Below are 72,089 nucleotides of genomic sequence, written 5' to 3' on the forward strand. Positions count from 1 at the left end.
AAGTAATGTTGGTTATGGATAGATTTCATCCAATTGTTGCACCTATTAACTCAGTACAAAAGTGGAATTCACCCAACACAACATATATATTTCATTTTGGATCTGAGAAATGGTTGGCTGGAGTGATAAATAGTGTAAGAGTGATAAATAGTGTAAGAGGGCTGCAGAGAGGAACTATGATTCAGACATATTGGTGAGCTTAGTTTATGAGTGGGCATGGAAATGGAGTGAGCAAATCGAAGTCCTATAGTAGGATATTCAAGAAGGATATTAGTTTATAGATCATCTGAGGCATAATGTGTTTCTTTAGAGTTTGATTGTAGAGCATGGATTGAGGAGTGTATCATTTGTATTATCTAACATTTTCTTTGCAAGGTTGCTAGTGCATATGGCATAATTCCATATTGTTGAGTGTGAGTTGTGTCTATGTTGCTAGATGATTATTTTATTGGAGATTTGATGTATGTATTGTAGCCACTATTTTCTAGATTAGACATGATATTATTTGTGGTGTTTTGATTATGATTTGCAAAGACTTCCATGTTGTTAGGGTTTGATAGCACAGTTGAGTCTTGTTGGGAAAATGTCATAGTGATTGGGTTGAAAATCAATGAAATTTATGTCCGCATAGACTTTTGGAGAATTGTTCTCTGGGAAGTGGGTGTTGTTAAATTGGAGTAGTGATTTTGTACTAGTGGGAGTTAGTAACAGTGTCGTGGAAGTGTTCACTTCTACCTAGTAGGATCAAGAATAGTTGGTGGTCACCAAATAACTACATTTTTTAGATCAAGTGTCCTAGCCCATGGTAACAACCTAACTATTGTTTGAGGTAGTCTCCTAGCTAGTGGTAGCCGACCATCTATGTAAAAGACAATACTTGATTGACATACTAGGAAATTCAAAGAAATACAATAGCAACAAGGGTGGTTTTCTCCCAAAAAGGGTTTCCACCAAATATCATGTGTCTTATATATATGATTGTTGTGTTGTGCATTGTTTCCCTTATTATTGTCTTGGTTTAGGTGCTCACATATTGATATGCTTATGTTTTGATATACTCATGTGATTGAGGTAGTCTCCTAGCTAGTGGTAGCCGACCATCTATGTAAAAGACAATACTTGATTGACATACTAGGAAATTCAAAGAAATACAATAGCAACAAGGGTGGTTTTCTCCCAAAAAGGGTTTCCACCTGATATCATGTGTCTTATATATATGATTGTTGTGTTGTGCATTGTTTCCCTTATTATTGTCTTGGTTTAGGTGCTCACATGTTGATATGCTTATGTTTTGATATACTCATGTGATGTTGGTCAGTTAATGCATGAATCAGTTGAAGTTTAATTTGGTAAAAATGTATGATAAGACACACTACTCATTACCCCCCTCTCAATGGTCCTTAAGGTTTCTAAGAGATTAAAGATCAAATGACATATGACATGAAATATGGTTGGCTCAGGGAGCGAAGATCAAATGGCATAATATATTGGCTACACTGGTGGTTTTCAAGGGTTTTTGGCTATCAACTGAAGACAAATCTATGAGAAAAATTCTCCTATGGTCACCCACTTTTGGTGGGTAAAAATATCCTTGTATTTGATGGTGTGGTTGGATATAAGGACCATCCATCAAGAGCATTGGACTTGATCCAAATTCTGCCTAATGTATAATTTTTGTTCTTTATGAATATACCTATTTTATATTCAAAAGTAATTTATGAATGTTTTGAAAGTTAAGTACTATTAAGCTAAGATTCTTTTGTACACACACAATAAATAAATGCATGGCTCTCCGATAATATTCACACTTTATTACATATGTACATTTTGAAACTAATATGACATAAAATGGTTTGTAACATGAATATGTTTAGAAACCCAAACTAATATATGAGTATGTTGTTCTCCATATATTCATATATTAGTGACATGAGTAAGCATTCAACATACATGGAAAATTGTATGCATGAGGTGTTTAACAAATATAAAGTAAAAGCAAGCATTTTCCAAGATGTTGGAACTAATATATGAATACATGGGGAACCATCTTTCATATATTAGTTAAATATAATACCATAAAATGTTCAATGAATATGAAACAAAAGTAAACATTCCCATACATATTTTTATATTGCTAAAACTAATATTTGAATACATGTGGAAGCACATATTTCCCCTATATTTAGGATCAACATTGCATGTTTACAATAATTAATATCAATCACCATTCAAGCACTTGAAATGAGATATGTGCATGTGATTTTTGACAAATATGAAATAAAATTAAGCATTCAACATATGTAGAAACTTATGTGCATGCACAATGTTTAAACATATTGCCCCTATGTTTAGAATCAACATTGCATGATTACAATAATTAATATCAATCACCATTCAAGAACTTGCCTTAAGATACATGCATGTAGTGTTTAACAAATATGAAAAATTAAGCATTCAAAATATGTGGAAACTTGTGTGCATGCAACGTTTAAATAATATGAAATGAAAGCAAGAATTTCCCCATGTAAAAAATATCAAATGAAAGCAAGCTTTTCCCCATGTATTTTTATATTAGTGAAACTAATATAAAAATATGTGTTCTATAATGTTCAATGAATATAAAATGAAAATAAGGATTTACCCATATATTCATATATTAGTGAAAGTAAAGATGAATATGTGGGGAAATACTTTCTTTCATTTCATATTTATTGAATACCATGTCCACACAAGTTTGGTGCTTACTTTTATTTCATATCCATTAGACACCACATGCATATATATATATATATATATATATATATATATATATATATATATATATATATATATCTATATATATATATATATATATATATATATATATATATATATATATATATATATATTAAGGAAAGTGCTTGAACAATGATTAATATTAGTTATTCTAAACTTGCAATATCAACTACAATGCCACAAAAAATTTGCGTAGTTTGAATGCTTATAATGTTTCATTTCATATTCACATGTACATATATTAAGACAAGTTCTTGAATAGTAGCTAATATTATTTTAATCATGCTATGTTTATTCTGATGCCAATGAAGTTTTCCCCACATTTTGAATTATTCCTTTCTTTCATCTTTATTCATTCATCTTTATTCATTGAACATCACTTGTATTTGTATATTAGTGAAACTAATATAAGGACAAATGACTTCCACATTTTCATATGTTAGTGAAACTAATATATGAATACATTGGAACCATATATTCTTATATTAGTTTCACTAATATATAAGTACATGGAGTAATGATTACTTTCATTTCATATTTGTTGAACATTGCATACACACAAGTTCCTACATACATTGAAACTTGAAACAAACTTGGAAAGGTACTATTCCAGTCAAAAAAAAATTGGTTCACTACCTAGTGCTTATTGTTTTCCTCGAGTTAAGTAGGTAACCTCATGATGAAAATCATCTTTACTTTCTTTAGCTTTGTCCATTAAATACCATATTATTCCCATCCAACAAATAACATGGAATGATAACAAGTTGGTATTTCTATGAAATACCACTTTATTCTCATCCAACAAATAAGATTTGAAGGTAATGAGCCAATCATTATCTCACTAAATGGTGCTTATTATTTACACTTGAGGGTGTCACTACACATAATGTTAGCATAATAATGGAACATTCTCCAAAGGAAAGACTTTCAACCACAATATTCCATCATCCTTCCACTTCTCTTTCTCCATCCTTATCTTGATTACATATTCTTGGAATATTCCTATATCCAAAGAATAAGAGTGAGGTCAAAAAATTGAATTTCTCCTGTCCATTAGATTCTAGAATATTCCTGAAGTCCATGATTGATTCACGCTAATCACCTTTGCTCACATTTATTAGATTCCAAAATATTCCCAGAATTTGCATGATGAACTTAACTCAATTGTAGATTCCAAGAATATTTAAGAATCTGACAAACAAGAGCAACATCAATTATTTGACCTCACTCCTATCCATTAGATTTTGGAATCTTCATGGAATATGCAATAGAGATAAGGATGGATGGTGTTAAACTTAAATCAATTGTAGATTCTAGGAATGTTATGGAATTTGATGGACAAGAGAAAAGTCAATTGTTCGACCTTGCTCCTATTTTCCAGATTTTGGGATATTCCCATAATCTATAATGGAGACCTTGCTCCTATTTTCTAGATTTTGGGATATTCCCATAATCTATAATTGAGATAAGGAGGGTTGTAGGTGTTGATATTAACTTGATTTGAGATTGTAATAATTTTTTCAAATTAATGCTATTACAAAAGTACGAGGATGTTGAAGTTAACTTGATTGGAAATTGTAATTATTTTTTCAAATTAATGCTATTACAAAAGTATGAGGATGTTGAACTTAACTTGATTGTATATGCCAAGAATATTCTAGAATTTGACACATAAGAGAAAAATCAATTGTTTGACCTCATTCCTATCCGTCATATTTTGGAATATTCCAAGAATCTACAATCAAGATAATGATGGATGATTGTGATGTACATAAGAATGTTTAGACATCTTTATCTTAATTGTAGATCCTTAGAATGTTCCAAAATATGACACAAAGGAGCAAAATCAAACAATTGAGTTTTCTCTTATCAGTGAGATTCCAAAATATTCTCAACAATCTACCATTTAATTAAGTTTAACATCCCAGAGTGAATTCTTGGAAATATTAGAAGACAAGGAGGAGGGTGATGAGTGTTTGGATCTTCGATTCTTGATATTTTTGATAGATGGTGAAGGAAAATCAAATACTTAATTCTTGATATTGTTATTAGATGGTGAATAAGAATCCAATTCTTGGTGATGCAAGTGCATTGGTGTTTAACAATGAAACACACTAATTATTGAAGAATATTTTTGAGGTTACATGAGGAGCATGTTCCATACATGGTTGATCTTCCCCACATCCTCACCTCCTCACTGCCATGTTCCACACATCGTCAATTTTCCCCACCTCCTCTTCATCATGATCACCACATGATGATGATCTGTTATAGGGGCTCATTAATTTTATTTCAATTATGATATGTCTACACATGATCAAATGTAGGGGTCCATTAAGTTTCTTTCAATTATGATCCATCCATACCAATTCAACTCTCTATGCGATCATAGTAATTCAATTTCTAATGCAAGAAACTTTTCAAAATGTGTTGTGAGTAGAAAGGCTAGGTGAGTGAACATGCCCACCCCAAGAAGTCTTAACGCCATGCACAAAATTAACCAAACATCAAATTCTTAATTAAATACCCCATTTTAAAATCATCCCAGTTTTAAAAGAATGAAAACAAGGGACATATCTACTGGTATTTTTTTTTTTTTTTTTTTATACCACATGGTGAATCGGTAACTGCCTGGCCTAATCTAGGAGAGACCCATGATCAAACCTCACTGGTATTTATTACACCTTGAACCATCTTAATGATGGAGGGATACTGCATACATATATATATTTTTATAAACCTTTTTATCGGTGTGAAAAGGGGACATTTTGAAAAGGGAAGGATTTGATCCTTCAGAAATCACAAATCACAAATCACAGATCTGGATATATGACAAATGTAAACAGTTTATTTTACCATTTCTTCCCTTCTGACTCCAAAGAAGCATCTCCAAGCAACCATCATATACCTCCTAGTGGCAGGCAGAGTTACGGGTCATCTGCACAGTCTAGTCTAGGGTTGTGCAGGAATACCATCAACAATAAGAATTATGGTGGGACCTTAGAAATTTTTCTCGAGAACATCAACATACCTAACTCTACAAGTGGAATTAGAGTCAAGACCCATCATGGTAGAGGCAACGTCAACATGCACAACTATGCAGGTGGAATTAGAGTCAAAATGAGTAAAAGTAGAGACATAATTATTAGTTACATTTACCTATCAAATGTGAGAGCCTCGCCCCACCACAACCATCTTTCCATTATGTTTACATAGAGAGAGGTAGACAAGAAAATATTTTTATGAAGTATTAGAACATTGTGATATGCACCACAACTTAACATTAGGAAACAACCTAGACCCTTGTTAATTTAGTGGAACATATGTTCATGTATATTTACAGACCTTGGTTGATTTAGTGGCACATAAGTTCAAGTATAATTATCATTATCTATGGATATATGGAGGATACGGAAAAGCTAGATAGATACCCGTGGTCAAAAATTCATTTGACTCACTAGGAAAAAATATTAGTAGCATTTGTAGAATAATAGCTATACATAGAAATTAAACTAAATGAAGATTGTCACAGGTACAAGCAACAAACACATGCACACTAGTAGAACATGAAAATTGATTTTTAAATTGAAATGAATTCACACATATTTCATTAAATTTGGAATTGAATAATGAATCTAGAATTTCAAAATAACTAAAAAAATCTCAATTCTTATTGAATAATGAATCTATAATTTCAAAATAACTAAAAAAAACTCAATTCTCATGATGTCCTTGTAATAAATTTTCCCAATTTGAATCCCATGCTATGAAGTTTAAAAACGAAAACTGAAGAATGTGGGTACTGCATAAGATTCTATGGAGCTAAAAATGTGAGCAATCCTTACCTTTTAATGTGATAAGGTGGAACGTGGTAAGGATACTCCCCAAATGCTCTTCCTATGGTGGTGGTAGCTGAGGAGATATTTTGCATTGCTAGGGAATGCAGTATAAACTACTTCTTGACCTCCAAGAATCGTGAATTATTTATGATTACAGTCAATTGGAACATTGTTATTGCAGTGCATGCTTTCCATATGTGTAAGCACTATGATCAACTTCATGCTTTCCATATGTGTGAGCACTCTGATCAACTTCATGTTACCTTGTTACCTTGTTTTGGGTATATTAATTAGACATTTTAGGTTTGGAAAGTGGAGTACCATATTATTTCTATTAATTAAATACCATATTATTCTTATCTAATAGATAAGATGAAAGTGAAAAAATAATTGGGTCAGTGTTTAATGCTTATTGTTTTCCAACTGTGTGAAGGTTGTTTCACAATGCAACATGTCTTTACTTTCTTTGGGCTTGTCCATTAAACACCATGTTATTCCCATCCACTAGATAACATGGAATGATAATGAGTTGGTATTTCCACTGAATACCACTTTATTCCCATCCAAAAGATAAGATGGAAAGGAAATGAGAAAATCATAAGTTAACTAAATGGTGCTTATTTTTTACCCTTGAGGGTATAGATTCATAGAATGTTGACATAATAATGGAACATTCTCTAAACAACAAAATTTTAGCAACAATCTTCCATCGTCCTAATACAATCTCATCGCATGATTCATAACAATAATTATAAGATTGAGTGTGGACATGTTAGTTAAGTAGGAGGTATGAGACTTTATGTTGTTTCACATCTCTTCATCCATCCTTATCTCAATTTCATATTCTTAGAATATTCTGCAATATTCCACAAAATGATAGATAGGAGCGAGGTCAAACAACTGATTTTGTTTTTACTCATGAGATTCTAGAATATTATTAGATTCTGCAATTGAGTTAAGTGTGCTAAACTTACCTCAATTGCAAATTCCAAGGATCTTCTAAAATCTGACTCACACTGGTAAGCTCAATTGCTTCACATTGTTCCAATCCATTAGATTCTCGGATATTCCAAAAATTTATAATTGAGACAAGTATGGTCATAGGAGTTGAAGTTAAATCAATTATGTATTCTAAGAATATTGTGAAATCCAAGAAACAAGAGAAAAATCAATTGTTTGACCTCACTCCTATTTGTGAGATTTTGAAATATTTGAGGAATTGACAATAGAGATAAAGATGGCCAACCATAGTATCCATCTTATTTGTTCACTTCCATCTTATTATGCCAACATTCTATGGATCCATAACTAAACAATAAGCACCATTTAGTGAGCTCATGATAGGCTCATTTCCTTTCCATCTTATTTATTGGATGGGAATAAAGTGATATTCAATGGACAAACCAACTCATTATTATTCCATGTTATCCATTGGATGGGAATAATACTGTATTTAATGGGCATGACCAAAGAATGTAAAGATGTGTTATTTGTGAGCTGACCTACTTGATAGTAGGAAAATAATAAGCACTAATAAGTGAGTTAATTATTTGTTCACTTCCATAGAATGTTGGCATAACAAAGGAACATTCTCCAAGGGATAGGATTTCAGCAACAATCTTCCGCCATCCTTATATGACCACATAGAAGGATGCATAACAATAATTATAAGATTAAATAGGAGGTATGACACTGGATGTTGTTCCACTTTCTTTCTCCATCATTATCTAGATTGCATATTCATGAAATATTCCAAAGTATGACACATAGGAGTGAGGTCAAACAATTGACTTTGCCCTTGTGGGTCACATCCGAAAATTATTCCTGAAATGTGTAGTCGAGTTAAGTTCATCACGATTACTTCTATTTGTAAGATTTGAAAATATTCGAGAGATTTGAAAATATTAGTGGAAGCTCGAGTTGAGTTAAGTTAACTATTGTTGAACTTAACTCACAAATAACTATTGTTGAACTTAACTCACAAAATTTGAAAATATTAGTGGAAGCTCGAGTTGAGTAGTGTTGAACTTAACTTGCAAATTTTGAGAATATTCTCAAATATGTTCGATAGTAGAAAAGTGAATTGTTTAACCTTGCTCCTATATGTTAAAATGTCCAATATTCTAGGAATATGCAATTGAGATAAGTGAATTGTTTAACCTTGCTCCTATATGTTAAAATGTCCAATATTCTAGGAATATGCAATTGAGATAAGAATGGAGGAAGATGTTGAACTTAACTCAATTGCACATTCCAAGAATATATATTTTGAAATATCATTTTGAAATATCATGAACATAAGCAAAGTCCATAATTTAACCTTGCTTATTTTGGGATATTCAAGGAATTTACAATCAAGATAAGTATGGCATTAGTGCTAAAATTAACTCGATTGTAGATTCTAGGAATATTCTAGAATTTGGGCTTGAGCAAAGTCAATTCTTTGACCTTGCTCCTATCCATTAGATTTTGGAATATTCTAAGAATCTACAATTGAGATAAGGAATATCAGAAGAATATACAATTGAGAAAAGGATGGCTACCATCCTTATCTAAATTGTAGATTCCTAGAATATTATAAAATCTACTAGATATGAGCAAGGTCAAACAATTGACTTTTCTCTTGTTAGTAAGATTCCAGAATATTCTTGGCATATGCAATGAGTTATATTCAACATCCTCCTACTTTTGTGGGATCATTAATTTGAAAGAATGCTCAGCAACATAAGAAAACAAGGAGGATGGTGATGAAGGTTGGGATCACAAATTCTTGATAATGTTTTTAGATGGCAAAGAATAATCCAATTCCTGATTCTTGATATTGCTGTGAGATGGCATTCTTAATGATGCAAGTGCATTGATGTTTAATGACAGAAACACACCCATTGAAAAATATTTCTGAACTAACGTCTGGACTATCTTGCACACGGTCAATCTTCCCCACCTCTTCATCATCATGATCATCACATGATGATGATTTGGCCTCAGTCTTTATGATCTAATGTAGGGGCTCATTAAGTTTCTTTCAATTATGATCGGTCTATACTCATTCAACTTTCTATTTGATTGTAACAAAATTGTTAAAAACTTCAGGGAATCTATGATACAACAAAAATTTCAAAATGTGTGGCAAGTAGAAAAGGTAGACCAGTGAACCAAAAATCCAACTTCTTCTCCAAATACCCTATTTTAGAAGCATGAACGCAAGGGACATATCTACTGGTTTAGATTACAGCGTTATCATAGAGGGATCATACATATCTTGATTGTTTTTTAGATTTTTTTTAGACTTTTTTGTAGAAAAGGTAGACGAGTGAACCTGCCCACCTAAGAGGTCTAATGCCATGCACAAAATTAACCAAAAATCCAACTTCTTCTCCAAATACCCTATTTTAGAAGCATGAACGCAAGGGACATATCTACTGGTTTAGATTACAGCGTTATCATAGAGGGATCATACATATATTGATTGTTTTTTAGATTATTTTTTTTGACTTTTTTGTCTTTATGGAAAGGGAATTTGGTAGAGGGAAGGATTTGATATTTTATTTGATATTTCAACAAAAAAATCACAGATCTGGAGTTAGGAGTTAAGATGGATATATGAAAGATGTAATTAGTATATTTTTGTTGCCTCTAAATTACCATCTCTTTCATTCTTGACTATGAAATAGGTTAAGGCTAACTTGCACAACCCAGGGCTGTCCAAGAATAACATCAACAACAGTAATTGTGGTGGAATTTTAGACATTTTTCTCTTAAAAAATCAACCTACACTACTGGGCTAGGTGGAATTAAAGTCAAGACCAATGAAGGAAGAGACAAAGTCAACATAGCTAATTCTGCTAATGAAATTAGATAACTAGATTGTAGATTCTGAATATATATATATATATCACTGTTGTCCATCCAATTCCAAACTATTTTGGAATAGGCAATCAAGATAAAGGTGGTTGAGTTAGTGTCTAAGACCAATAAAGATAGAGGTAGAATTATGAGTCACATACTAAATGTGACAGCTACAATCAAGTATCATAGCCAACCAAACTTTCTCTGCTTAAAACCTCCAATGTGCCTCACAAGGGACATGTCTATGGCAATATTAAGCACAAACTTTATATGGCAATACTAAGCACAAACTTTATGTGCTTAAGGCCTCCAATGTGCTTTAGCAAATATTAAGTGCCGTGCACTAAGTCAACCATTGGCTTAGTGCCTTTTCATATTGTTTATTGAATAATATTTTTATTCTCAATAGTATTTTTATTCTCATGCAACAAAGAATATGAAAAAGCCTTTTCATATTGTTTATTGAATAATATTTTTATTCTCAATAGTATTTTTATTCTCATCGAACAAAGAATATGAAAAAACATTGGGCCAATGATTAGTTGAGTACATGGTGCTTAATATTGGCAATCTTAAGGGCCATGAGCCAAGTCAATCATTGACTTACTGCATAGCCATGGTGATCCATCCCATGGATGCATCTAAGGGTTTCTCCTCCTAACACCAAGGAATTTCTGGTGTCTAGGTTTGTGGCAGTCACCAATTGGACAAGGGACCATGGAAATGATGCCTAATTAAGCTCCTCACATATCCAATTAACTCATCCATCTACCAGCAGCTCGGAATTAACTCACAAGTTTGTCTTACTCCAGTAGCTTGGCTCTCCTATGGGTCTATCCATAACTTGAGGTGCATGTGAGCATCAGAAAGTTGGGGGCTTACCCAACCAAAAGGGCCTAAGGTCACACTTATGGGGGCTTACCCAACCAAAAGGGCCTAAGGTCACACTTATGGTGTTCCTTTAAGTTCTCTCGTTCACATTTACAATGTAGATGACATGGATTATGGACTCTAATGGGGTTCCTTTAGGTTCTCCCTTTTCCCTTCATATTTAGGACATTTTGAAAAAATAGTCATTTAACTTGTTAACTTATTCTTATGATTATCACTTAAACTCATAGACAAATTTTTTAATGTTACTTTTCTACTAACTATTAATAATAAAACAACTTAACTTAAATCCCAACTCAATAACATAAGGATGATGTACAATTGCATGAAAGTCCTTTAAAACTTTCTTAAAACATTTTGTTATCCTCATTCAAATGGAATTGAATAACCATGATGAAATACTCCTCCATATCTTCCCTATATAATAACTCATCTTTATTATACATATAAAGATACATAAATATGATGGAGAAACAAAGATCTTTAGACTTAACATCACTAAAATTGATTTGAATCAAATGAAATTCTTAAAAATAAAATAAAATAAAGTAACTTGCTACATTGATTTAGAATGGAATGAAATTGATTTGAATCAAATCAAATTCTTAAAAATAAAATAAAGTAGAGTAACTTGCTCCATTGATTTAGAATGGAATGAAATTTTAAATGGATAAATAACTTTTTTAAAGAAAACAAAATGACCTTAATACTACATATAGCTTATTAAAAAAATAAAATAATAAAAATTCAATGTCCCACTATAAGATTGCAATATATTTCCATAGCATTATTTACCCATAACACATAATTATTTTACTTTATATATTATCATGTGTAAATACAAAGAATCTAATTATCCATTAAACCTTAGTATTTCTTTTACCTACTCACCTTCTGCGAGATAATTTCTCTGCCATTTTAGGTTTAAAATTAATTTTGCTAAAAAAAAATGAAAGCAATAATTCCATCCCAAGCGCCTGGAACCACTGCCAAGAGACATATGATCATATTACCGCAGATTCTGCTACCACCGCTGAGGAAGGTAGATATGATCATATTATCGAGACATTTGCAGAGAAATACATGAAAAAGCAAAAGCAATTGGCCACATCTAGCAGCTATAATTTACCAACTATAGCTGCGATGCCTAACTCTGTACATATATATGCATTCATTGGCTTAATGCTGTGGCCCTCAGGCTCTGATTAAGAAACAGAAATCCTTAAATACGGTTTTAATGGAGTCATATTAGGTGTTTTTAACAAAGTTTGTAATTAGAGTCTGAGAAACAAATTTCGGAAGCAAATTTGCATCATAGCAAAACTAGTTCTGTGATTTGCAGACTAAACGTGAAAGGGAGAACTTAAAAAAAATCCATACCTGTGATCTCAGGCCAGCTTTGTGTAAGCCCCTATCTAGACCCTGGTTAATTTAGTGGCACATATGTTCAAGTATGAACACGGAAAATCTAGATAGATACCCATGGGGCAGAATCCATTGGGGTGACTAGAAAAGAAGATTAGTAGAAACATTGCAGTTACATGAAAATTGATTTTTACATTGAAATGGATTCCAATCCCACGTTGCAAACTTGAAAAAAATAAAAATTATAAGGAACTGAAGAACATGGGTAGTGCATAAGATTACATGGGACTGAAAATGTGAACAGACCTTACCTTTCCATGCGATAACTTGACCAGAGGTCAAATGATCGATCCTCTCCAAATGGGCCGTTCTATGGGGCTATTCCTATTTCAGTCACAGTTTTTTAATTAATGCCCCTGACATGGGGCGTTATAGGGAAATATAATGCCAGAAAAAAAACTGGAGGAGAAAAAAAAACAGTCTAGCCTTATATTTCCCTATAGCGCCTCCATGTCAGGGGCATTAATTAAAAAACTGTGGGGAAAATTGGAGGAAAAAAAAAACAGTCTAGCGTTATATTTCCCTATAGGGCCTCCATGTCAGGGGCATTAATTAAAAAACTGTGGCGAAAATAAAAAAGGCGGTCCTATGGTGATGGTAATTGTGCAGAGCTGTGGAACCAATGGACACATTAATAAACCTCCCAGAATTGTTTTTACAATCAATTGACACGTTGTTGTTATGACAGTGCATGGTTGCCATACGTGTCAACACTATGATCAGAGCCGAGCTACGTTGATTTTTGTTTGGGTGTATTAAATTGGTTTAAAATATAATTAAACATTTAAGCTTTGAGAAGTGGAGTCAAGCGTCATGAATTGAATTGAAGCATGGGTGGATCAAATTGGTTTAAAACCTAATGAAACCTCTTATGTTTTGAAGAGTGGAGTACACACTCTCTAAATAAATTTTCCTCGTTTTCCTCGTTTTAGGTAAAGTTTTATTGAATGTCAAACAAATAGCAATTTAATGGCAAATGTAACAAATTGCCAGTCTGAAACCCTAATGGCAAATGTAAAAAATTGCAAGTCTGAAACCCTATAGTGAGCTAACAAAATATATATTTGAATTTAAATGAATTTCCATGCTATGAATGAATAGCTAACTAACTCTATGAGAATTGAAATCCTGAATAACCGCGGGATAAAGAAAGTTTAATTTACTTTTAAAAAGATTTTATTAAAAAATTATTTGAATGTAATTTTAAAATTATAATAAAAAAATAGATTAATGTAATTTTTAATAATTTTTAAAAACGTTTTTATGAATTTAAATACTTTATTCATATTTATTAAATTTGCTAATATTTTAAAAAATAAAAAATAATAATCATATTAGCAAAATAAATTATATATATATTTAGAGAAGAACCAGGGATCGAACTCATGCGGCGCGTTAGGGTTTGAGAGAATAGGGTTTTCAGAGCCAAATCGGACGGAAACGGAAGCCTCGGAGGCGACAGAAGGGTTAAACTGGTGTAGGAGGAAACTTAGCAAGGGTAAAACGAATGGTGGCAGGGAGAAAGAAAATGGACGGGGCTAAAGGGCTCTATGGAAGGAAAACAGGGGAGGGGAGAGATCCCCTCCTTTAGGAATGTAGTAGCATGCGAAACAAATGGAAGAGGAGTGCAAGGGAGGCAGAAGGAGATCAAAAGAGATGCACCACTGCTGGGGGATTGATGGCAAGCAAGAACGGGAAGTAGGTGTTTACCTAGGGCACAGAAAAAACCAAGGTATGTAATCCCAAATAACAAACTTGAGGATTATAGATGTTATATGAGAGATCATGCTTTGAAATGTAAGTTTATAGGGTTTTGGGCATCTGAAAAGGATTTAACAAAATGGATACAATAAAGATGGAGGCCAAAATGGCATATAGATCTAAAACTAGGAGCAAAAGGCTTTTTCACAGTCATTTTTGCAAATCTAGAGGATAAGGAGAGAACTTTTGAAGAGGGGCCATACTTTATGAACAATGCAGGCTTATTTATGAGGCACTCGGAGGATAGATACAACTCAGATAATGAGAAACTATTGGCAGCTCCCATCTGGGTCAGATTATTCGGATTACCAATGGAGTTTTAGGATCTTGATATATTGGAAGGGATTGGCAACTTGATCGGAACTTTTTTTAAGGTGGCAGAGTCAACCAAAAGAGGGAAGTACACATCTTATGCAAGGATATGTGTGTACATGAATATAGCAGAGCCTTTGCCAGAGTATATAGAGGTGGAATACCATGATGAAATATGGCAGCAGCCAATAGACTAAGAGCATATTCCCTTCAGGTGCAGAAGATGCCATGAGTACGGACATCTATTTAGGAAATTCCCACAAAACAGAGAGGAGGAAGCAACAAGGACACAGGAGGAAGAACAGAGGAGAACAGAAGGATTAGATACCGGGGATGAGGGATTCAAGGAGATCCAAAGGAGGAAGAAACCAAGCACGGAGGGAATGAAGATTCAACTAAAAGAGAAAAATATAGCAGTCGAAAACCAAAACAAGTTTTAGGTCCTTTACGATGAGGAAGATGAAAATGAGGGAGGAAGGAAGGAACAGGAGGATAACGAAAATGCACCAATGGATATCATAAAAGAGACAATAGAAAAAATTATCTCAAAACACAGAAGTGGAAGAAGAGATGGGGGAAAGTCAGGGGAACATAGCAGGACAAACGATGACTGGATCAGAGAGTCAAAAAGATAATGGGGTTGAAGAAGAAAGAATAATGAAAAAACTGCTTCAAGAATGGAAAAATCTAGATGAAAGATTCATTCTGGAAACACAGAAACAATTATATAAAGATACATTCCAGAAATATAAGGAGAAGAAGGGTAGCACCTCAGAGATTCAAATAGATCAAACAGGGTCACAGGGATACCAAAGCCTGGGAATGGATGGTACTGGCAAGGGGGGTAGAAAGAGAGGAAGACGAACTATAAATGAAACGATTCAAGCAGTAGGAGAAATATTAGTAAATTCAGGAAGGGTGATACCTCTTTTAGAGGTATTTCAACAACCATCAAAAAGTTATAAATGATAGTCACAAGCTGGAATATGAGGGGACTTAACAGTAAAGGTAAGCAGCGGTATTTAAAGGAAAGATTGAAGAAAGATAAACCGAGCATAATGATAATCCAGGAAACGAAAATGGGGTATCAACAGTTGGTAGAAATTATGAAAAGGACTAAGCCACAATACGAGGTAATGGCCCAAGATGCAGATGGAATAGGAGGGGGTCTGGAAGTCATCTGGAACCGTGAGGAGGTAATTTTTGAGAATTGGATTAGTTTTCCTAGAATACTAACATGCATGTTCAACTTGACAGGATCAGAGGAGCGAATTCTTATTTGAGGGGTTTATGGACCGCACACACCCACGGAGCGGAAGGAATTCCTCAAGAATATGCAAGTTATTAGAAGAATTATCCCTGGAACTCTATGGATAATAGGAGGAGACTTTAATATGATTAGAAAGATAGGGGAAAAGAAAGGTGGTATAAGGAGACTGGATCAGAATATGGAGGAGTTCAATGAGATGATTACAGAACAGAGGCTGGTAGATATTCCTATAACTAACGGTGTTTATACATGGAATAATAGGAGGGGAGGAAAAAACTAAATTTCCTCGAGATTAGATAGGTTTCTTTTATCTGAGAAAATTTTGAATCGGGATGTGTTTATAGAAGCTAAAATTTTGCGAGCCTCAGGCTCGGACCACTGGCTGATCAGACTGGAAATTGATATTAAGAAAAACAACGGTAAGAAACCATTTAGATTCGAGGCCTTCTCGCTCAGAAATCCTCAATTCTTACACAAAATAGAAGAATGGTGGACTCAGAGTAAAGTTAAAGGGAAGGGGAAGATGCATACCATCGAGTTGAAACTCAAAGAAATCAAAGGGAAAATAAAAAATGGAACAAGGAAGAGTTTGGGAACATCATGGAGGAAAAACAAAAATTAGAGAGAGAGATGGAAGAAATACAGCAAAAAATAATTCTGGAAGGGAGGGATGAGGAAAGAAGCAATGAGGAGGGAAGAATAATCGTCCAACTGGAAGAAAGAAGGAAACAGGAAGAGATTTTGTGGAGACAAAAGTCAAGAATAAAATGGTTGCGCGAAGGTGAAAGAAATACCAAGTTTTTTCATCAAGCTATGGTTCAGAACAGACAAAGGAATAGGATCTTCTCTATCAAAAATGTAGAGGGGGAAAGGATAGTAGAACAGGGAGCTATTGAAAAAGTTTTAGTGGATTATCACAAAGGGATTCTCACAGACCCACAAAGAGATCGGGGAGAAGCAATAGAGTGTATTTGCAAGGAAATTCCAAGATTAATAACAAATGAGCAAAATAAGGCTCTGATGAGGGCAGTAACTTTGGAAGAGGTGGAAGAAATTGTGATGAATATGAGCAAGAACAAAGCACCAGGACCGGATGGATACACAGTGGAATTCTATCAGGCAGGATGGTACTTTCTAGGCCAGGAAGTCTTGGAAGCTGTAGAGGAATCAAGAATGAAGCAAAAGATATGGCCAGGTATTAACTCGACCTTTATAACCTTGATTCCTAAGAGCAATAATTCTGAGGATGTTTAAGGTTTCCGCCCAATAGCACTGTGCAATGTCATATACAAGATTATAGCTACTCTGATAGCAAAAATATTAAAGCCTTTACTTCCGAATATTATTTCACCAGAGCAAACTGGCTTTGTGGAGGGACGAAAAATACTTGATGGATTAGTAGTTACTCAAGAGATGATACACTCCCTAAATCAGAAAAAGCAGAGATGAATGATGATGAAGTTAGATCTGTCAAAAGCCTAAGACTGTTTAAGCTGGAAATACCTCAGAGCGGTTCTTGGAGCATATGGATTCGATAGTAGATGGATCGAATGGGTCTACAACATGATTTCAACCCCAAATTTTTCTATTCTAGTAAATGGTTTCCCAATGACCACCTTTAATGCAACAAGGGGAATTAGGCAGGAAGATCCTATCTCCCCATTCCTATTCATAATGGCAATTGAAGGTTTAGGGAGAAATTTCAAAAAAGAGCTAAGGGAAAAGAAAATCAAAGGCTTAACTATGGGGAAACAATCTGCCCATCACACACGAGCAGTTTGTAAATGATATTATGATATTCAGTGAGGTCTCAATCAAAGAGGTGAGGAACATTAAAAGAATATTAGAAATATTCATGGAGGCATCAGGTATGGAAATTAACAAAGAAAAATCATGTACATTCATATTTAATACTCCTGATTCAATCAAGGCTCATTTAACCAGAACTCTAGGCTTCATACAGGGGGAACTTCCCACTAAGTACCTGGGAATCAGCTGGATATAAACCCTACTCGAATGAAAAATTGGCACAGTACTATAGAAAAAATAAAAAAACAAATTGGCGAGCTGGTCTTTTAGATCGTTGAACATTGCCAGCAGAATTGTCCTTTTGAAATCGATCCTTCAATCGATACCTATTTACCCTCTATCCATTATGGCGGTACCCAGAGGGGCGTGCACAAAAATGAAAGAAATAATCAAGAAGTTTATATGGGGTGGACCAAAACAACAGAGGAAATGGGCTTTGGTTTCATGGAAAAATCTTATGAAAAGAAAAGAGGAAGGGGGTCTAGGTATGAGAGATCCTGAAATGCTAAACAAGGTGCTAGGAGAAAAATTATGGTGGAGGTGGGTGCAAGGGGGAAATGATGTATGGAAGAGAATATGAACTCAGAAATATAATATGCCTGAAACAGTAGTGGGTAGATTGAGAGTCGAAGAAATCCCAAAAGGATGTTCAATCTGGGAACTGGCAAGCCAGAATAGGTACATTGTAAACAATCATGCCTTCTGGGAAATACGTGAAGGAAGTAGTGCTAGATTTTTAGAGGAGGGTTGGCAGCAGAGAGACAAAGTGACAGAGATTCAAAATTTACAAGAAGTTCAACAGAAAGCGAAGAGGGCATGATTGGAATATGTGAGGGATTATTGGAAAGACAGAGAAACCAATGAAATATGGAAGGTGTGGAGGAAGCCAAAAGAATGGTATGAAAATATAAACCAAAATCTGGAGAAAATATATACTAAAGAGGTGGAATCAAGGAAGATTAAAACAATATCGGGAATGGACATCCTCAGATGGGGAAAAACAATGAAAGGCACCTTTTGTTGGAAATAATACTCAGAGGGCGGGGGTGAATCAGTATTATCACATCAATAAAACTTTTTCATTTCCATATTCAGATTCATATATGCTACTTCCACAACTTCTTATGATTCAGTTAGTTGATCCTTAATGAGTGCATTAGAACATTATCAACCATATTAACAGTAAACAGGTGCAGTAAAATAGAACAAATCATCACACATAAGCCACACACATGAACACCATGATATAAGGTGGAAACCCAATGTGGGAGAAAACCACCTGCTGCAAGTCATCTCAATCTTCTTCTTAATAAGAAAATCCTTTTACAATATTTCTGTACTGGTGCAGTCTTATACCAGTATGCAGGCTTCTACCTGTAGAGAGCTACAACCCTCTCTCGTTCTCCAGTCTTTCTTGGAAGGGAGCTACAACCCCCATAGTTCTTGTACTAGCCAATCCATTTACTAGTACGCAGGCTGCTACCTGCTACAATGCTCCAAAGTTTTCAACTGCTATTGGAAGGGAGCTGCCACCCCCTTAGCTCTTGTACTAGCTAAGATACTAGTACATAGGCACCGGCCTACAATCTTCTCTCCTCCAGGTACCATGTTTCATACATTTTCATACTGGATACTCCTGAAGCACAACACATAATCTGAAAGGCCACGTTTCATCCAATTTTCATACTGGACACATTAATATCATTGAAGCACATAATCAATCAATCTTCTGAATCACCCAAACACTAGATCAATACATATACAAGGATAATATATGTGTTAGCACCCAGATCTAGTCCATCAGATCACATAAATATGAGCCATTATGATCCTGATCCAATATTAGTTCTCATCCATCAATACTGAAGCTAAACACAATCAACCAAACAGGATATGCAAAATACTAGCACCTTTAAACTGTCATCAGAACCCATCAACAACCAGAACCACCTGTGACTTCAAATATCATAGCTCAAATTGTATATGCTACTACAATGAACCAAACCTGCATACATACGCGCTTACACCAAAGCCAACCCGCGTACATATCTATAAATATTCAAACATGACTTGCAGCAATTTCAAACTCAGGTTATCCCCAGTTCAGATCATTACAAGCGTCCGTATACAGATCTAGAATAAGCATAATCAAATATATAGAGATAGTCCATTTCAAACCATTTGATCCCGATCTATCCTTAGATCTTGTTTTCCATCAACTGGTGAGATCCCTCTTTAGCTTAGAGCTAGATCTGCACCATAACCCAATCACAGTATTCCAGATCTAGCACCATATGAGATATTTAATAATTCAGATGATGCTTTGCCAAATGATTTCCTTCCTCTTTTATAGTCTTAGGCCTTTCACAATACCATGGTCCAAAACCATAATAACACAATACCACAGACCCAATACTTGGGATCAACACTTTTGGATGCAATACCACGGACCAAAACCATAGGATCAAAATTTATCAGACTAATACCATGAACCAACCATGAAAGTGCGTGAGATCAACACTTTTGGATGCAATACCACGGACCAAAACCACAGGATCAAAAACTGTCGGACTAATACCATGAACCAATCATGAAAGTGCGTGAACTTTTCTCTTGCATGAAGGGAACTTTTTTTCTGCATGAAAGTGCATAAACTTTTCTCTACATGAAATAAACTTTTCTCTGTATAAAAGTGCGTGAACATTTCTCTACATGAAATAAACTTTTCTCTGCATAAAAGTGCGTGAACTTTTCTCTACATGGAATAAAATTTTCTCTGCATAAAAGTGCGTGAACTTTTCTCTACATGGAATAAACTTTTCTCTGCATAAAAGTGCGTGAACTTTTCTCTACATGAAGGAAACTTTGTTGCACTATAATTAATCAAATAAATTTGCTGCACTATAATTTATCATTTGTGTGATTTTCCATCAAGGACAACACTTGTCTCATAATGCCAACAATCCCCCCCTTTGGACTTGTCATACTGAGAATTGTCATCTGATATCTCTTCTGTAGATTCATCTAGATATATATAAGTGAGTTGATATTCTATGAGTTTTTTGCCATCAAGTACAACACATGCATCATAATGCCAACAATCTCCCCCTTTGGACTTGATGGCAACAATACCAAATCACTCTCCCCCTTTGACATCAAGGGCAAAGGGCGAACCAAGATATTCTCTTTCCTAGAAAGGCATTTCGTTGTTCATACTCCCCCTGAGTACCTGTTGAAATCTCTGAATGAGATCCCCCTTTGTATATGCCAAGGTGTACCAATCTGTCCATGCTACATGCTGAAAGCTTTGTTCTTGCTGAATTGTGCTGTTCATGCTCCCCCTGTCTGTAAGCAAAGTATGAAAAAAGGTGTTCTACAAGAACATGACTCTATACATCATACGTGACCTTCCTAGCACCAAATACTCATACATATATCCATCTCCCAACCAAGTGGGGATATACCAGAAAATGAAAACCAAGTACATTACATCATTCATCCCAGACATAGTGGGGAAACCAACATAGGCCATTACATGACCTTGATATGACTAAAATATTTCATCAAATGACTACAATAGATAGAGACACACTATTACATCATGAGTCTTGATATGAGCTTTACATCGAATGATATACATGACATTTATAACAGAGACCAAACACCTAAATAAGATCATGATAAACATCAGCAACGACACTGTATGATCTGCTCCATAGCATATGTCAACAACAAGTAGACCAACAACTTGTATTAGTGCATGAATCATCAAGGTATGTCCGTATCAACTCATCCTTTTGAACAGAATTATGTATATACAGAATCATTCATATTCTATCATATGTGAGAAACACCATAGCCATCCAGATCTGCATGAACCAAGTATCATCAATTGGGAATATCTGCATTAATCAACATATGTACGAAACAACCTATCATATAGGTAAGAACTCATCATCATCATGTCTCCAACAATACAACTTTGAATAACCATCCATGTATCCAGCCAACAATCCTCATCCATATATGTGCCAAGAACAATCATAATATATGATCTTTATGCATATGACGACAACAGCATATGAGTGACTCATCATCAAGTAAAGAAGATGTGAAATCAAGCTATGTACTTCTCCTTATCCTTATGAAGATCGCCATGTAAGCACCATTAGAGAATCAACCACAAATCTGATCTAAATATCAACTATGTAACACCAAGAATCATCTGAACAACTCATAATCATAGAAAAATGAATCATTTATCCATATACGCATCATCACCAAGGACTATTAACCATAATGCCAAAAATTCATTAAAAGCATATTCTCCCCCTAAACCTGTGCCATCTTGGTTACTATCAGATCTGATCATGCATATCAGCAAGAAGTATCAAGACATCATCATTATCAAGTTAGAAACAAAACACTTCTAACCATCAAGTCATTTCCACACATCATCAGCAATTGTAACCATTATCAAACAGCGCAAATAATAAACCGAATCATAACTGATCCTTTTCCTGAACCTGTCCCTTCTGCCTTTCCTCAAACAATCATATACGCGACTATGCCATAACCAACTCACGTATATACGTGACTTCTCTTTAAGAAACTTGCATATGAGATTTAGGACACTGAAGTTTTACACTTCCAGCTCCCTCTGATTCTGTTATGTCTGTATGTTGTGCTATGCCGCCTCTTTCTGACTGTACTTCTTTCTTCTTCCACATCTTCAGGTGTGATGATGATGTTTTCTCCTTTTGGTATGGTGCCCATACTTTGTTCCTGCATTCCTTAGCTATATGTCCAAGCTTGTTACATGTGTAACATCTTACATGTCTCATATTTCTTCTATAGCAATCAACAGCTCTGTGACCAAACATATTGCAAGCAAAGCAATATCCATTAAAGTACCTTGAATGTGATGATCTTTCTGCATGATGGTCTTGAAACCTTCTTCTTCTACATCTCACTGCAACATGTCCAAGATTATGACATACATAACATTCAACATTATTCATAGGAGGAGTAAAAGATTTTCTTTGAAGAATTTCTTTCCTTGGTTGATGATGAGATTGACCTTTCATCTCTTTATTGAGCATTTCAGATTTTGCAGTCGAGTCCCTTGTCTTACTTTGTGAACTAGATTCACCTTCAATAGATTCATGAAAACCAAGACTAGTTTTGATAGCAGGAGACCTTTCGCTATTAAGAATATCATCCAAGACTTTAGTACTATCTTGAAATTGTAATAGTTTATCATTTTCTTCTAATTTATCTTTTAGAATATTTACCTCAACTTGATGTTGCTCTTCCTTTTCAAGATACTGCTTCTTCACGTTTTCTTCAGCATTTCTTTCTTCTTCCAACTGACGTCTTAGTTCAAGAACTTCATTTTCATGAGCTTGGAGTAGTTCTTTATTCTGCTTCTTTGATTCTTCAAGATCTTCTTTTAGCGAGCGGATCGTGGCTTCAAGACTTTCATAGTAACTGGATCTATCTCTGAGTTTCTTGATGGTTGTGCTTCTTTCATTGACTTCATCTCTTAGTGATGTTACTTCATCCTGCAACTTTTGATATTTTTCCTTGAATAACTTCCTTACCTTGTTTCCTTCCTCTAGTTGAGCTTTTAGTTTGGAAGCTTCTTCTTTGAAGACACATTCCCTTTTGTTCAATAGATCTTGTTGATCTCTAATTTTGTCTGTAAGCCTTTTAAATTCTGCCTCTATTTGATATCTTTCTTGCTCACCCATAAAAGCAAATTCAGTTGTTTCGCTATCACTTTCATCTTTTCCAAATGGATAGATAGTTGGAACATATGAGGATAACAAATTCATACCTGATAGTTCATCTTCATTCTGAAATGATTCTGAATCTGTAGTGCTTCTTCCACATAATCCCCAATCGATTCTCCCACTGTCATAGTTCTTCTGAGATGTCTTCTTCTGCTTAGGTGCTTTCTTCTTAAGCTTCTTTCCCATTGTTCCACGGATCTCCTTCAAGCGATCAAGCTTCTACAAAAGGACCTGCTCTGATACCAATTGTTGGAAATAATACTAAGAGGGGGGGGGGTGAATGAGTATTATAACATCAATAAAACTTTTTCATTTCCATATTCAGATTCATATATGCTACTTCCACAACTTCTTATGATTCAGTTAGTTGATCCTTAATGAGTGAATTAGAACATTATCAACCATATTAACAGTAAACAGGTGTAGTAAAATAGAACAGATCATCACACATAAGCCACACACATGAACACCATGATATAAGGTGGAAACCCAATGTGGGAGAAAACCACCTGCTGCAAGTCATCTCAATGTTCTTCTTAATAAGAAAATCCTTTTACAATATTTTTGTACTGGTGCAGTCTTATACCAGTACGCAGGCTTCTACCTGCACAGAGCTACAACCCTCTCTCGTTCTCCAGTATTTCCTGGAAGGGAGCTACAACCCCCATAGTTCTTGTACTAGCCGATCCATTTACTAGTACGCAGGCTGCTACCTGCTACAATGCTCCAAAGTTTTCAACTGCTATTGGAAGGGAGCTGCCACCCCCTTAGTTCTTGTACTAGCTAAGATACTAGTACGTAGGCACCGGCCTACAATATTCTCTCCTCCAGGTACCACGTTTCATACATTTTCATACTGCATACTCTTGAAGCACAACACATAATCTGAAAGGCCACGTTTCATCCAATTTTCATACTGGACACATTAATATCATTGAAGCACATAATCAATCAATCTTCTGAATCACCCAAACACTAGATCAATACATATACAAGGATAATATATGTGTTAGCACCCAGATCTAGTCCATCAGATCACATAAATATGAGCCATTATGATCCTGATCCAATATTAGTTCGCATCCATCAATACTGAAGCTAAACACAATCAACCAAACAGGATATGCAGAATACTCACACCTTTAAACTGTCATCAGAACCCATCAACAACCAGAACTACCTGTGACTTCAAATATCATAGCTCAAATTGTATATGCTACTACAATGAACCAAACCTGCATACATACGCGCTTACACCAAAGCCAACCCGCGTACAGATCTATAAATATTCAAACATGACTTGCAGCAATTTCAAACTCAGGTTATCCCCAGTTCAGATCATTACAAGCGTCCGTATACAGATCTAGAATAAGCATAATCAAATATATAGAGATAGTCCATTTCAAACCATTTGATCCCGATCTATCCTTAGATCTTGTTTTCCATCAACTGGTGAGATCCCTCTTTAGCTTAGAGCTAGATCTGCACCATAACCCAATCACAGTATTCCAGATCTAGCACCTTATGAGATATTTAATAATTCAGATGATGCTTTGCCAAATGATTTCCTTCCTCTTTTATAGTCTTAGGCCTTTCACAATACCATGGTCCAAAACCATAATAACACAATACCACAGACCCAATACTTGGGATCAACACTTTTGGATGCAATACCACGGACCAAAACCATAGGATCAAAATTTATCAGACTAATACCATGAACCAACCATGAAAGTGCGTGAGATCAACACTTTTGGATGCAATACCACGGACCAAAACCACAGGATCAAAAACTGTCAGACTAATACCATGAACCAATCATGAAAGTGCGTGAACTTTTCTCTTGCATGAAGGGAACTTTTTTTCTGCATGAAAGTGCATAAACTTTTCTCTACATGAAATAAACTTTTCTCTGTATAAAAGTGCGTGAACATTTCTCTACATGAAATAAAATTTTCTCTGCATAAAAGTGCGTGAACTTTTCTCTACATGGAATAAACTTTTCTCTGCATAAAAGTGCGTGAACTTTTCTCTACATGGAATAAACTTTTCTCTGCATAAAAGTGCGTGAACTTTTCTCTACATGAAGGAAACTTTGTTGCACTATAATTTATCAAATAAATTTGCTGCACTATAATTTATCATTTGTGTGATTTGCCATCAAGGACAACACTTGTCTCATAATGCCAACAATCTCCCCCTTTGGACTTGTCATACTGAGAATTGTCATCTGATATCTCTTTCGTAGATTCATCTAGATATATATAAGTGAGTTGATCTTCTATGAGTTGTTTTCCATCAAGTACAACACATGCATCATAATGCCAACACCTTTACAGTAAAAGAAGCCTACTATTTGACAACGCACCAGGAAAGGGAGGAAGGAACTACAGACTGGAGAGTGATATGGGAGGGCAAGTGGTGGCCAAAAATAATAATATTCCGCATGGCTGGTGAGCAAAGAACGGATTCTAACATGGGATAAAATCCAGAAGAAAGGTTTTAATGGACCCTCGAGATGCAGTCTATGCAACAAAGAAATAGAAATGCAGGAGCATATACTGAACAATTGTCCATATGCTAGATGTTTATGGGAAGAAATCAAAATACTTTTTGGAAAGACAAAGAGAGACCCTAATAGCATTCAGAATACCATTATGCAATGGGGCAAAGGAAAATTACTTTGCATAGTGGTGAGGAGAATATGGAATTTGTCAGTGGGCTTCGTAATATGGTCTCTGTGGAAAGAACGAAACAGGAGGATCTTTCGAGAGAAAAGTAATCAACCTGCAAGAATATGGGAGGAAATATGTAAATCGATGAAAGAAACAGTTCTGTCTGAGGCATGGGAAGAGGAGGATTGGAAAATGAATCAGGAGGAAAGGAGAATAGTATCCAAATTAAATATGGACTTTGGTATGATCTACCCCAGAAAAGAGAATAGGATAAGATCTCAAACCCAGAGCCCTAACCAATTCAAATATCCCGGAGAGAATTTTATTAAACTGAACTTTGATGGGGCGTCCAAAGGAAACCCAGGGCCAACAGGCCTTGGGGGTATCTTCAGGGACAGTAAGGAAAATACAAGGTGGGTGTTTGCAGAATGGGGAGGAGAAATGACGAACAATGAAGCAGAGTTGTGGGTGGTGCATCAGGGGTTAAGGATAGCAGTGAGGAATGGATACATGAATTTGGAGATAGAAGGAGACTCGCAGGTAACAATAGAGATGCTACATAAACTAAGCAATGGCAAGAGCTGGGAGCAAGTGGCTAAAAGTTGGAGGACAACGGGGATTATCCAAGACATAGTGGGGCTACTAAGGAGAATTGAATATAAAGTTATAAACCATGTGAGGCGAAAAGGGAATAGGGCTGCGGACCTTTTGGCGAATTGGGGGAGTAAAGAACCGGTTAGAAGATTGGACAACAACTGGTCCTCAATAGAGAATAACCCGAGCTGGGTAGAACTTAAAAACATAATCACCCATGACCATAATGAATCAGTTACCAGATAAGGGGATGATTAAAGGACCCCCGATCAGGGTGAGAACGGCAGTGCACAGGATAATTAATGCTCGGCAGGTTAGCATGTAGGACCGAGAAGGCGGTGATCAGGTCATGATGAGCGAGGACAAGTGGATCATAGCAAAGGATATCATCTCGAGACGAGGAGATGGTAGAGTACCGATGGAGAAGGGGATATTTGTCAAGGTGTCAGGGACTAGACAGAGACATGATAGCACGGAGAAAATGGGTAGAAAAATGAAAAGGGAGGCAGACCACAAGAGGCGAAGGAGGAGGGGAGGTATAAGCAAGAAGAGGTGGCAGAAATGAAGGAACAGGAAAGGTGCATGCAGAAGAACGAGGAAAATTGGCAAAGCAATGACGAACACAGAAAGAAGAAGGAGGACGATTAGGGATCTGGAAGAGAGAGCAGTAATTTAGAGGAGGAAGTCAGAGTGCAAGGAGAATATGGTTGAGGGGAGCAGAATGACCTCAAGAAGATGGGCGAGGAGTAAGACAAAGGAAGGAAACCAAGACCGATGGGACCGAGAAGAAAAAGGCAAAGGAATAATGGAGGTGGATACAGAGAAGAAATTCTCTCAATCCATGATGACTCAGAGGACGACGTTGAGATGTTCGACTCTCATAGAGAGAAAGGAGAACCAGGGAGTGAGAGTTTCGGCAGGACGGGAAGGTTAGGAAGGGCCAAGGTTTTGAAAAGAGGAAAAGATGACGCAGGGGGCTACCAGGAACAGGAGGAAGGAGGGGAATGTGGAAGTCCGGCAGGAGGGAGAAGAAGACGAGGCAGGGGAGGATATAGGAGAAGAGGAGGAGCTAGAGAGAGAAGTGGGCAAGGAAGAAGAGGCATAGGAAGAACGACATGAATTAGAGAGGACAGTGTAACAGGGAATGTCAGGAGGGGGAGGAAATCTATAGGCAGGAAAGTGCAGTTCGCTGAAAGGGCTTATTGCGAACATACAAATCCAAAAATCAGAAGGATTATCAAGCAGCTGGAAGAGGAGGCAATTCAGGGTCAGTCGGAGTCGGAATTAGAGGACTGAGAATATCTTCTCCCGGATCTGGGCAATACGCGTGGCCACATGACACTATAAAAACAATCTCTTCACGTCTATTGGGTTATGAAGAGACTGCTTGCCAAGGCTATGGAACAAGTAGCCATGGAAATGGCAGAATTATCCCAAGGGATACCAAATCTGAAAAAGGAGCTAAGGAACATCCAAATCACCTTGTTCATGCAGGATAAGGAGATGGACGAAATTCAGCAGCAGTTACAAGCGAGTGGATCAGGACTCAAAAAGGAGAAGGAGCAATAGGCAGGCATAGTGAACCAGTAGAGAAAGCATGATAATTAGAGGTTTCTATAAAATCTCTCTCTAGTTATAGTTAGTTATCTGTAGAACTTTTTGTTATTCTAGTATGCAGACAAAAAACAGTTTTAATAGCCACAAGGGTGATGTGTATAAAGCATGGAAAGACAGAATGAGAACCTTTTATTTTTGGATAGCTATCAAAAACTTAAGGTGGTCAATAAACCCAGTTTCCCCTCGGGGCGGGTTGAGATCACCACGAGCATGTAGTGATTTCAATTTGCGATAATAGAAAAAGAAGGTCTCTCCCTAGCTTACAAAAAAAAATATATTTAAAATTAAATTTATATTAAAAATACTTTTTTTAATTTAAATAATAAATATAATATATATTTTTAAATCTATAAAAATGAAGTCTTTCCTCGTTACAATTATAAACCATATACCAAAATGTAGATGTAAAGAATTATCTAGATTTTTTTTTTAATAAATAAATAATTTCTTCATAATGACGAGATTACATTTTTTCATATACACTTTTAAGTGTATTAGGGATAGCATCTCCATCCTCAATAACCACAAATTACATAAATATGAAAAATGTGAGAAAAAACATAAAAACAATTATTTACCCATATCTCCATGAGCTCACTGGAAAGTATATAAAATATTAGCCCTAGCCCAGAGGCTCAGAAGAAGAAACATAGTCCATTACATCTCAAAATATATGTAAACATGAGTCGAAAGATTTATATAACCAATAATCTTACATTATCAAGGATATACATCACAAAAATTGAATATAGTAATAACATACATGAAAATTGCTACCATATCAAAAAAATTTGCAATCTAAAAGATAAAGCAGCAAAAACAAAAAATAAGACTCCTTATGAAAATTGTGGTCACATTCTTGAATCAATATTATTTTTTTCCACAAAAGATCATCATATAGCATAAGATTTGAACCCAAAACTTATGATTGGATAAGACTTCATTTCCAAGGCCATTACCAATTGAACTACCCCAAATAAACAAAACTCATTTAAAATATTAAATTAACTAAAAAATATAAAAAATTACATTTAACTCAATAAATTACTTTATATTTAAATATTTATATATAATGAACTTAAAATGTATAGAATTACTTTAAAAACTAAATGAACATGAACATATATCAATTCTAAAGAACTTTTACATTGAAAATTTAATTATAATTATATATTATATTAAATTTAGTACAATTTTTTTTATTTTTTAAATAACATTTCATAAATATACCAATATTAAAAGGATTTATGTTGTAATTTGTTATTTGTTATTTATTAATTTTTTAATAAAATAATTATAGTTTAAATAATAAAAGTAATACATTTTTATTGTTTTTAAGATTTAATAATTTGTAGTGTTTTTAAGATATAATAACTTGTAGTCTTGTAATTAAGTGGCCAAACTCTAACTAGATGACTTGTTTTTATTAGTTTGGTAGTAGTGTCATGGACTATGTCAATCAAATTTTAAATTTTGACTCTTAGATGACTATTAGCTTGACTCTAATAGTAAATCCTTAACCCTAGCCCTAAACTTTGCCATGCAAACAAGAGAATTCTGAGATTCAATAGCACATTCTTTTTAACAAAAATAAAATGGAACTTTTTTTAGTGAATTAAATGTTATGCTTTTCATAACATTGAACATGCTTATCATAATTTTAATAAAGCCCTCTACTTTACCATTAGTAAGTTCTCTACCAAGATGTATAAAAAGAATAATAGAACTACCAATCATTGTTATGATAATGATTGTAAAATTTTTAGAAGAGTGATTAAGGATGGTCCTAATAAAACCTCAAAAGTTGATAAGATAAACACGTACAAAGTTCTTACTAAAAGGAAGAAAAGGTACTAAATAAATAGAAAGCAAGAGAAGTTATTACACCTTTCTAAATATGATCCTAGAATGTTTTCAAATAAAATTCTAATTTGTAAGACTAAAGAAAATAATTTGATTCCCTTGAAGAACTATAATACCAAGTGGAAAATTTTTATGAATCTCCTATTACCATGGTGGCCATTTTGAATGTCCCTATTGGAGGTGATATATTTTCTTTGGAAGAAATCTAGTTTGGCCTTAAGCAACTCATTGATGGAAAAGCTAAGGAAATTGAAGGCTACCAAACTCAAACTTTTAAAAAGGGAGGACCCATCCTCATCCCTCACTTACACAAGCTCTTCAATGAAACAAAATTTCTCTGAGGCTTGGATAGAGAGCCTTATTGTGACTACATTTAAAGAAAGGAATAAAAAAATTCCCTCTAATTACATGACAATATTGATTAGCCACATTTTAGCGAAGTTGTACAAACAAATTTTGGAAATAATATTAGCCTTTGTCTTGAAATCCATGGGGAAAGAGCTAAAGGCCAACGTGGGTTTAGGAGATATCTTTCATTTGTGGACTATCTTATTAGTCTTAGGATCATTGCACACAAATGTCACAATAATAAAACTAATCTCTTTTGTTATTTTTTTTTTTTACTTTAGAAAATATTTTGATAATGTTCCTAATGCATAGCTTTTGAAAATGTTAGAAGAGAAAATGGTTCATGTCGAGTTGAGAGTTTTTGTGGCAAGACTATATGAGAATGTTGTTTCGAAGCTTAGGACCAGTAAGGGTTGGTTGAAACAAATTAATTGCAATATTGAAGTAAAGAAAGGGTGTCCCTTATCCCCTACCCTTTTTGGCTTGTACATTGATAAGCTAAAAATTTGCTTAGAAGATGCAAGTTGTGTTGGCCCCATGCTAACTTGTATAGTCATAACTCTTCTTCATTATGTTGACAATATTGTTCTTTTGGAAAGATGCAATTATGATCGTGGAAAGAAACTAAGAATCCTCCAAGACTTTTGCTCCAATATGGGATTGACTATTAATATCGAAAAGACTAAAGTCATGATAGTTAAATCTAAAAAGATCACCTATGATATTTTCATTTATGAAAACAACTACTTGGAGGATGTTCCTTCATACGGATATCAAGCAATCAAAATTGTTCATATGCTTAATTGAAATTATAACATTGAGAAATGGATAAACAAGGGATGAAAATCTTATTATGGGATTGAAAACAATTTTAAGTAGGCATATTTTGAGATATGGGATTAAAAAAAACTCATGTTTGAGACTCTTGTAACTCATTTTATTTTATATGGATGTGAGGTTTGGGGTCGCAATATATCTAGAGAGTCATGAAGGAAGACTAAACATATTCAAAAGTGGTTTATAACTTACAAGCTCAAGATTAAAGTAAATACACCCTATCATGTCCTCCTTATTGTAGCAATAATTTTCCTCATTAAAAGAATGACTATGACTAGGTATATCTTATGTATAAGAAGAATTTATACAAAATGGAAGCCTAGAGGTTTCCTAAGCTTCTGACTCTGGCCAAAACCCCCCACTTTAAACTCAAGTGAGGATGACATAAGGATGCCTAGTTTTGAATGGACCATTGGAGGATAAAGGAGGATATCATCTTGTAGAATAATGATAATATAGAAAATATAATGAAATCCAAAATTAAGAAGAATTTGTAGGGCATTAAAGAGTTAAAGGAAAAATGAAACTAATCTATTATAACGAATTGATGAACCCCACTTTCAAAAACCCAAAATATTTATTTATCTTGACTATTATTAAAAAGAAAATGAACCTTAAAGATAAGAACTAATTTTGATTGCCTTCGTAGTGAAAGATGCCTATGGTCAATTCCCAAAATGCAATGGGATGAAAGAGTCCATTACCTATGTGATACTAAAAAGGTCAAAGAAGAAAAACATTTTGTTTTAAGTTGTCCATCTTATACTCACATTCTTCTAATTTTCCAAATATATGTTACACTACCAACCTTCTTGACCTTTTAAGTTAACAAAATTATACTAATGTGGGAACACTTATCTCCCTTATAGAAATCAAATGTTAAAGAATTCAGATTAATCTCTTACCTTCTTAAATCCCAAACCATATTAGTCTTAGTGGAGATTACTCACTTTCACCATCAACATTATAAGTCTAATTTTTATATTAAAAATCATCTCTATAATCAATAATATTATAGAAATATATTATAATTTTTTTCTATTAAAAATTAATAACAATTTAATATATCTATATTATTAAAAGTAAAAAATAAAATAATAAAAAATAATTATTATATTAAATATAAAATGTATTATATTGAATATATATATAAATTTATTTTTATATATTACTAAAAATTATATACTCGAATATAGGATGCTTAATTTAATTGTTATAAAACAAATATAATTACTTAGTATGAGTTCTCAATGGTGTTTATATATAATTATTATTCCATAATATTTTATTAATATAAATATTTATATTAATAAAATATTACAAAATAATAATAAAAATTAATAACAATTATATATATAACAAAAAAAAATAATATATAATATAACGGTGATATAATTTTATATTAATTATAATAACTTAGTCAACATGTTATTAGTGAAATTGGATTTAGGTGAGGAAGATACACATTATTCCTTTTACAATTTAGTGGTTACTTTGATATGTATTATTAATTTTTTTTTAACTCACATTTATTATTATTTTTAAAATAATTAAAAAATTTATTAATTATTTTTTTAAATATCAATTTGATGGGTATATTTAAAATTTATGCATATATATTATTGATTTCTCTATAAAGTAATAATTTTTTTGAATATCATAAAATTAGCAAGTGGTATATAGTAGCATAGTCTTGCTATTGAGATTAAGGATTATGTTGCAGCAAAATTTGCATATAGAAGCTATTAGTATGATGCATATAAATCATACCACTAAATATCTAAACTCGCATTAGTATAATATGGATAAAAATAATATATATTTTCATATATGTAAACTTACAAAATAAATGATTATTCTATTATATGACAAAGTTTGACAATTTATATTTCTCCCAAAAAAAAATCTTGTAATTCAATTAAGAAGTAGAAGGACTCCTTCCAATCACATTTAAATAATGTCACCTTCATATAGATATAAATTACAAATTGTTTAGTACAATGCACAATTACATAGTATTAATCTTGGCATGAGCCTTACCATCATGCTAGACTCTTGCCTAGGCAAGGACTAATAATGTGAAAATTGTGAGGTATTTTTCTTTGGTTTCTTTTTTGCCTAAGTATTCAATCTTGGCATGACACTTACCATGATACTAGACTCTTGCCTAGGCAAGGACTAATAATATGAAAATTGTGAGAGATTTGTCTTTGGTTTCTTTTGGCCTAAGTATTCAATCTTGGCATGACACTTACCATGATGCTAGACTCTTGCCTAGGCAAGGACTAATAATGTGAAAATTGTTAGGGATTTTTCTTTGGTTTCTTTTGGCCTAGGTATTCAACCATTGACCATCTCATAACTTGTCAATGTTATGAAAAAGAGATGAATAAAGAATATTTAAAAATGCTTCTTTGTTTTTTTATTAATTATCATACATGCTCTAATAACTTTAAAAAATAAAGGAGAAAGTAGAAATTCAAGTACAGTGGAAAAGAACTACTTTCTAATTATATGAAAAAATTATTGTAAATTTGAAGATTCCAATAAATGATAAAATTAGAATGACTAATCGAAATCAAGAGTAGAATAGAAATGACATAAGGATGTCTCCTTTGTTTGACTTATAGACTTATATATAAATTAGCTAAAAAATTGAATCACAAAAAGGTAAGTATGCAAGCTATTGTTGTTGTTAATTTATGTGGATGATGTTATGCTATTAACAAATCATAAAAATACGGTGATAAAATATAATAATTTCATAATAGTGACATTTTCTTCTTAGGTAACATCATTGTTATTATTAAGACTCTTGTGTATAAAAATAAGTAACCATGAACATGCCTTCCCTCTATTCTATACATAACAAATGAAAAAAATACAATTATTTATTTATATATAGTAATATTAAAATAAATTATAGAATAAATTCACATAAAATTTTATATAAACCTATAATATTCAATATAATTTTAGAATATGACAATTAAATAGTATGATGTTAAAAATAACATTTATTAAATTGTAATTATTTATTTATTTCTTAGAAAATAGGTTGAACCATTAATACTATTAATGGAATTGATGTAAAATATCATATAAATATCGATGGTGGGGGTGATTATGGTGAGGGCTAGTTGGCGGTGCATCAGATCGTGTAGCTAGAGGGGCCTCCACGTGCCACACGATGGAATTGAAGGGTCTATGGGACCCGTACCCCGCTCCCAGTGAGCAATACTTAATGCAGTATATGGACAGGAAGGTGGCCATTCGCATGCATTGGGCAATGAGGAGAGAGTGCTGGGAGAGAAAGAGTTGTGGGTTGTTTGCGTCCTGGATCACGTTGTGGCTTAGGGCAACAGAAGAGGGTGAGAACGTCAAATGTGGTTGGGAGAAGAATTGGCACCTACAGAAAGATTGGCCATGGGATCTAGGGGAAGATTTCTCTATCCGGCGTGAAAGCTTATTCCACTCCAGGGCTAGAGAGTATGGGTGGGGATCAAACATAAAGCTCTCCTCAGTTTGGCTCTATCTCTGGTTTGCAGAAGCTCCACTCGAGCATCAGTTTGTTGGGGATAATGGCTTCTGGTACCAACTCTCAAGTAGTTCGTACACAGTGGAACCCGAGACCAGTGGTATGCCTCCCTGCTTCCTCATAGGTTGTGGTTACAGTGTTAGTGTTTGACACTTAGGGCTCTTCAGCTCTGGTACTGTAAGTGGAATTTCGTTTTGGTCTATTCAATTTAGAATTGTGTGGTGTGTTTCTCAGGGTAGACAACACTCTCCCCATGACGGTGTGACTGGTGGTGGTGGTGTTGGATATATGCCTCAACAACAAGGACGTGCCTGAAGGGGGGGTGCCATCCCACGGATGGGCAAACACCAGTAGCATGGAGAGCCCAGCTCGGACTCTGAGTCGACCGAGAGATGCCATTTTGATGTGGACATAGCGATGTCCCGAGGTTTCTCCCCAGGCAACGTCAAATCTCCAGCCACCTTGGAGTACATCGCGGCCCAACTGAACAACATCCAAATGAACATGGAAACACTGAGGGAACAAAGGTATGATGACAAGAATGAATTGGTTTCTTGTATCAATGACCTATATCATATGTAGGATGAGATCATGGAATGTGTAGAAGGCCTTCGGCGGAAGCTCCGACACACACGAGCATCTCTTGAACACATAGAATATTACACAAACAAGCAGACTATGTTCTTTTTTGATCCTCCCGTGTTTCCCCCCAATTCTCCTCCTTAATGTGTATTTTTGAGAGATGTATTTTTGCTCCTTCTGTGCTGGTAATAACCAATGCCACCGATTGTCTTGCTTCTCTTCAAGCTTCTTACTATTCATAGCAAGGCCCATGCTAGCTCTTAAGCATGTGACAGTGTATCTTGTTGCAATGGTGATGTATTTTGTTGACACTTATGCTATGATAATATAATGCATGTTTTTTGACCGACAAAAAAAAACATTTCATATAAATATATGCAATGTAATTTAAACCTTCTTTTTTCTTAGTAAAGCAACTTTTTGTATACCATTCTAAATTCTCTTGATTTTTTTATCACATAATATCAACATATATATTTAAATTGATGAAAGACGTGGAAAATTTAGATTATGATGTTTAGATAAAGTTAGTTCATATTTTGTAAATTATTTTTTTTAATAAATTTTATTTGCAATAATAAGACTAATATTTGGATTATATTATTTAAAATAATAATGAGTAATTGGTTGTTTTTACATAACTAATTATTGGGCCAAGAAGATCTCAAACCAAGTTTATAAGAGATGTGGTGATTCCTTATTATGTTATGTAAACATTTTGTCTACATAAATTAAAAATAAAATAAAATAACAAAATAAAATTAATAATTTAATATTGAGGGTTTTTTAGCTCCACATTTTGATAACACATGGTTTTGTCCATGGAATTGGTTGTGATGAAGGCTTGCGGAAATCCATTATGGAGTGTAAGAGTAGTATAATTCATTTCTATATATCAATCAAGTCAAGCACAACACAACCACTTGATACAAAATATGTAAATTTTAATTTTTTCAACTAGTTTAGATTTTCTATAAGATAGTTTTGTCTCCTCAAGGAATCATTTATTTTGGTTTGAATTTGTATTAATGAAATTTATTTAGTGTGTGTGGGTTTTTTGTGACTATGAAGCTATCAAGTTGTTGAATGGGAAAGTTGTAGCCAAAGGGGATGAGAGGTCTAAGGAGGAACACTATAAAATTGTCCTTTTGAGTTAATTTGATTTTATTTATTTCTAAAGTCGAGTATATTCACAAAAGTTTTATGGTTGTGTAAAACAGAAAATTTATACTTATGATAAACCCAATCAACACACTTACTTTCCCTCTATATATTCTATTATATTAAATATCAATAACTTTATTTTATATATAATCAAAACTATGCAAAATAAATGATGTTTTATTTTCACTATTACCATACAAATATAAATAATGTTTAATCATTATGATCATTGATCATTTTATATTACTAAAAATATAGATATTTTTTAATTATTATTATTATAAATATGTCCACCGGGCATAGGATAGATGGTGATGGTTAAGTCACTCCATGAGATGAAGATTATTGATTCGAAACTAATAGGAAAGAATGTCATGGTAAGGGTTTTTGTGGCCCCTTTGGTCGTGGTTTCGCAAGCCAGAGGGGGTTTAGGTCACACTTCCAATAAGGCTACTGAAGTTTAAGCCTTATCCAAGTTTGAGGTAAATTGTGAATCTCAAAATTTAGGAGGTGATTGTCTTTGTTTATTCCTCGAATATAATTCACAATTTGTAATCAAGATCTCTCCACTCATATATAAATTTTACTCATATTTTCAAGCATATTTATTAGTTGTATCGATTTATCCCCAAGAAGAAATGTCTCCATGTTCTCATATCAAACAACTCCAAGGCTGGTAAAATGGCTAATTTGAGGTCAAAGCTAAATCAATGTGAGATTTGGTGGTAGGAAAAAGGGGTATGTTCCCTTCCTTAATGATTAACCATGAGACTCAAAAATAATAGAAGAAGAATAATTCCTCATGGCTTAATGTAACATTTTGATACCTCATAATTTTTTACTTTTGTTAGGTCAATACTGGTGAATCTACATGTATGTTGAATACAACAGATATTGCAACATTTTTTTTAAAAGCTTCAAACTCATAATTCTATATATGGTCATTGATACATACTCCATTCCAACTAAGGTTTCTTGGGAGCAAGAGCTAAAGCAGGAAGCATGAGTGGGGAGTGACATTTTCAAAAGCTCCTAGGTTAGGAGAAATTTTGGGAGTGAATTTTTTATATATATATATATATATATATATATATATATATATATATATATATATATATATATATATATATATATATATATATATATATATATATATATATATAGATATTATATTATATTTTGATGCATATATGACAGCATAAGCATGTAAAATGATGAATTAGTGATAAAAATAAAATAAAATCATGGACTAAACCATACAATGTCATTCATCTAGTAGTTACAATATTCATCAACTACACATCCACAAATTATAAGTTCTCATTTATATAGCATGAAAAGGTGCACATAACTAAAATGAAATCTAATGCAATCTATCTCTGTACTGGAAATACGTCAAAAAATAGGCTCTTGATGGCCGTTATCATCCAAAAAAGTCATGCTACAGCAAACACATACATATCATCAAAATCATTGCCTATCTTGGGATGTTTGTCATTAATAACACCCTCTAAGCATTAACATAACATAGAAAAAATGTAGCATGTCAAGTCAAGATTTTGTTTGAGTGATGGTACATTTTTGGTAGGGTTCGATAGAGGAGTTCGACAACCAATGTGACTAACATAAAGGTACATAGAGGGCTTGGTTCTCTTGATTAAATATGAGTTCCATACCGTAGTAGTGAAGTCATCATCAAATTATCACTTTTACTCCATTTCCAATTTAAAGTCACAAATTCCTAAGTAATTTCTATACCATAGAGATGGTTTGCAGAAGTCATCTTTGCCATGTGGTTCTCTGCAGAGACCTTTGTTGTGAACTAAATCCTCACGCGTTAAATAATATCCAATCATCTCAACTAATTGGAAGAGAATCAATAGATTATTTTTCGGGAGCGATTCATCCTTCCCAAATGCCACAAAATCCAATGGAAGCATTGCAATCCCCCCAATCCTGAAATCCTAAAAACATGATAATCCTGATGGGTTTTGAATGAGATCTAAAATTTACTTTCTCCATATGAAATCAAATGAGTTTGGAACCACTCTTAAACATCCCGAGTCATTTCATGGTAATCTTAAGAAATTAAGTAAATGGATGAAAATGAAATATAAAGGAGGCTCTCATGTTTACTTTAAGCTTTTAACATTACCATGAATTTCATATCAATACTAGGGACATGGGCTTGAATATTAGGCTACCCGACTCAAAAATTCTTGTTTCCAATCTTCAATATCTCCCTCAATCCTAAAATAGGAGGGATCATAAATTTCTTTAGGGAGGGTGCACTCGATGTGTTCCCACTCAGAGCATGGGTTCAAGAGAAAATTATGGGGGGGGGGGGGAGGAGGCGATGGAGGCATGACAACCTTGATTCCAACCATGTCTAATGGTTTCAACTTTCTTATGAATATCATATATCTAAACTAAAATTTAACTAGTTATCTTTTAATATAATAATTATTCTGAGTTCTTGGGAAAAATTGTAACAATATTGGGTCTAAATTTTGTTTCAAATAACACAAACAAGATTAATAATAATGACTATTAATCATCCCTTTTTACTATATTTAACTTTTGTGAAATATAATAATTAATTATTACTAAATCATATTGATTGATTGTAATTGATTGGGAAACCATGCTCAAACATAGTTAATTATATAAAACACATTAATAATATCATTGTCATATAATTTTTTAAAAAAATTGTGAAACAAGTGTTATGAGGTACCTTAGTGCCAACCACTCAAATTAAAAATTATGTTAGTGGGAAATATCATAAACAATTATAACATACATTGGTTAATATTAGCTAAACTAACCTAGATCAATCTTAAATATGCATTTACTAATGACCAAGAGACATCAAATCGTTTTTCATTCTAAAAGAGATTTGCACCTCAAAAGATTTCATCCTTCTTGGCACTTGGTAGATTCGCAATTAAATGTGTCTAGATTGGTTTTTATTTTAAAACGAAAACATCATTAATATAAATTTATTTATTATTTTATTAAATATGATGAAATTATTTTAAATTTAAATATATTACAAATAAATTTAAAGAGTGGAAAATTTATGAAATATAAATTCAGTTCAAGAAAATGAAAAATGTTGTTGGAGATGATTTTGGAATAGAAGTTTGTCAACAATCTAATTTTTATTTATCATTCATATTCATTGTATAATGTTATATAAATTTATTTATTATTTTATTAAATTTAATCAAATCATTTTAAAGTAAATTCATTTGACATGTACTCACCTCCATTATCGCTCCTAAGAGCCTTCACCTTCTTGCTCGTTTCTTTCTCAACCAGTTCCTTGAATTCTACGAGCTTGGATAATGTGCCATCCTTATTCCGCATGAAGAAGATCCAACACTTCTGTGAGAAGTCATCAATAAAAGTTACAAAATATTTGTTCTTGATGGTGGAGGCTATCGAGAAAGATCCACAAACATCAAAGTGGATCCTTTCAAGGACTGCATGTGCTTTATTTTCATGATCATGGAATGTGGATTTTGTGTACTTCCCCAAGGTACATCCATTGCATACATCCTATTACTCAAGTGCCCCTTTGGGGAGGCCTATGGTTATCTGTTGCATGATATTCAAAGCACCATGATGCACATGGTCAAGTTTTCTATGCCAAATTTCACTAACATCGCAGCTCTACACCTTCTCCGCCTTTGTGCTCATTGCAACATAATCCTCCACATCTATCTTGTACAAGTTCTTCACATGAACCCTAATCTGCTTCACCTATCCCATGGTTATGTGTCTTAGGAATGCCTTTCCTTTGTTAAAGATCACATCATAACCACAATCTTCCAAAATTGCAACAGAGACAAGATTTTTCTTTAGGCTCAGAATGAACATGACATCCTTGAGCTTGAGGGGGGAGCCTGACTCCCTTTGAAAGGTGACTGTACCAATCCTTGTCACATTATACATTCCATCATCCACCATCTCGATGTGCATCTGCAAATATTTCTCCTCTAGGTCACTAAAAAAATCTCTATTACCCGTCATGTGGAATGATGCACCTAAGTTCAAGTACCACATGCTCCCCATCGCTGTGCTATCCATGCGTGCAATGAAGTTAAAGTCAAGATTTAGCTTTGAAGCCAAAGCTTCATTTTCTGCTCCTCTTGAGGTCTTCTTGCTTGTCTTCTTATGTGGAAACTTCATGGCATCATGCTCGAATTCATGACAGTGGAAGCATTTAATTTTTTAACAAGTCTTTCTTCTTACCCCCTTAACTTGATTCTGGTTTGGATTGGGATTTCTTCCCTTTTCCATTCTTTCCCTTTCTAGTTGATGCAATTTTTTCTTCATCCTCACCCTTAGATGAAGTCCCATCTGTGGTCTTCTTCCTTATTTCGTCTTGTACCAAATTGGACCATAAGAACTCCCAACTCGGTAGTTTCTCCCTCCCATTCACCAAATCTTGATAGTTATGCCAGCTCTTGGGAAGGACGAGAAGGTCCAATTTTACCAAGTCTTCTTCAAGGAAGTTAACACCGAACCTGCCAAGTTCATCAAAACACTATTAAACTTGCTCATATAGTATGAAATCGTCTCATTATTTTGCATCTTGATACTTCAAAGTTTATCCTTCAATACCAACTTCCTATGGTCACTACTATTCTTGAACACATTTGCTAGTGATTTCCACATCGTGAACAAAATTTATTTTCTGTGGAGATTTGAGACAATATGTGTAGAAAATTTCTACAAATCCGGCTCTAATACCATGTAGAAAATCTTGTAGATTCACAAGCTCATTCAATTTACTAAAACAAGAGACAAGAATCTACTTCTACTTTTTACAACGGAAGCACATAAAGATCGAGAAAAACAATAATCGACAAGAGGAAGAACATCAAAGGAACATAACACAATAATTATCTAGGGACAACCACAACTCAAAATCCCGCTATTTGTGTTGTATTAGTCAAAAATCGAGATGAGATTACAATGCTTGTTCTCACAAGAACAATCCCAGCACTCAGTAAAATTAATCTCCAACTCAAAAGGAAACTCTTGGCCAACACTTAGCTAATTATCTAGCTATCGAAGTGTTATTTCCTTGCGCAATTCCTATGGCTGATTATTCCATATTAGAGGGAAACCGGTGCAAACAAAATTGTGCAATCCCTTCTAGGTTTAGTTCCTGATTGCATGCACCATATGTACAACTCAGAAAATTAGACAACAAATAGTACACTAACCTTGCACTCTAGCCTCAACTGGGTCTTTCTCAGAATCGACATGCATGAGTTTATGATGAGGGAATATTTAGTTAACTAGTGTAACACTAGTTAATGCATTAGTGCACCAACTAACTATTAACTCACTATTAGTTCGTCAAATAGTTTGGAACTATTTTAACTGGATTTAACTTAGTAAACTGAGTTAACTAATTACAAATCATACTTAACTCATCCTCAACCCCTATAATATAGGGATAACATATACATTACTTTAGAAAGACTTCCAACTTGAAATTCTTATGTTAACTAAGTCAACTCACTCTAGTTAACTATTACAAGTTGCTATGAGAATGTAATTGAATTTTAATTCTCAGTTTAATTCAAGGACAAATTAAACTAGAATTTCTCGATTCTAATTTATCATTTCTTGTTTCTATTTTCAACACTCTATCTCAACAAGAAAGGAATTCAACTCAATCCCAAACCTGAACCTTTGGAGTGTTTTGCGTGCAACACTTCTCTCTAGTGTTGTTGCTCCAACAACTCCAGAAACAAAAAAACATCCAACTTGAATCAGAATGATGTCTATGTAATCAATGTCTCTGACTATTATTTCCTCTATTGACTGAAAACTTTGTGCTTTTGTTGACTCTACCTTTCTGCACTATTGTCAACCCTCTCTGCACTCTTCAGTATCTAACTTCTCTAGCCTTTGTGAGTCTAATCTCTGACTGCATCAATCCCACATATTCCTTCCGCTATTATGTACTTTGGGCTCCCTTATCAAGGTACGATCCATGAGATAAAAACCTCTCAATGGACCATGCCCAATTTCAGCCCTCTTGGGACTATCACTTCACATTTCCCCATGTCACACCTGGATGTATCGCTCCATGTAATCCCTCTGCCTACCTGGCTTGAAATTTCCCCCTACTAGAGGTCTCTACATGAGTGGATGCCTCCATTTGCTCTCCTCTCAGCTTATCCAATTGTGGATGCTCCACAATTGTTTGAGACTGTTCTGAGACTACTTCTTCTTTGCTTGAGTAGATCCCTCCACTTGGTCTCCTCTGAGCTTCTCTAATTGTGGCTGCTCCACAATTTCTTGAATCTGCTTCTAAGACTTCATCTGCGGCTACATGTTGAGAGGTAATTTACTCTCCCTCTCAACCACCAAGTCTCTAACCCTTTCCTTTCTCCTCAAGGCTTTTCATGCATATTGAACGTCAAGAGAATACAGGTTCTTGAATTGTGCACCAATATGTTTCACCTATCCCATGGCAATGTGTCTAAGGAAAACCTTTACCTTACTAAAAACAACATCATAGCCACAATATTGCAATACCGCGACTAAAATAAGATTCTTCCTAGTCCTAGAATATACATCACATCTGTGATCCTGAGAGGCGAACCAGACTCCCTCTAAAAGGTAACTATATCAATCCTGATAGCTCTATACCTCTTGTCATCTCCAAACTCTATGCTCTGCTTCAGGTCTTTCACCTCAAAATCACTAAATAGGTCTCCATTCCCTATCATATGGAATGAGGCACCGCTGTCAAGATACCACCTCCCTCTGAAAGGTAAGTGTATCGATCCCGATAGCTCTATACTTCTCGTCATCTCCAAACTCTATGCTCTGGTTCAAGTCTTTCTCCTCAAAATCACTAGATAGGTTTGTATTCCCTGTCATATGGAATGAGGCACCACTATCAAGATACCACACACCTCCCATGGTAGTTTCAGCCATGCATGCAATGAGAGTGAAATCAAGTTCGAATTGTGAAGCTAGATCTTCACCTACCACCACCACTACTGGCTCCTTCTTTCTTGTTTTCTTCTATGGGCAGTTCTTAGCATAGTGCTTGTGCTTGTGATAGTGAAAACACTTGACTTTCATCAAGTCCATATTCTTTCTAGCCTCCTTTCCTTGGGACTTCTTTCCCTTGGACTTCTTTTCCTTACTCGCTAAGGAAAAATCCTCTTCCACTTCCTTGGAAGAGGTCCCATATTTGGTTTTCCTCCTGATATCCTCTTGCATGAAATCCAACCATAGTTGTTCCCAATCTGGCAGCTTCTCCTGACTATTGACAGAGTCCTGATAACTATGCCAACTCTTTGGGAGTCCAAGAAGAGCAAGACTCACCATATCATCCTCAGCAGTTGTGATTACAACACTTCCAAGTTCATCACGACATTGAGTGAACTTGGTCAAGTAATTTGGAATTGAGTCGCCCACATCCATCTTGATTTTTGAAGTTTATCTTTTAGTGCCAACTTCCTTTGGTCACTATTTTTCTGGAAAAGTTCCTTCAATGCTTTCCACATAGCATGTAGACTTTCCTTCCCACAGAGACTCGAGACAATGTGATCTTGAACTCCCTCAAGGATTATTCGCCTCGCCCTTGCAACACACTTCTTCCATTCAGCCAGATTATGATCATCCAATGTTGGTGGCTCAGGAATGTCCTGATCAATGAATTCCTTCAATCCATTATCCTATAATACAACATCCATCCTGTCCTTCCAGGCTATATAATTCAAGCTGCGATCCAAGGCATACTCGAGCTGTAAACCGTAGAACACTATCTACCGATCCTAAAGTATGAAATGCAAATTCGAATTTCACCTCTAACCTGAACTGAAAACTTTGAAATATCCTCTAGTATATTTTTCTTAGCTCTGATACCATGTAGAAAATTTCTACAAATCTAGCTCTGATACGATGTAGAAAATCCTATAGATTCACAAGCTCATGCAATTTACTAAAGCAAGAGACAAGAATCTACTTCTACTATTTACAATGGAAGCACATAAATATTGAGAAAAACAATAATCGAAAAGAGGAAGAATATCAAAGGCACATAACACAATAAGTATTCGGGGAAATCCATAGCTCAAAACCCCACTATCTCTATTGCATTAATCAAAAAATGAAGATGAGATTACACTGCTTGTTCTCACGAGAACAATCCCATCACTCAGTAAAATCAATATCCAAATCACAAGAAAACTCCTCGAAAACACTTAGCTAATTCTCTAGCTCTCCAAGTCCCTATTTTGTTGTGCAATTCCTATGGCTAATTATCCCATCTTGAAGGGAAGCCAGTGCATCCAAAATTGTGCAATCCATTCTAGGTTCAATTCTTGATTGCATACACCATCTGTACAACTCAGAAAATTATATAACAAATAATAAATTGTCCCTACACTCTAGTCTCAATTGGGTCTTTCTCAGAATCGACATGCATGAGTTTCTAATGAGGGAATATTCAGTTAACTGGAGTAGCACTAGTTAATGCATCAGTGCACCAACTCATTGTTAACTCACTATTAGTTCCTCAAAGAGTTTGGAACTAATTTAACTAGAATTAACTCAGTAATTGAGTTAACTAATTACAACTCATACTTAACTCATCCTAGACCGCTATAATATAGGGAGAACATATACACGACTTCAAAAAAGACTTCCAACTTGTAATTCCTAAGTTAACTAATTCATCTGACTCTAGTTAATTATTACAAGTTGCTATGAGAATAGAATTCAATTTCAATTCTTATTTTAATTCAAGGACAAATTAAACTTGAATTTCTAGATTCTATTTTTATCATTACTTATTTCTATTTTCAACAATATGATCCCTAACTCCCTCCAAGATGATTCTCCTCGCCTTAGCTACATCTTTCTTCCACTGAGAAAGGTTTTGAGAATCAGGTGCTTGAGGTTTTGAAACATTTTTCTTGATGTATTATAGAAACCCATTGTCATCCAATACTTCCTCCATGTGGTCCTTCCATGCAAAAAATGAGAGGTTCCTTCCAATGCATACTCTAGCCTTAGTCCAATCAACGCCATCTTCTCAGCTCTGAAGAAATCCTGCTACACTAATCTTCAAATTTGAACCTCCATGCAATAACTTCAAATTTCCTATTCTAATGTGAATCCAACTCTGACACCACATAGAAATTAGGCTATAGATTTGCAATTTCTCATGAAGTTCTAATCAAAATCAAAAGACACAAATCTACACTACTGCTCTACATAAATTATTTCACAATTTAGAACAAAAATTTCAAACATGCAAGAAGGAATAACACACACGTAACAATAATTTTTATCTGCGGAAATAAATTTTCTTAAAACCCCAATGCCTATTGCATTAATCAAATGAAATAGAGATGTATTACAATTGTTTTTCTCAACTGAGCTCACCCTGCAAGTGCAAAACCTATCTCTTTGCTCACTGAAGTCCTCTAACCTAGAGTTAGTCAAATTTTTCCTCAGATTGAGCTCCTATTTCCATGTGTTTTTCCTTAAGGAATTATCCCCTACTATTTAGGAAATTCCCTTAATTGAATTACGCAATTCCTTTAGGCTGATCATTTGGAAATATGCAACACTTGTACACTCAAGAATAGTATGCAACTCATGTTACATTGCCTTGGAATATCCACCTAAACTTGGTAACATGAATTCTCTGCATCAACTATATATTTTGGGTTGATTGATGAATTAACTGGATGATCACTAAGTTTGACTAAAGTTCCATTGCTTAACTAACCTTCCAATAGTTCCTCGAAAAGTTGGAACTAGTTTAACTAAAAACAACTTGAGATAACTAACCTTGATTGCTACAAATTAGCAATCACAAATGAAAAACCAAACTCTAATTCCTCCAACTCAAATTTACTTAGTAAAGTGGGTGACACAAGCCATGTCAGATAGGTTAACATCATCCAAGTTGTCCGTTGATGTGCAAATTCAAATTTTCTCAATTTAATCAAGGCAAAATAAAATTGAGAATTTCTCGTTGCATTTTTCAACGCTCCCTCTCAGCAAAAAATGGATTATCAACAACCCCTTTCCTGAACCTGTGGAACTAAAAATTCCCTCTTGGCAAGGCCTTTGTCAAAATATCAGCATCTTGTTCCTATGTCAGAATGTATTGGAACACCATTATCCTCCATCGCACACAATATCGTATATGGTGATACTAGATATCTATATGCTTGGATCAATCATTAAAAACATGATTTTTAGAGAGCTTGATGCAACTCTAATTATCATAGTAGATCATTGTTGGATCCATCATCTAACCAAACAATCCAACAAGTATCTTTCACTCACATGCTTCTTGACTGACAACCATGTATTCTACTTCTGCTGAGATGAGTGCCACAAATATTTTCTTCCTTCTGTACCAAGAAACCATTGTGGATCCAACACTAAAAATTCCAACTGATGTACATTATTGGTCTGATGGACTCTCCACCCAACTTTCATCTGTGAATCCACATAGCTTCACTCCCTCTGTCTGTTTGTACCATAGTACAAACTTGGTAGTGCCTCTAAGGTACTGTAGAACATTATTAGCTACAATCGAAAATAATTTAGTTGGTCTAACCATAGCTTGCTTAGTTGGTTGACTGCGTAGCACATATCTGGTCGTGTGTTCACAAGATACATTAGTGAAACCACCAACTACTGACCTAGATATTAGAATCCACTTCCTCACTTGAAGTGGCATCCTCGTTCCTCTAGTTGGTAAGTAGAGGTGTCTCCATGGGTTTACAACTCTCCATGCAGAACCTATGAAGTATCTAGTTGGAATACTTTCCTTGAGAGACAAATAGTTTCGATCACCTTGCCATACTTCCAATCAAAGGAAGTAGTCTAAGAGACCCATGTCCTTCATTTCAAATTCTCTTGTAAGGTCCTCCTTACATGATCTGATCAACTTCTCATCACCAGTTAAAATTAAGTCATCGACATATAACACAATAATCAACAATTTATCTTCTATGAAGCTATGATAGAGGTTTTCATTCGCTTCACTTTTGGTGAAGCCCAACCGGTGAGATAACTATCAATCTTTGTGTACCAAGCATGGGGTGCTTTCTTGAGATCATAAAATTCTTGCTTGAGTCTTCACACATGAGACTCCTGATCAAAAGTCTCAAATCCTTCTCGTTTCTCTACAGACACCTCCTCCTCAATAAATCCATTGAGAAATGATGTTTTCACATCCATCTGGTGGATCTTCTACCCCGTGTGTGTAGTCAAAGAAAGAATTGATCTAATGGATGAGTACACTACTACAGGAGCAAAGGTATCCTCATGGTCAATCCCCTCAACTTGAGAGTGTGCCCTGGCCACAAATCTAGCCTTGTACTTTTCTATGATTCAGTGTGCTGCATGCTTCACCTTGAAGATCCATATCGAACCCACAACTGATTTATCTACTGGTCTTGGGACCACTTCCCAAACATTGTTCCTTACAGTGGATTCATATTCCTCCATTGCATCAACCCATACTGGTTACTTTACTACTTCCTCGAAAGAGGATGGCTCAGTATCTACAATCTCAGTCATTAGAGCCATGTAGCCATTGTACAAATATGGTGACTGTTACACAGTAATTTGTCACTATCCTCATCTCAGTCCCTCTGTTGTGTCATGTGTCAAATAAACATGTTCATATCTTCCCACTCATGTAAGAAAATTATGCAAATGCTCTCTCATGTTGATGATTGACCCTTTTTTACTAAGTTCCTGCATCGTCGCTAGTAAACCCTTAAAATCCACGATGGTTATTTGTCATGCACTATATCATTGCGACATCATCACTAGTCCCCAGCGCATGACCCGTGACGACCTAGATTTGGCGAATTACTTCAAACAGTTGGCCTTCTGGATGTTTCTAGAGTTGGTTGTTGGGTCAGTTTGGGTCGCCTTTCCACCTCTGGGATGGTGGTTCCGCCTCTTGTGCAACCTCCCTTGAGGATAAACTCCCTCTCCCTCATTTCACGGAGGCTCCTCCTCCTATAAAATCACTCACCATTGATATGATCTGCTAGTTTTTTTAACTAGGGAGTTCTTTTGGTTGTATAGTGCTATTGTTACTTTTGAGTTTGGTAGATAGTTTTGGTGTGAGTGTGACAAGTGTGGGATTTCTACATAGTTTTCAAGAAGGTGTGGAGTGCCCTTAACCTTGTGTTAAAGCTTGTGGATAAGAGAGAGATATATATTTTTGTCTGGTAGACCCATCTTTGATAGTGAATGCTTGAAGAAACATACCAGTTGGACCCTATGTCTTGTATGAAATTTACTTGATAGCTCATGACTTCTTGACTTTGTGAGTAAATAGACATTGTTATTTCTCAGTTACATGCTCTGTTGTTTCCTTGTGGTGTTTCAGGTTGATTTCTCGTTAAGGAGAAGGAAATGGAAGTTGGGGCAGTGCAACGAAACTTCATCAACCACCGGTTTGAGGTAGGCCTCCAACAATGACTATTTAAGGGAATTAATTGTTATTTTGTCCTTGCTCTGACTAGACCCACTCTAGGGCTAGAGGGGTTGCCTCTGTCCACAGAGGAAACACTTTCCTGCTTCACAAGTCGGTGACTCCACTGGGGAGTCCTTTGTATTTTTTTTCTCTTGTTTGCTCTTGTTTGGTTTTGATTTAGTGTCTCTTGGATTTTGGGGTAAACCATCAGTTTTTTGGGTTACTTGGGTCAATCTAGGAAGTCCCCTTACTATCTTAAAGAATAATCTAGTGTCATTTAGGTGATTTTACTTTGTCTTTTGCTTAAGTAAGATCGTCACTGAAGATAGCCTAACAGTCGCGACGACATCACTGATGTTATAGCTTTTTACCCGCGACTATTTGGCTTTCGTCTCGGGTTTCTAGTTTAATTCTCACGACGACTCCTGAAATCATACCATCATTGAAAATAGGTGTACTTTAGTGACTAGTCTCTAGTTGTCAGTGTAACACCTGCGATGATTCCTGTAAAGTTGTTTTTACAACTTTACCTCCTGAATCCATCAATCTTGTTTATCCCCTATTGTTTCTTGTCTCTCATTAGCTTGTTTTGATTGCTTTTGGTTAAGGTACTGTCTCGTTGTTTTCATTTGAGTGAATCTTGTGTTTTTATACCTCGTGACCTAGCTCTCTTAAGAATTTCAAACCATTTTCCTGGGTTGCTTGTCTATCCAAGGTTCATCTGCAACCATCTTATTGATTTGCTTGAGGCTTTTTCCTTGCTGATTGATTTTTAGTGTTGCTTAATGAACCAATTTTTGATATTGATTCGATTTCTTCACTACCAAGCATAGATCACAATTGTTTGGATTGATTAGTTCACACTTGCTAGTTTATATCTTTAAATTCAAAAAAAAAAAAAATCAAAAGTTTTCATTCATTTAGCATATGAAAGTGAAAGTACATTTGCATTATGAATTTTCATGTTTGAAAAATTGAAAAGCGGACTCTAAATCTTTCATTAGTAGTATCGATGCATCGTGAGATTAGTGTATTGATGCATTGTGTTTCTTAGTGTTTTTGTTCACTTGTGTTTGTTTGGGGACGAACTTTCTACCCTCCTTTAAGTAGGTGTTCATCGAAATGAAAGATGCTTTACTCATTCTAGTTGCATCGTAGGATTTTTCGATATACATACGGTAAGGCCTAGAAATTGGAACCTAATTCAAGATTAACTCTAAAATGAATTGAATGAACTTAACAACGCATTGGAACATAACACACATTATTTAGAGGTCTAGACTAGAGATCTGCTCTGGCGTCATTAAACCTAGTCACTATTGCTTTCACTTTAGGTTGGGCGATTCCTCCTTCTGTGACTCAATAGCTGCTAGTACGGATTTGCGCTCCCAGTACCGTCGAGTATATGTTGGGAGACCCCACTAGGTTATCATCCTATTTCCTTAGGAATCTATGTCTGCTGCCTTGCAAACCATAACACCCCGAACACAGCATTCGGGAAGATTGACTGTCGTACGGGAACTCCTTGGTTTCCATATGATCGCCAAGGTGTATATGCAATTTTACGGCTTGTTTGGTAAACCTTTTGCCTAGTTTCTACAGAGTAGTCCCTTTCATTCCTTTTCAGACTCCTTAAAAGAAAAGGTCCATCTGATCACTTCTCCTTTCAGGCTCATTAAACCTTGAAAGAGATAGAGTCACCTTTTCATCCTTTTTTCGACTCTTGAAACATGAAAAGGTCCAGTTTTGTTCCTGTGTCATAAACTTTACTACCCACAAAATATTCTTGGTAACAGTTTGAGTTATTGGTTACAATACGAGCGTTTTTTAGGCTCGTTCGTAATGGAAGCATTCCCCGAGTCTATCGGCCAAGGTCTTCCCATAGATGGAACTCCTGGTCTGTTTCCTCCATTTGGAAATGTTGATGCTCCATATATGGCAACATTGTCTTTGCCTAGGTTAACCATAGATTTACCCGTTTCATTGTTTTCAACCTCAGTGGTCCGGAGTGTCATTTGAATCACGACACATTGATTCCAAGGTTGATCCTGCGCCTTCTTCCCCTATTTCTTCACCTTCATCCCCTCCTTCGCCTGGTGAAAGTTTCACATCTAGTAACCAGAAGATTGAGAATAAGAAGAAGAAGATGAAGAAGAAGAAGAAGTCTGATAAACACGAGGCCACCTGTGAAGCTATTGCTCTGAGTACATCTCAGGTTGGAACACCTCCTGCTCCTGTACAAAAGGTTAAGTTTCCTTCTAAATTCTGCAAGGGTGACCATTTTCTTCGTGATTATCCTGACATTTCTAGGATCTTAGAAGTATGGTCTCACGATCTCACTCGTCTCTTGTCATCCTCTGAATCTCATGACGATGCTACCCTATCAACTGGCAGTGGTAAGTAGAAAGGGAAGATTCGATCCCCCTGTAGGCTATGTGAAGGCAACCATCCCCTTCACCTTTATCCACTCATGGATAAAGCATCCATTGTTTTGGAAAGTCTTACAGCTTCTTCACCACAACTTCCCATTGGTTATTAGAGGCCCTCTTTAGATCCTCTCCTGGTGGAAAAAGAGATTAACTTAGATTATTCTCTTGTCCATCCTCCTCTTTCCAAGCCTAGCTGTGTTAAGCCTATTCCAGACCAACCATTGGTTGGAGAGAGTGTCAACTTGGGTTCACCACCTGTTTATCACTCTGTTTCAGAAGAGCATCATGCTCATGTTCTTCTCATCTCGTCAAGTTCTCCAGAGTCCAAGAGCGACCCTCGTATCCTCGCTGATCAAGAGAGTCCTTCTTCGATTCCTGTAGAGCAGGGGGCATTCATACGATACCCCCACCAAGTAGTTCAGTCATTTCCTTCGACTGGAGTCATTTGACTACATTCCACCTTCCATCCTATGTGCCTTTCCAGATTACAGTAAATGCCTATAATAAGGCAGTACCTGGCACTGTCTTGGATGAAAGTGTGTCGGTTAGCCTCATGCATTTCACTAATTGGAAAGCTTTGGGCTCCCCACAGCTTGTGCCAATCACGCAGAATATGTTGGCATTCGACAGAGGAACCAGTCAACCATTAGGGATCCTTCCAAAGTTTCCTGTTACTTAGGGAGGAAAAACCTTCTATGTAGACATAATGGTTGTCCAAGGTGCATTAGATTTCAGTCTTCTCCTTGGCCGTGATTATATTTATGCCATGGGGGCCCTCGTCTCTTCACTTTTTCATGTGGCTTGTTTTCCACACGACTGAAGAATGGTGACCATAGATCAATTATTTTTCTTTAGTCCTCCAGTGCCTCCTGAGCAGTTGTCATCCCCTCTCGGTTCTTGCTCGCAAGAACTACCTTCCTTGCCACAGGTCAATTATGTGGCTACCCGTTCCATCTTTTCCTCTGTTGATGATCATGTAGATGGTCTCGTACATCATGTACTGGGGGCATTGGAACCCAATCTTTCATTGGTGTCTAATGACATGTGTTTCTCTCGGAGCATGTTTCTTCCACCCCGCGAAGCTCTCTTGGGAGCCATGTTTTCATACAACCTATGAGAAGGAGTCTTGAGGAGAGTTTGTTCCTGTGTCAACCTCGTTAAAAAATGAAACAAGGATCATGGAGCACAGTTCCTTGTCTTGTGTCAAGCTCGTTAAGAAATGAAACAAGGAGTCCGAGGATAGTTTTGATCTTGTGTCAACCTCGTTAAAAAATGAAACAAGGTGTCTGAGGATAGTTTGATCTTGTGTCAACCTCGTTAAAAAATGAAACAAGGATCATTGAGCATAGTTCCTTGTCTTGTGTCAAGCTCGTTAAAAAATGAAACAAGGGTTATGAGGATAGTTCTTTTACTATGTCAACCTCATTAAAAAATTAAACAACTCCCTTTCCAAATCGAATCTTTGATTAAGATCTCATAAAATCCAAGTCGAGTCTTTCCAACATCTCGAAAGTGAACCTTCATTCCATCCAGCTAGTTGCATGCAATGAAGCTTGGGGGGCATGTACCTCGATTTGTGTTATAATGCTAGGGGCATGCGAACTTATAACAAGCACAATTTTTCATTTCAAGCTTGTGTAAACATGGAACTGAATCCAAGCAGAGTTCTCCATGGTTCAAGCTTGTGTAAAAATGAACCCATACCCAATTTACATCTTGTCCTTACCATTTTTATCCGCTGAATTCTACTAGATGAGCCTTGGTTGTTTCATTCCATCACCACCATCTCTTTGGCTGATCGTATGCTTTCACTTTGTTGTTTTTCCCTTCCTGAGGAACCGCAACGATGAGTGGTTTTATTAGCCAGCCTCTTGACCATTACATGTTTTGAGTAGTTCCACCATTATCAGAACCAATTGCTACCCTTTATACCACTCGTTCCTCTAGGATAGGTCTTCTTTAACGCTCTTTTCTGACTTAAAGGACGAAAAGATTGCCGAGTTTACCCTTTTGACTCATTAAATAAATGAAAGGCGGTCCACTTTGAGCTCTTTTCCGACCATATAAATGTGAAAAAATCGCTGAACCTTTGTCATTTCGGGTTCGATACTAGTTATGAAACGACATGTCTTCAATCACTTTTCTAATTTTTCAGACTGAGGCCACTAATTACGAAAAGTACTCCTTGATCGTGATGATCAAGCAGTGCTCTCGAGTATTATTTTATACTTTTTTAGGCTCAAGGGACACAAATGTACGAAAAAGGACCCCCCTGGAGTTTTCTTTTATGTGTCTTTTTCAAACTCTCTAAACATGAAAAGGACTTTGAGTTTTTCCTATGTTAGACTCCTTAACCCCTGATGATATTAGAATCATCACGATGATGAGACTCGAACTTCTCCTCCCTAGGGCTCGTTAAACTATCACTAGGTTGGATTCGTCTGAAGGTCGAACTTATATTAAAAGCATATGCTATCCCCTTCAAGCTTGTTTCCAAAAACAATTGGGGTACTCACCAACAATGGTGGGGAAAAATTTGGAAGTCATCATTGATTACCTGCGGCAGCTAGTCACTCTTGAACATCGACACTTTTGCTTCTTGTCGGGTTGGGATATCCATACATCATCATTTGGCCTTCCGGGGTTTTGGGTTGCCATTTCGCCTCATTCCATCTGATCCACATTGTCGCCTTCGAGCCTCTAATCCCTTGGTACCTGAATGCTACCACCTTCTGGAGTCATGTCGACGATATGTTCAAGAGTATAATCCTTCTACAATTCACACCCTTATCTCCTCCCCTGATACTTTGTTTCACCATCTTCCACTTGTCCCTTATCTTGTGTCATTGATGGGGGAAACATTATAGCCCTCCTATGACAGATCGTCTCCTGTCAATGTCGGCTCATTATCCAGGAGATTGATCTAGAGATTCCCTTTTGGCACCTTAGAGCTTGCATGCCTCAATGGAAAGTTCTTCGTGCCTGATGATAGACTCTCATCATTGGTCTTTGATTGGGTGATTCCACGAGTGTTCGACTTCAACTCATTTTTCGCACTTGGTGGATTGTACTAGACAGCACCTTGAGAGCCATTGGCATTGTTGGTGGTTTCTCTTGTGCTTGTTAACGATTTTCCTCATTGACTGGTAATCAGGTGACTTTTTATCATTCTTGACTTCAACACATCTATTCGCATGCTAGAATTTGTACTATGGTTAGTTCGGTTTCAAGATCCCGAACTAAGATTACACATGTTCGGGTTGCGTGGATTGGTTCGTGATTACATACATGACTCTTTGATGGACGGCTGCAACCATACCCGAGTCTCCACAGATGGCTGCAACCATGCCTTTATCATCATCATGGTCTTATTAGCTAGGTGGCTACGTCCATACCACAGACCAAGTTCATATGTCTTTTGGATGGCTGCAACCATGCCTAGACTACATGTATTTCACTATCAGAGATATCAGTTGTACTTGCACCTGTAGGTTCTTCCAGGTGGTTTTCCAATTCAAATAGTTTCGTAAAGCATTTCACCCCTCCCACTCTCTCAGGCTTCATGCTTTAGGGGGAATTTATTACACAGTAATTTGTCACTGTCCTCATCTCAGTCCCTCTACTGTGTCATGTGTCAAATAAACATGTTCATATCTTCCCACTCATGTAATAAGATTAAGAAAATGCTCTCTGATGTTGAAGATTGACCCTTTTTGACTAAGTTCCTGCATCGTTGCTAGTAAACCCTTAAAATCCGTGACAGTTCTCTGTCATGCACTGTATCATTGTGACGTCGTCGCTAGTCCCTAGTTCATGACCCGCGACGATCCAGATTTGGCGAATTAGTTCAAACAGTCGACCTTCTGGATGTTTCTAGAGCTGGTTGTTGGGTCAGTTTGGGTCGCCTTTCCACCTTTGGGATGGTGGTTCCACCTCTTGTGCAACCTCCCTTGAGGATAAGCTCCCTCTCCCTCATTTCATGGAGGCTCCTCCACCTATAAAATCACTCACCATTTCTATGATCTGCTAGTTTTTTTAACTAGGGAGTTCTTTTGGTTGTACAGCGTTACTGCTGCTTTTGAGTTTGGTAGATAGTTTTGGTGTAAGTGTGACAAGTGTGGGATTGCTACATAGTTTGCAAGAAGGTGTGGACTACCCTTAACCTTGTGTTAAAGCTTGTGGATACGTGAGAGATATATATTGTTGTTTGGGAGACCTATCTTTGAGAGTGAATGCTTGAAAAAAAATACCGGTTGGACCATCTGAGAAGGCTTACGACATCAAGACTTGGTTGTAATCTTTGCTCTTGATTTATTATTAATATAATCAATGATGATTTCCTATGTCTTGTATCTAATTTACTTGATAGCTCATGACTTCTTGACTTTGTGAGTAAATAGATCATTGTTATTTCTTGGTTACGTGCTCTTTTTTTTCCTTGTGGTGTTTCAGATTGATTTCTCGTTAAGGAGAAGGAAACGGAAGCTGGGGCAGCGCAACAGAAATTCATCAACCACCAATTTGAGGTTGGCCTCTAATGATGACTATTTAAGGGAATTAATTGTTGTTTTTTCCTTGCTGTGACTAGACCCACTCTAGGGCTAGAGGGGTTGCCTCTGTCCGCAGAGAGAACACTTTCCTACTTCACAGTGACCTTCTCTGCCTGCGCTTACTTGAAGAAGCACCCACATTCTCCCTCGCATCCTCCACAAGTCTCTCAGCTTCCCTAGTACTTTTCCTACCTTCTCTATATGTTTCTTCTTGAGTGGCTATATAAAATCTTTTCTCCTCAACTTATGGTTTCTCCACAACTTCTTAAGGATCCTCCTTTGGAGCTAAAAGCTCCTCTTCTAGTGGGATTTCAAGCTCCCTCTCAAGAGAGAACCACATGGATTTGTACTTGTTAAATTTTACATCCCTTTGCACAACTGTCATTTTGAGGGATGGAAAGTACACACACTAGTTGTGGAGATTTTATGTGTAACCCAAAAATACCTCCAATTTCTGTCGTTGGCTCTAGCTTCTTCCTTGATTCTTTGGGCACATGACAGTAAAAAGAGGCTCCAAAAATCCTGAAGTGTGACACATTTGTCTTTCTCCTCGAGAAATCTTCCTCTGGTGTAATCATGCCAAGAATTCGATGAGGACTTTGGTTATGCAAATAGATTGCTTTATTGCATGCCTCAACCCATTAATGCATAGGCAGGCCTCGATCATGCAACGTCACCCTCACTGCTCCCACAATGCTACGGTTATTCATCTCAATCACCCGATTCTATTGTGGGTTATGGGGTGCTATCAACTCTCATCGAATGCCTTATTTTTGACAAAAAAAAATTAAATTCTTTCAACACTTAATCACCTCCATTATCGCTTCTCAGAGCCTTCACTTCCTTTCCCATTTCTTTCTCAACTAGTACTTTGAATTCTACGAACTTGGAGAATGTCTCATCCTTCTTTCACATGAATAAGATCCAACACTTCCGTGAGAATTCATCAATAAAAATGACAAAATATTTGTGCCTGGAAGTAGATGTTGTCGAGAAAGGTCCATAGACATCAGAGTGGATCCTTTCAAGGGTTTCATGTGCTTTGATGCCCCAATAATGGAATGTGGATTTTATGTAGTTCCCCAAGGTACATCCTTTGCATACATCTTGCTACTCAAGTGCTCCTTTGGGGAGGCATGTGGTTATCTTTTGCATTATTTTCAAAGCACAATGATGCAAATGACCAAGTCTTTTATGCCAAAGTTAAATGAAATCATGAATACACACCTTCTCTGTCTTTGTGCTTAATGCAACACAATCCTCCACATCTAGCTTACACAGGTTCTTCACACAGACCCTGATCTACTTCACTTGTCCCATGGATATGTGTCTCAAGAATTCCTTTCCTTTATTGAAGATCACATCATAACCATGGTCTTCCAAAACTACAACAACAACGAGATTTTTCTTTAGGCCCAGATCAAACATGACATCCTTGAGCCTAAGGTCAGAGCTCGACTCCCTCTGAAAGGTCACTATACCAATCTTGATCATGTTATACCTTCCATCATCCCCCATCTTGATGTGCATCTGCAAATATTTCTTCTCGAGGTCACTCAAAAAATCTCTACCACCCCTCATGTGGAACGATGCACTTGGGTCTAAGTACCACATCCTCCCAATCACTGTGTTATCCATGCATGCAATGAGGGTAAATTAAAGCTCAAACTGTGAAGCCAAAATTTCACCTGCTGCTCCTCTTGATATCTTCTTGCTTGTCCTTGTGTGGAAACTTCGTGGCATAGCACCTGAGTTCATGACAATGGAAGCATTTAATTTTTGATAGATCTTTATTCTTTCCTCCTTGACTAGATTCTGGTTTAGATTGGGATTTCTTCCCTTTTCCCTTATTTTCCTTTCCAGACAATGCAAATTTTTCTTCATGCTCACCCTCAGATGAAGACCCATCTCTGGTATTCTCCCTTATTTCCTCAAGTACTGAATCAGAGCATAAGTGCTCCCAACTCGATATTTTCTACCTCCCATTCACCAAATATTGATATCCATGCTAGCTATTGGAAGAACTAGAAGGGCTAAGGTTACCAAGTCTTCTTGTGGGACATTAACACCAACCCCCACCAAGTTCATCACGACACTGTGTAAACTTTCTCATATACTATGGAATTGTTTCATGATTATGCATCTTTATACTTCAAAGTTTATCCTTGAGTGCCTCCTTCCTATGGTCACTACTATTCTCGAAAAATTATGTCATTTTTTTCCACATTACGATGACCTACACAATCAATAAGGAAGGAGAGTGCTTATTAATTGAGATGCTTTGAACACTTATTGGGATAGCCCCAGTGGCTTACCCTTATGTGCTACTACGGTTGCCTTAAATAATAAGGGCATGCTACCCCATTCGAAAAAGCATTGAGTGCTCTAGCCAGTGGGTTGCATAATGATCTCCAGGATGTATGCATTCAAGAGCTATGGTTATTCTTCTTTTTTCTCTTCCTATGACTATTGGTTCAGCGAGAAATAGATTCTCCATGGCCTTCTCCTACCTCATACTGCCAACTCACACTCACTAGGCACTATGACTGGGGACTACGACTAGGTCCTATGACTAGGGACTATGACATTGGGAATGAAGTTTCTTTTCTATGGAGATTCGAGACAATATGATCTTGAACTCCCTCTAAGATGATTATCCTCACCTTGGCTACATTTTTCTTCCACTGAGCAATGTTTTGGGCATCAAATGATTGAGTTTTTGCAACATTTGTCTTGATGTATTCTAGCAACCCATTGTCATCCAATACTACCTCCATGCGGTCCTTCCATGCACCAAATTTAGAGGTGCCTTCCAAGGCATACTCTAGCCTTAGTTTATTGAATGCCATCTTCTCAGCTTTGAAGAAATCCTGCTACACTAATCTTCAAATTTGAACCTATGAGAAATAACTTTTAATTTCTTGCTCTAATGTGAATCCATATCCAATACCATGTAGAAATTAGGTTTTATATTTTCAACTTCTCATGAATTTTTAATCAAAATCACAAGACACAAATCTACACTAATTCTCTACATACATTATTTCATAATTTTGAATAGAAATTTTAGACATGCAAGAATTAATAACACACATGCAACAAGTATTTTTATTTGGGGAAAGAAATATGCTAAAACCTTAATTCCTCTTTCATTAATCAAGAGAAATAGAGATGTATTCCAATTTCGTTGCTCAACTGATCTCACCTTGCAAGTGCACAACCGATCTCTCTTCTTACTGAACGCCTCTAACCTGGACTTAGTCAAAATTTTCCTTGGCTTGAGCTCCTATTTCCTTGCATTGTTCCTTGAGGAAATAGCCCCTATTATTTAGGAAATTCCCTTAATTGAATTGCACAATTCCTTTACGCTGATCGTGTGACTTCATGAAACACCCGTACACTCAAGACTAGTCTACCACTGATGTTACACTGCCTTGGAATCTCGACCTCAACCGGGTAACTTGAATTCTCTGATGCACAAGATATTTTTGGTCGATTGATTAGTTAACTAGATTATCATTGAGTTTGGCTAAATTTCAACTACATAACTGACCTTCCACTAGTTCCTCAAAAAGTTGGAACTAGTTTAGCTAAAAACAAATTGATATAATTGACCTTGATTGCTACAAATTAGCAATCACACATGCAAAATTGAACTCTAATTCCTCCAACTTGAATTTACTAAATAAAATGGGTGACACAAGCCATGTCACACAAGTTAACATCATCCAAGCAAATTTTCTCAATTTAATCAAGGTGAAATCAAATTGAGAATCTCTTGCTATATTTTTTAACAAATTGCTTACTGAAGAACATGAGCCCTGAATAACTTTTGGTGTGTAGTAGCCACTAGTAATTATACACAATTATAGTTTACTCCTACATAGGTTTTGAAAAGTAATGCATGTTAAATATATTTATTTACATCTCATTCCTATCCATTTTTTATTCAAATACTTGCTTAAATTATGGTGGCAATTAATTAATTGTAAATATGTTATTTACTTTGTTCAAATCTTCAAAATAAAATAAAAATTAATACATAAATATCTAAAAATAATTCATGAATATTGCAACCATATGCATAAATTATGGCATAAAAATGTGAGGTATTTATCCACATGACATTATCTTATGCAATGAATGCAATAATACCTTCAAGTTATGGTCCAATCAAATATTTGAAAATTGGTTTTTTTAGTAATATTGAAAAATAAATATTTAATTTTCAATGTTAAACATTATAAGCTACATTGGTCAATGCTAAACTATTGTGGTCAAGAATGAGTCTTGCCGTTGGATGGATTAATAATATTGCATACAATATAATATTAATTGTGGTCAACAATGAGTCTTGCCTTTGCAGGGATTATTAATATTGCACAATATATTATTAGTCCCTGCCAAGGCATGAATCTAACAATAGATTTTTTTGTTGGCCACTATTAGTTTAGCATTGCCCAATGCAAGTTCTAATGTTTAACTTTGAAAAATAAATATTTATTTTTCAATATTATTTATCAATTTATTTTGAAACGTTTGATTGTACCATAACTTTGAAGGTCTTATTGTTGTGTTTGTGCCATGTATATTCTTTCCATAATTTTTGAATGTAGATGAAATATTTATGCCATGATTTTTAAATATTTGTGGAATTATTTTTCATTGTTAATCTTAATAGGAAAACCACCTAAAATTACAATCCTTGAAAATAACTCATACTCGTAAATAAATTGTTTACCATCAATTATTTCCCACCATAATTTAAGCAAGTATTTGCATAGAAAATGAATAGGAACAAGATGGAAAAAATATACCTACTAGAAGTTACTCCCTACCATTATTTATGTTTTCTTCAATGCTTTAACATGTAAAATTGTAAATGTGCAAACTTATTAAAGCGTAGATGTGCAAACTTGGTAATGGTTACTACCCACAAAAAAATTATGTAAGTCCTTATCCCTTAGTAGGAAATTAACTGTTGAAGGATTTTCATATTTGAATATAAAAAAAATTGTTTGTTTTATAGGAGGATACAAAAGTAATAATATTTGGGAACACTTATGGCCTAATTTGAGTTGGGAGCCCTTGTGGTTTGATTCAACACATATACTACATGGATCATTAAACCAATTACATTCAACCACCCCTCGCTTACAATCTTAGAATCTAAACAGTTTCTCTAATTGTTTGGATGCATATTTTCCTTTTTGTTTCATTCCGAACTGTTAAATTGCAGTTAATGCCATTATTGATATCAGTATGCCATTATGGGTTTTTGAGTTTTATTCTGAAAATGTTTTCTAAACATCTTAGGTTCTTTCATTCATCCTGAAATATATGAACATAATGTTTTAAATCATTTCTTGTGTTGTTTTAGTTTGTCAATATTTATCTATACCAAAAGAATTTTTCATGTTTTCTACTACTTCATATATAGTTTAGTGTTATTTCATTTTTGTAATTTGTGTTTTATAGGATTTCTTGTGTTGTTTTAATTTGTCAATCTTTCTCAGTATCACAAGTTTTCAAATTTTCTATTCCTTCATATATGGCTTAGAGTTGATTTGGTTTTGTAAACTATTTGATATTTTCAATAGATAATAGTATTTTATCATAGTTTTGCTTTGTATAAGCATCTGGGTACTTTATGAATTGTAGTCTCATGGTGTTTGTGTCTTCAAAAGATTTGGGATATTGGAACATCTACAAATCTTGTAATTGTGTCAAGATCTACAGAAGAATTTTGATAGTCACGTATGTTGTTGAACATATGTGTTAGTTAGTTTGAATTTTCCTTATTTGCATATATCATAACATGCTCCTATAGAAAATATGAAGATGAATTTTATTAGAAGGAAAAAACTTCTCATTTTCTTGGGTTGTAATGTCTATGCAAGTCTCCAATTTCTTGGGTTGTGTGTGTGTGTGCGTATTCAAGTCTCCGATCATATTGATGGTTTGAAAAATTAAGTAATGGTTGTTAGTGACATGTAGATTTTAAAATGGTTAGTATTTGATTGTTAAATATAGAAAATATGGGTAAGTGCCTGTCAAAATTAACCCATAGTTGTAATAACAAAGATATAAAATATTTAACTGGTTCACACATAGTAGACCATAGTCAACCATATTCAAATATAAGAAAACATAAGTAGGCTAACTCAACCATCATCAAGCATGGTAAACCACGATGAATTATAGTGAAACATGACAATTATTATAAACTAGGATAATTCATTTGTACTAAAAATTAGTCCATTAAAGTTCATAGAAAACAAGAATGAAAAAAGTAAAGTATGGCTTTCAAAGATGTTCAACCATTGTGAATGATGTCAATTATGAAGCATCTAATGAGACCCTATTATTAAAGAAAATTTCCATAAAAGTATTTAATTTTGGCTTAATAACCCTATCATTTCCTACTCATGACTTGTCTTATATATTCCAAGAAGACATATAATTTGATTTGTTTTTAAACCTTGTCTCTTATCTTTATAAATGAATAGCTAAGGGAATTGAATAGTAACCCATGTTTGTATGACTTGCATAAGATCATAGGTTTTGTGTGTGTGCATGTGTGTGTGTTTGATTCGAATAAAAGGCTCAAGCAACTAACTCAAGTTAAAAGCATTTTTACTATAGGGTTGCATATGACTTCAAGTGGTTCACCTGTATTGACAGGGTGTCCCATGAGAAATTGTTTCTATGAGTATATGTCACATTACAAAAGCATTTAGATATTGAAGCCTATTAATGAATTTCTTCAATTGGCTCCATGTTCGAATATTGGCATATTTTTGTTTGCAAGATGTGTTTATTGAGACTATGGATTTCGGGCATGGACTAACTATCCATGGATCCTATATATGAATAGGTCTAAGTGGCATGCCAAGGAGCTTCTATTGACCACCTTGGCTACACGAACACAGATATGGCTAAATTCAGTTACTTTATTGTCCAAATGACATCTTTGTGGCATTTTGTTTAAAGTATTTATGATAATGGTTGCAATCAGTTGACTTAATGGCATGGAAACTTTAGTTATATGAACAAATAGTTGTGATTTAGTAACATATTCATTGATTGACTTGCAAAAGATTCACATAGTTATTTTTTTTTAAACACTCTTAGGACATGTTGAGGGATATTCATAGGAGGTAATTCACCTATCAATGTATAGGATGTTCGAAGATCCTGAAAACAAGTAGTTGTCTCGGACCAATCACAATAAAATATGGTCATTTTCAAACTCTAATAGGATATGTGCACCAGTTGATCTGAGGAATACTAAATTGGGATTTGGAAGTTAAACAGATTATCCAAGTTCATAAGACTAAGGAGTACATATAGAATAGGAATAATGAGTCACAAATGAAGTTTGATTTATGATTGTAATAGTTTAATGTGTTTATTATTGAGACAGTTAGCCAAGATAAGTAAAACTCTTGATTGGTTATTTTTGGTGTTTTGTAAACTCTATATAAATAGAAGTTCTTAGAGCACAAAGATACACATTGTTATCATTTTGACCTGGAGTTAATCGAATAAGGGCTTGGGTGATTAAAAAAGTTCTATATTTTCATTTCCATCACACTCTGGTATGCTTTGTTAGGTTATTTGTCTTCATTGAATTGTCTAAGTAGTTAATGACTTAGGGATCTCACCGAGCCTTAAGTTGGGCCCACTTAAGGCATGAAAAAGAGCCAAATCTTTTTGTATGGTTTTCATTGGCTACTTAGGTAGTCTTATTTGCTAGATTGGATTATCATTATATTCACTGAGTAATTTTATTTTATGTGTTGTTTGTAGTATTCAATTTGGGAAGCTTGTTCATAATGTTGTTTCATTATTATGTGACCAATCTAATAAGTTATATGGGAATCACAAATAATTTTTATTTATTCTTTATAATAGTGTCTCTTGGAATATGTGTGATTACATGAAATGTAAACAAGGTAATTAATATTTATTTTCTTTAGTGTATATGTTTGTTATTTGATTTTGAAAAGGGTTTGGCGGTGTTTTATTTTAAAAGTAGTCATAGTCTATTAAACTGCTATGGAATTGGAAATCAAACCATCTTTATAATAATTTTTAAAACCTATAAACTAATTTTGAGCTTCGCCATTTAGGTATTATTAGGTAATTGTGGAGCCATTAAGTCTAAGGTTAAGAAGTAAGATCTTTTGAATAAAACACCAACCGCCATTCACTTAGAGTAAGTCATTTTAATAAGTGGAAGTTTTGCTTCCTTTGTATATTGCAATGAGCCCTCATAAGGTTACTAACATGATTTAAAATTAAAATAAAATATATAACCTACAATATTAAAAAATCAATAGAAACAGTCATCATTTTTTACACAGTTGTTGGTGCTCAAGGAGTTAGGGAATTTTACATAATTAATCCAAAGGATATTAGGGCTAGAAGTGACCAAGGGAATTATTCCTTTCAATAAACTAGGTATCCCTCTTTCCATTGTGTTATATCATGATAAATTCATGTAGAACACCATAGATAGGAAGAAAAAAAGGTCTCTTAAAACCCCAAAACGTGGTACGGTGGGACCACTCATGATAAAGTGTTGGAAATCCCAAAAAGGATTCCTATAAAAGTCACCTTTCTAGTGTAGAAACAAATAGAGAGAGGTGAAGCATTAAAAAGGGAAGAATCATCTTTTAAGGAACAATTCAAGAGTTATTCAGGATCTAATAAAATTAAAAATCCTTAAACTACACAAGAAGAAAAGATGAGAGATGAAGAAGTTAGTGGACCCAAACAAAAAAAATAAATTACTTTTGAATTTCTCATACAAGACCTTGATGCCACAGTATAAATGAAAAATATTATTTTCTATCCTCTTACAAATTTTTACAGACTATCTAAAGAGGATCCTGATACCATTTTGTCTGACTTTGATGTGCTTTTCCGAAGTTATCATTATTTGACATATGCTTAAAAATTGAAACTTTTCCCTTCCACCTTAAAATATGCAACCCTTCAATGGTTTATGTGACTAGGAGGAAATACTATTCGCTCTTGGAAGGATATGAAAAATAAAATTTTAAGTACCAATATTATTGCAAAGTCAAGGTCAGTAAAAAAGAGATTTTTAAGATGTCTGAGTCAGAGGATGAGAGTCTAGAATGTTGTGGAGAGATTCCAATATACTTTGCATCGAACTAAGCAAAGTAACTTAGATCCTGAAACTTTACATATCCTTTTTCTTAAAGTGATACAAGAGGACAACTTGGACACATTGAACTTGATGGGTGTAGGATATGTTTCTCAATTAACATCTGAGAAAATTTGTGAGTTCTGTAAATGATATTCTAGTGGAAGTGCAACGTATGGCAAGAATTCTTGAGATATTTTACTTCGGATCAATAGTTCAGGTGGGATAGGGATGACGAAGTTTGAACTAGGCAATCTTTTATAAAATTTCAAAATTGATATTCTAAGTACACTTAGTTCACAATTAGATACCCTGCAAGAAAAAAAAGAAGGAATTTGAGCTACCTTAGCTATATATGGTTTGAAATTTTGCAAAATACATCCACTTTGAGAATGTCCTCTAAATAATGTGGAATCATGTGGAATTTGTCAGCAAAAGAATCCACACGCAATGTCTTTTTTTGCCTAGACTTAAAGCAGTGTTTCAAGAGGTAGATGGGGAAACTGAGTAGATTTGTTTTGTGACTCAAAAGAAACCTTAGCCACCTCAAACATTTGTACCCCCTGAAACATCCCAATAATTTACTTTTCCTTTTGGATTGTGTTGTAGCATTTTTTGGGTTTTGGTAAGTTAGAATGATTCAGTAAAAAAATGAAAATATATTGTGGAAAATGTTAAGTTATGATATGGACAAAAGAATATTGATTTAAAAAATGTTAGGGATTTTTAATAAATAAAAATTCCATATCAAACAAAATGTTAGTATAGATGCCCTAGAAAATGAAGGCTAAAAAAAATGTTAGGTTAGAAAGAAAAGAAAAGAAAAAAACAATAAACTCTGAAAGTGTTGCAAATCTAAATTCCACTACTCTCAGTCTAGTTTAGTTTTGCAAATAATAGTTGTGTGCAGTTTGTTTAGATGCCACACTAGTTTATTTGATCCAATTATGCACTATAATCATGATTGGATTTGATTTAAATTTGATTGTAAATAGGTAGAAAATAACATTGGCTCAACAGTTTAATCTGAGCTAATGGAGGAAATAAGGGATAGACGTAGATTAGTCATAAAAAAGGAAATATTGAGTTGCTAGCTTAAATGCACTTAGATAAATAGATGAAAATGTTAGGAGTAAAAGGGTAAGTAGACATGTGAAATGAAATTGGAGCATCAAATTTATTTTATCCTAAGTTATAACATTGGAAAGCTATACATTCAACAATGGGTTTCAATTAACCGTAAGTTTTAAAAGCATCCATTTTGTTTCATAAATCTCTCCATTTATTCTTTTATTTGCCATAACCCCCAGTCGTCACATCCACCCCCAAATTCGTGACCCCACCATCACTTCCACCTCACGTGTTAAACACCCCCCACCTTACCTTTCATCCTGCATACTCACACAAGATTCGATGGCACATGTCCCTCCTCGGCCCTCATTCACCGTCTGAACTTTATTGACGGGGGGGAGGTCCAAAATGGGAAGTTTTGGTGGTCTGGGTGTAGGTGTTAGAGATAATATTTCAAAACTATAAACGATCTCTTCTAGTTCATGCGGGACTTCTTCTCGGGTTTCCTTTGGAATATCAGTCATCAACCTCTATTTTTAGTTATTCTACTAAAATAGCAGAACTATTAACTTTACCTGAAATATGGCAAATCTTCACCTTTCCCACAGAACTGAAAATAATTAAAACTTTGGGTTATAACCTTGTCGCGTCCGTCATTCTAAAAAACTTTGTTGCATTAATTCTCTGCCGTCAATCTCAACACTCAATCCAACGGTTGTCGCATTCCTCGCTCGCAAACTAGCTGGATGATCTCCACTGTTGATCAATTTCGTTTGATCCAACTATTGATGCGTAATCTCGCATGGATTCTTGCGCGATTTTTAACGAGCCGAGAGCACGCAAGAAAAGAAGTTTTCTTGTGCTACGTGTCAGCTACTATGTGGAATTGCGCGAATTTCCAAATACAACTTACCACCACGAGAAACAACTTTTGCCTACGAAGACCGCCTTTTTATTCTATTTAACACCTGCGCTTGTTGACACGTGATACCTGTTAGATCTATTAGATCTATCGATTGAACGGTTTAGACCATTTCCTGGGTTTCTTGTGAATTTTGTAGGGTTTCCCTCATTCCGCTAAGGTTTTAGTGCTTCTGCCAAGGTTTATCTATCTTTAAGTTATATTCAAAATATCGCTAACTAAACTCTGTGGGTTCGAAATACATTCAAATTAAATCAATACACAGTGAATCAAAGATTTAAACGCGATAACACAAGATTATATAAAGTCTATTTTTAAAGGCCAAATTGGAAATAAACAATACTCAAGGATATTTCAAAGGAACTTCAAACCTCCGGGATTGACCATTCATGTGCAGAATACACAGAAATAGAGAGAGAGTTCAAATCTTACAGTCTAATCCTCCACAACCACATCCAGCCAAATCCCATTACACTAATTCAAATCTTACATAAAAACCATTACATACAACAATCAGATCCTCAATCAATGGATCAAATCCACCTAATTCTAAATAACATCTAATCTGCATGATATTCTCCTCGAGAATCTCAACTAAGTCTAAATACTTGAATTAATTACAAAATAGTTCAAATCCCTGAATTCTAGCTTAAATCGTATCTAGAAAGCTTTGTAAAGTGACAGCTAAAGGATCCCACTTCTTTGCTTGTAACTTTTTTTTGCATTTTTGGAATAAAATTCGAAGCCTTTTGTATTCAAGCCTCATGCTTCTGCATGAGACTCTTGAGGACAAAATTCTTCATGGGCTCCTGTCCATGAGCTCTTCCACAGAACTGCCCAAATTTTGTAGCATGGCATCTGTCATCCAGGTAGCATCAGCAATTGGTTGATCCTTCCATTTGACCAAATACTGAAAATACTCCTATCGTCTTGTCCTTTTAAACACCCTCTTATCCAATATTTTCTCTGGCTACAATGCCTTTGTTGTAGGTAATTGTTTTACCCAATCAACCTCTTGTTCTTCCTTGTATTCTATTGTATCATCTGCATTTCCACTTTCATACATGTACAAATCAGTAACCTTGAAAATTAGAGATATTCGAATATCAAGGGGTAATTCAATTTCATATGCATTTGCAGAAAGTTCCCTCAAGATTCTGCATGGTCCAATTTTCTTAAATTTTAACTTGTTATACTCCCTTTTTGGAAATCTTTCCTTCCTCAGATGTGCTAAAACCAAATCTCCAACCTCAAAATTAACTTCTCTCTTCTTCAAATCTGCTCTTCTCTTGTACTTTATGTTGCTATCCTATAACTCCTGCTTTACCTGTTCATGTATTGCTTGAATCTCTGAAGCAAAATCCTCTCCTTTAGCACTTCTCATTTCAGCTTTGCCCAAGTCTCTCAATTCAAACACTCCTCTTGGGTGCATTCCATAAACTATATGAAATGGAATCTGCCCTGTACTCATGCTAGGAGAACCATTATAAGCATATTCAGCTTCTGCCAAAATTTGATCCCACTATTTTGGATGTTCACCTGCAAGACTTCTTAGAAGATTACCCAAGATTCTGTTTACCACTTCAGTCTGTCAATCAGTCTGAGGATGATAAGTTGAACTGAAACTTAGTTTAATACCAAGTTTCTTCCACAAGGTCCTCCAGAAATGACCAACAAATCTAGTGTCTCTGTTTGAAACAATGCTCTTAGGTAACCCATGCAATCTTACAATCTCCTTAAAAAATAGATTAGAAATGTGAGTAGCATCACTGGTTTTATAACATGGAATAAAATGTGTCATTTTAGAAAATATTTCAACTACAACATAAATTGGATCATTTCCTCATTGAATTTATGGTAAACCCAAAAAAAAATCCATACTTACCATATCCCAAGGTCTATCTGGAATAGGTAATGGAACATACAAACCTATGTTTTGGCTCCTTCCCTTTGCATACTGATAGACATTAAAATTTTTCACATACCTCTCCACTTCAGATCTCATCTTCGGCCAGAAATAAAACTAACTCACCTGCTCATAAGTCTTGTCTGCACCAAAATGTCCTCCAAGTCCACCACTATGTTTCTCCTTGATTAAATTTTCTCTCATAGAACAATTGGTATGCACAACTGATTTCTTTTAAACAACAATCCTTCTTGCAAGAAAAAATCCAGCCACTTACTTCTATCTAACAAAACATGATTTTTACAAGCTTCAAATTCCTCTTTAAAATATAAATCTTTCTCATATAATTCCTTAAGAAAATCAAAACCCAACACTTGAAGTTGACTTTCCTGAACTAAAATACTTTTTTCTGCTTAAGGCATCTGCTACCTTGTTTGATTGGCTAGTTATATCTTTTAATACAAAATTAAAACTTTGAAGATATTCTACCAATTTTGCATGTTTCTGACTAATTTTTTGTTGTTTCATAATGTACTACAATGCATGGTTGTCTGAATATAGTATAAACTCCTTAGACATCAAGTAATGTGTCCACTTTTTCAATGACTGTACAACTGCATAAAATTCCTTATCATAAGAAGAATATTTCTTCTTTGATTCATTTAGTTTTTCAGTAAAATAAGTTATAGGTTTGTCATCCTAACTTAAAACACCACCAATAGCTTCTCCACTAGCATCACATTTCAATTGAAAAGGTTTATTAAAATCAGGCAAAATCAAAATAGGTTTTTCAGTGATCTTTCTTTTCAACAACTGAAAGTTCTTTCTTCTTCAATAATAGAAGCATTGATCTTACTAAAATTCCTTATGCACTTTATATAAAAACTAGCAAGACCATGAAAACTTATTACCTCGAAAACACATTTTGGTGAAGGCCACTCCATGATTTCCTTTATCTTCTCTGGATCCATCTTTAATCCATCAGCAGAAACAACAAAGCCCAAATATACCAACTATTCCTTCATGAATGAACATTTATTTAAATTTAGTAACAACTTTTCTTTTTGTAGCTTCTGTAAGACATAATTCAGATGTATCATATGTTCCTCTTTAGATATGCTATAAACTAATATATCATCCAGATATACTATTACAAATTTACCAATAAATTCCTTCAACACTTCATTCATAAGCCTCATAAATGTACTAGGAGCATTTGATAACCCAAAAGGCATTACCATCCATTCATACAATCCTTCATTTGTTTTAAAAGCAGTTTTCCTTTCATCACCTTCTCTAATCCTTATTTGATGATAACCACTTTTTTAATCCATCTTTGTAAATATTTAGCTCCACTTAAACAATCCATCAAATCTTCAATTCTAGGTAAAGGAAATCTGTACTTGATTGTTACTTTGTTGATTTCTCTTGGACCAATGCACATTCTCTAGCCTCCATATTTCTTTGGACTCAACATTGTTGGCACTGCACAAGGACTCAAACTCTCTCTAATTAGTCCTTTATCTGACAGTTCCTGCAACTGTTTTCTGATTTCTTCATTTTCTGTGGGAGTCATCCTATAAGCTGCTTTATTTGAAAGATTTCCTCCTAGAATCAAATCTATATTATGACTAATTTTTCTAATGTGTGGTAACTCATTAGGCAAATCATCTGCAATGATATCACAATAATTCTCCAGTATCTCTTGAATTTCAATTGGCAAATCAGAAATCTTAGTGGAAGTCATTATTACCTTGGTTTTGCAAATCAATGCAAAAATTACCTCATCCTCTTCAATCTACTGCAAGTATTATTTTCCACTTAGCAAAAACGTCTTTGGATCATATTTTCTTGATGCATCCTCCTCTTCCATAGGCAGCAATGTATGATTAACACCATCTTTACCAAATTTTTATGTGTTCTTTTTTCCATCATGCATAGCTCCTCTTGTCATACTACCAATGTCTTCCCAGCAATATGTGACACACATCCATAGGCATCACATCACACAAAAAATTGTCTTTGTATTTTCCCAACTGCAACTCAACTTCACACTATTCATTCACTAACAACTGATGTCCTTTTTGAAGCCATGACACCTTGTAAGGTGTTGGATGTTTCTTTGTCTTTAATTTCAACTTCTCCACCAGTTCTGTAGAGACAAAATTATCAGTACTTCCATTATCAATTATCATTTGATAGCATTTTCGTTGAACCTTGCACACAATCCTAAAAAAAATCTTTCTCTTTGCTGGTTCAACAACTTCCTTTGCTGGCTTTAACAAAACTTTGTTAACTACCAAATATTCCCCTTTCTCTAGTACATTTTCTTCTTTTGTCACCTTTTTTGCTTCTTCTTCAGTCTTATCAACAATTACATTTCTCTGATTTGTTCCTATGTTTTCCGGGCACTCATAGGCTCTGTGTCCCAGCTTGTTACATCTGCAACACCTGATTTCTCTTCCTCTGCCTCTACCTCGTCTTCCTCTGAAAAAACTCCTTCTGCCACTTGTATCACCTTATGTGGGTGTATGCTAACTCAAGATATTGCTAGCTCCATCTCTAGGTGCTGTAGATCTTC

This window comes from Pinus tabuliformis, chromosome X (assembly GCF_031772625.1).
Source record: "Pinus tabuliformis cultivar Carrire ecotype Pingquan chromosome X, CPIR1, whole genome shotgun sequence".
Taxonomy (NCBI): Eukaryota; Viridiplantae; Streptophyta; class Pinopsida; order Pinales; family Pinaceae; genus Pinus; species Pinus tabuliformis.